The sequence below is a fragment of the Nymphaea colorata genome, chromosome 9 (genome assembly GCF_008831285.2).
Source record: "Nymphaea colorata isolate Beijing-Zhang1983 chromosome 9, ASM883128v2, whole genome shotgun sequence".
NCBI classification, from domain to species: Eukaryota; Viridiplantae; Streptophyta; class Magnoliopsida; order Nymphaeales; family Nymphaeaceae; genus Nymphaea; species Nymphaea colorata.
Window position 1 is genome coordinate 8,405,604 of NC_045146.1, and position 72,089 is coordinate 8,477,692.

The window sequence follows — 72,089 nt, forward strand, 5'->3', positions numbered from 1 at the left end:
CAAACTTGGAATTGGCGGAAAAGATTGGACGCCGATCGGGTTTCGCCGGGGTTAGTGCAGCGTTGAGTATTTCCGGTGGCAGAAATGGATTTCCGATCGTTGGCTAGAACTCACTCAATTCTCATCCGAATTGGTTGAAACTTGGACAAATTGCAGCTAAGATCTGGGCGATCTTAACTGAACCAACGAGAGAGTGAAAACTGCCTTGACCTTGCTCAGAATTGATCTGAACTTCCTCCCAATTTGCTGTTCTATTCCTGCTATTCTGTGTATGATATTGCGCACGATTTGGGAAAGACGAGCAGGGAACAAATCTCCTTCCTCGACAGCAACTCAAGTACGATGCTGGATTGATTGCTGCTGTCGTGGACGAGTTTTCAAGGGGATTAACCAGTCAATTTCGCTGAAATCCTATTGGCCGTCTACCAATGGAATTCGACGAGCTCTCTCGGTTTCTCACCTTGAAAATCAGTCCTCTAAGAGCTAGCGTCGATCCTCCTTTCCGGCGCTCTTTCTCTCTGTTTTTAACAAGATCAAGGGGCCTACTAGCGACGATTTCAACTAATCCTCTGCTCTGCTCAAGTAGGGAAGGAGCCGGGAGATTAACGGCACCTACCTCCTCTCTTGCAGCCGGAGTCTTGTGCTTGAGTACTAGGGACTAGAGCCACGAGTCGCTCTCCTCCAAGCCTTCCCGATTATCTTCTCCAGCCTCTAACTCCTTCCGGGGATGAAGAAGTTGCACAGTGAGAAGATGGCGATTCAGTCGGGGAATTTGTGCGTAGGAAGAAGGTGCTCCAAGAGGATTTCCGATGGCCTCAAGGAACGTCTTCAAACCTGTTTTGTTTCAACCAGAGCCACGGGTTGGAGCCTTTGGATTCCGCTCACCGGCGGTAAGACGATGAAGGGAAGAGAGAGGCAAGAGCCAATTCACACGAAAAACTCAACTTCTAATTCTTGATTGCATAATGAAAAAAGACTTACAAAAGAGTTTAAGTACTTGAAATAAAACCGGTTCTTAACATGAGAACCGAGACACTTGCTGAAATGAAACGACTCAACTATAAAGCAAAAGCATAAAAGGAGACCGAGACGAGACGTCTCGAATGTTTAGTGAGTTTGGCCTCTCCCTCACGGGTTCAGCCATATAACTTGCCTAAGTTAGGCCTTAGGCTTGCCACGCATGGACTGGGTCAGACTAGACTCAGGGTTCGAACTCGCTATAACCGGATCTAGGTCTAGTTTCCGTGCCTGTTCTGCCTTGAAGTCTTCAGCCCGCTGCCCAGCTCCGCTGATGATGCTCCGCCCACACCGCCCGCTGCATAACTTCAAGTTCTATGTTAGCCTCCCTTAGCTCATCTATGCTTTTCATCATGTTGGCCGATGGTGCTTGCTCTCTTGGCCTTGCTTGGCCGTGCTGGCCCTAGTTCTCGGCCTCCTGGTGGGAAGGTCTGCATCAGATCCTCCCTCCTTACCTCGAGCTTGCCCCCAAGCTCGTGCAGTGGGAAAGCGATTAACTATCTTCTCAAATTCTTCGCACGAAGTGCCGTTGTCTGGTCCTTCCCATTCAACCATAACTTCATGACATAGTCTACCATTCCGATGAACATGTCTATGTTTAAGAATTCGGTATGGTTTGGTTGTTGTTGGCTCGAAATTTCTTCAATCTGCCTTGCACTTCCCCAACGTGCGGTTTCAGTCGAGAAACATGAAAGACTGGATGGACTAAGGCCGTTTGGGGAGGCCCAATCTGTAAGCTGCTTTCCCAATTTTTGTAGCACTGGGAATGGCCCAAAACCTTGGTAAAAGTTTAGAGTAAGGCTGCCCTAAGAGAGACTTTTGCCTCATGGGTAATCTTTTAATCCATACAAGTCTCCTACCATAAATTCACGATCCTTCCTGCCCTTGTCATATGTCTGTTTCATTCGATTTTGGGCTTTGATGATATTCTTCTTGAGTGACGCTAGCACCTCTTCCCTTGTGCGTAGCTCACAATCAACCTTATCTTCCTTTGCGTGCCTTCTTCATATTTTGAATTGTTGGGGGAGGAATTCCATAGAGAGCTTCATACGGAGTGGTCTGAGTAGACGAGTGCCAACTCGTATTGTAGGACCATTCGGCCCATGACAGATACTTTACCCAAGAGTTGGGTCTTTCTCCTGCAAAGCAACGGAGATATGTTTCTAAAGAACGGTTGACCACTTCACTTTGCCCATCGGTCTGAGGATGGTGGGCAGTACTGAATTGGATTGTTGTCCCCATCTGCTTCATATATTCTCTCCAAAATTCACTCATGAAGATTGAATCTCTATCGCAGACTATTGTCTGAGGCATGCCATGTAGTTTCCCTACGTGATCTTGGTACTTAGTAGCCACCATCTGTCCATGATATTTCTTAGGCAAGGGAACGAAGTGGCTATACTTTGTTAACCTGTCGACCACCACGAGTATGGCTTCCTTGTTTTCTTATCGTGGAAGGGCATCTATGAAATCCATGGTGACATCGGTCCATGGCTTTTCTGGCACTGGTAAGGGATTGAGATGGCCCGGAGGCTTAATTCCCTCATACTTTTCACGTTGGCAAATTTGACACTGTTTAACATAATTCCTCACGTCTGCCTTCATTCCGGTCCACCAAAATTGAGCCTTCACTCGGTGGAGTGTTTTGACTACTCCTTCATGGCCTGCTGATGGAGTGGAATGAAAATGTTGTAGTAATTCTTGCTTTAGGGCCGATTTAGGTGGAACCACCGTGCGGTTCTTTTCATAAGTAATTTGCCCTTGATGGTATATGGGGAATGGTCCCCGGTTTTTGAGTGATGGAGGCTTTGATGAGCCTCAACCCTTCGTCCTCTAGTTGCTCATTAGCTATTTGTCCATAAATTGGTCCTTATGATTGAAAGTGTCAAGAATTGTTCACCCAACCTTGATAGTGCATTTACCGCGGTATTGTTAGCCCTTTCTTATACTCGATTTCAAAATCGTATCCGAGGAGTTTGGCCAACCACCTTTGTTGTGTTGGTGTTGAAACTCGTTGTTTGAGCATGTATTTAAGGCTGTTCTGATCTGTCTTCACGATGAATCTTCGGCCTATGAGGTAAGGCCTCCATTTCCCAACTGACAACACTATGGCAAGAAGTTCTTTCACGTATGTCGATAACGGTTTGGCCCGATTGGTGAGAGCCTTTGACATATATGCTATAGGGTGATTTTCTTGGCTGAGGACAGCTCCTATGCCAACGTCACAAGCATCTGTTTCAATAGTGAAAGGTTTGCTAAAATCAGGCAAGGTGAGAACAGGTGTTGTCATGAGTGCCGATTTCAATTTCTCAAATGCCTCTCTTGCTTTATCTGACCAAGCGAATACTCCTTTCTTAGTCATTTGGGTTAATGGGGCGGCTATGAGCCCGTAGCCTTGAATGAATCTTCTATAATAGCCGTTTAACCCAAGAAATCCACGAGGCTTTTCAAGTCTTTAGGCAAAGGCCAGTTGTTCATTGCCTCTAATTTTTCAGGGTCTGCTTTTACCCCTTCTTTGGATACTATGTGCCCAAGAATCCGATTGAGGGTTGGCCAAAGCTGCATTTTGACCTCTTAGCATAAAGACGATGTTCCCTCAAAATTTGTAAGGCCGTGGCCAAGTGGGCAGCATGTTGCTCTACTGACTGGCTATATACGAGGATGTCATCAAAGAGTACCAAGATGAAGTTTCTAAGATACCTCCTGAAAACATCATTCATGCACCTCTGGAATGTGGCGGGTGCATTGGTTAAGCCAAAAGGCATCACCAAGAACTCATAGTGTCCATCATGAGTTCTAAAAGCTGTTTTTGGAATGTCTTCATCATGCATTCTAATCTGGTGGTAGCCTGCCCGTAGGTCTATTTTGGAAAACACAGAGGCACCGGTTAACTCATCTAGAAGTTCGTCGATTACCGGTATTGGATGCCGGTCCTTCACGGTTGCCTCATTTAGTGCTCTATAGTCCATGCAGAAGTGCCATGTGTTATCTTTCTTTTTAACTAGTAAGACTGGCGAGGAGAAAGGACTGCAGTTAGGGCATATGATACCACCCTCTATCATTTCCTTAACCAATCTTTCAATTTCTGCTTTTTGGTGATGACCATAACGATAAGGCCGAACGTTGACAGGTTCAGCGCCCTATTCATGATGATTCTATGGTCATAAGCTCGACGTGGAGGAAGTCCCTTTAGTTCCTCAAAGAGATCTGAAAACTGTTCAAGCACGTGTTGAACCTCGGCTGGTATATTTTCTTCTTGCTCATCTTTGGCAGGTATGTCTGTGGCCATAGTAACAACCCAAAACGTTGGTTGTTGGGCGACTAGAGCTTTAAGTGCTGCCTTTGGTTCAACGTTGGTATTTACTGCCTTTAGGGTGACGTTTTGGTCACCTCCCTCCTTAGCAAAAGACATACTCATGTCTTTGAAATTCCAAGAGATGTCCCCTAGATTCTCTAGCCATTGTACCCCCAATACCACATCGACACCACCGATGGGGAGTACTAAAAGATCGACCGTGAATGGTACCTTTTGCATGCATAGTAGGACCCCTTTGCATTTTTGTGTGCATACGAGTTTGGACCCATCTCCTACCATGACTGAGATTGGCTGTTGTTCTTCTAGTGGGCACCCAACTGCTTGAGCTGCTTCTTCACTAACAAAATTGTGTGTAGCACCCGAGTCTAGGAGTACTACTACTTTATGCTTTCCAATCTTACCAACAACTCTCATGGCATTCGGTCTTTTTGGGTTTGTCAAGGCATGACATGTCCCTTCAATAGTCTCAGATGCACTTGTATCAGTCTTGGCCTCATTCGGACTAGGTGGATTTGTGTCTTGGCTAGACTCTTCTTCTTCTTCATCGCTTTCATCAATGACTTCAAAAACTTGAAGATTTTTGCACTTGTGAGTACGACTCCATGGTTCCTTATAATTGAAACATTGATTGTTTTTTATCATTTGTTCCCTCTCTTGCCTAGTTATGTAAGTGGTAGGCACTCAATCACGGTAGAGGGGTTTTGTTGTTCTCTTTTGTAGGGCATAAGCTTTCTTGGTGGTAGCCCTTTGTACTTGGTTGGCTCGTTGCCCTTGTAGGGTTTTTGTAAGGCATTCTTGCGCCTATTTCTCTCTTCTACTGCTCGAGCCTCTGCGAAACATTCAACCAAATCGGTGTATTTTCTTCGCTGTACGTCTATCTTGACTTCTTCTTTGAGGCCGCCAATGTAGGCACCGATTAGTGATTGGTGGTCCAATCAACCATGGAGGAAAGACTTTCAAATTTGCTTTGGTATTCTCGGACTGAGGATGTTTGTACCAAATCTTTAAGTTCTATGTCAAAATCCGTGTAGGCTGATTCACCAAATCGTGTTTGCAAACCCTCACTGAAATTTTCCCAAGTGATGTTGGGCTGATGGCGTTTGAACCAACGATACCACTTCATAGCTTCTCCATCGAAGTTGAGGATAGCTGTTGTAACCCATTCATTCTCCGGGACGCTATGGCAATCAAAACACTCTTCAACATTGAAGAGCCAATCTTTGGCATCAATCCCTGTAAAACGTGGGAAGTCAATCTTAACGGTTGGGGTTCTTCTTCTTGGCTGGGTATGGTTGCGTCTGCCTCTAAAGGGTTCTCCGTCAACAAACACCATATCCTCATCTTCCTCACTTTCATCTTTGTCCTGGTTCTTACTAAAATGCTGGTTTTGGGGCGCTTGTTGCTGGCTGCTAGAGCCAAACCTAAAATGGAAATCGGGCCCTTGTTGGTGTCCCTTGCTTCCTGGGCCTTCGGGTTGCCTGGTGCCATTATGGCCGAAGTGATCAAACTGGTTAAAACTGCTGGAAAAAGGTGGGACAAATTGGTTGTTCATTGGCGCCTTGTCTTTGTCCTGATTCAGGGTGGGGCCTTGTGTGGTTCGGTCCAATTGTTCCATTCTTTTCATCAACGTGTTTTGGCCAGCAATTAAAGAAGTCATCATTTGCTTCATCTGGTCCCATTCATCAAGTTTACTAAGGGACTTCTTGTATTCGTGTAGTTCATGACGCATTTGGTTCATGCTGGACTCAAGGGAATTCACTCGGCCTTGGTGTAAGGCTTCCATATCAAGTAAGTTGGATTCGATTTGTTCTTCTCGACTGGAAGTCTCAACTTCTTGCTCGGGAGAATCATGGACAGTGGGTTTGGCCTTCTTCCCCATTGAAACTTCTGCTCTTAGTCCTGTCGCACGGCTGATCCAACAATCAATGATCTGCTGCTACCGCTAACGACTGAAGAGGAAACCTCTTGTTAGTGGGCTGGTTGCTAGAAATTCTTCAGAAAACCAGTGCTGCTTGTAAATTCAATAACTTCACTTCCAGAACTCTAAAAATCGTGAAACTTGGTTGAAAAATACTAGACACGCTAGGGAATCCAATGGCACCAAGTTCAGTTTCTAATTCCTCCCCAATCAAGTCGATCTGCCTAGAAAGTCACGCCTGGACCTCGTTTGTCAAGCTTGTCGCGCGTTCTTCAGCCGCGCAGGAAACTTCCAACGACAGGGGTCCACTCAAAAAATCATAACTTTTCAACCGTAACTCCAAACAATCTGAAATTTTAACTGGAGATACCTGAAACTTAGGCGCTTCCAACAACCCTAAACTCGACCAATTCCGACGTCGGAGGTGACAGCACCGGCCACCGGAATCCGGCGTAGTTTCTGGTCTTTCAGAAACTGTAATGTGCTTGCTGTAAATGTGTAATTTGGCTTTTCTTGTGCCAATTTAACTCCGTTTCTCACGAAACTTGGATAGAATGTCTCCGAAATATTTACAAACAGGTTGGTAGGAAGCCCGCTCACAGATCACCAAAACTTTGCCTGATATCCTTGTTCGATTGGTCTGGACTGTTTTCACTTTTCTTCAGACAGCTGCTACTCAAACGCTACCAGCTATGAAATCCGAGTGTAAACTTCCAAAACTCCACTTAAATCTGATATAATCTTGTGCCAAACTGGAAAATCCTCTGCTATACTCTGAAAACCAAACTGAAATTTACCACTGGCTGCCGCAAGTGTGCTCTGATACCAACTGGTGAGAACCTAGATCCGGCTAGCGAATTCTACGCCCGAGAATAGATCCCAAGTCCAGGATCAACTCGTGGGAGCCTAAAGTCCAAACTTAAGCAAATTATACTTACAAAACTTTTCCCGCCGGACAGCAACCCCGGCTTAATAGTACCCTGGGTATAAGATACAAGTATGTTTTCCCTCACCCAAGTCTTCAATCCTATTACAAAATTGAGAGGATTAAGGCTTGTACAAACGCGAGCGATACAGATGTAACTCTCACAACTCACTCATCATTCATTCACAAACCATTCATACAATCCCTAAGAACGGCCAAACCATGCCCTTTCCCTTTGGTGGTCTAGCTACTCGCAGCCGTGTCCTTGGCAAGGTGCCTTGGAGGGACCACCGACAGTAGCAAATGGCTAGAGCCTGGCTTAGAAAGCAAATGCACCCAATAACCCCGTTCTATAGTATGTTTCGAAGTTACCTAGCCGATGAGAGATCGGCTTAAACAGCAATAGGATCCGAGAGAAAACCAGTGGCTCAGCCACTCTCGGATATCACAGCAAGGAGGTGGAGTGGAGGCTAGACCCGCCTGGTCTAGGACGCCTGGTCTTCTAGTAAGATCTGGCCGAGAGTGATTGTGGATCTCGGCAATAGAAGTGGATGGAGTGTGGCTGCTGCAGGCCTCGGTCGGCCGAGAGAGGCAGCAAAGTGATGGAGGAGCGCCCGAATGGAGGCAGGGGCTCGGCTCACCTGGCCAAGGTCACCTTGGCGCCTAGGAAGATGTCGGGAGATGGTTGCAGCGAGGGAGGCTGCAAGATGTCTTACTTGCTGTAGTAGAGATGCTAACTTGATCACGTGCAATCCTTGGAGATGAACCTAGCTAATGGACTCCAAGGGGTGAAACCGAGCCCGGAACAAGGAGTGAGCTCGGAGTGGGATTAGGTAGGCTCAATTTGGGTTAGGTTGTATAGAGCCGGGAGATGGAGATTAATTGCTAAGGGGTTGGTTATGGCTTAGAGATAGACTAAGGGTCAGGCGTATGATGGTGGAGGGTTAATCCTAAGAGAGAGTGAAATTAAGGCAGGGTGAGATGGCTCCTCATGATGAGAGGTGGCTCTTAATGAGTCTGGTCGGTTATGAGGATGTGTTACACCAAGAGAGGAAGCCAAGGGTTATGCGATTTCCATTGGGAAGTTGTGAACGTATGGCTTGGGTAATGATGGAGTAGGGAGGTATTAAAATGGTCTAATGATGAAGGGGAGAGGTGGCAGCTAGGAGTTAATCTCTTGAGCTCATGGGTTGGCTTTAGGGACGGTTACAAGAAGAAAGGGAGGCCAACGGGTAGAGGAGGTGAAGGATGCGAGTGAAGGGGGTGAACCGTTGTGGCTGGAGTGTAATGATGAGGAGGACACTTGGCGAGGGATGAAATTAACTTACCTTTATGCGTGGCCAAGTGTGGAGCTCTTTAAAATGAGAAGCGTTATATAACGCTTGAACTAATGAAGGGAAGCCGAAGGGAAAGAAGAGGAGTGAGCGCCCACGGGTTTGGACTCTTTAACGCTATTCCCTTGAGTTTACCAACCTGCCCTTTTCAAATAGCCAGTAATCAATTAGTCAATTAATGACCATGGGCAAACTTGGAATTGGTGGAAAAGATTGGACGCCGATCGGGTTTCGCCGGGGTTAGTGCAGCGTTGAGTATTTCCGGTGGCAGAAATGGATTTCCGATCGTTGGCTAGAACTCACTCAATTCTCATCCGAATTGGTTGAAACTTGGACAAATTGCAGCTAAGATCTGGGCGATCTTAACTGAACCAACGAGAGAGTGAAAACTGCCTTGACCTTGCTCAGAATTGATCTGAACTTCCTCCCAATTTGCTGTTCTATTCCTGCTATTCTGTGTATGATATTGCGCACGATTTGGGAAAGACGAGCAGGGAACAAATCTCCTTCCTCGACAGCAACTCAAGTACGATGCTGGATTGATTGCTGCTGTTGTGGACGAGTTTTCAAGGGGATTAACCAGTCAATTTTGCTGAAATCCTATTGGCCGTCTACCAATGGAATTCTGACGAGCTCTCTCGGATTCTCACCTTGAAAATCAGTCCTCTAAGAGCTAGCGTCGATCCTCCTTTCCGGCGCTCTTTCTCTCTGTTTTTAACAGAGACCAAGGGGCCTACTAGGGACGATTGCAACTAATCCTCTGCTCTGCTCAAGTAGGGAAGGAGCCGGGAGATTAACGGCACCTACCTCCTCTCTTGCAGCCGGAGTCTTGTGCTTGAGTACTAGGCGACTAGAGCCACGAGTCGCTCTGCTCCAAGCCTTCCCGATTATCTTCTCCAGCCTCTAACTCCTTCCGGGGATGAAGAAGTTGCACAGTGAGAAGATGGCGATTCAGTCGGGGAATTTGTGCGTAGGAAGAAGGTGCTCCAAGAGGATTTTCGATGGCCTCAAGGAACGTCTTCAAACCTGTTTTGCTTCAACCAGAGCCACGGGTTGGAGCCTTTGGATTCCGATCACCGGCGGTAAGACGATGAAGGGAAGAGAGAGGCAAGAGCCAATTCACACGAAAAACTCAACTTCTAATTCTTGATTGCATAATGAAAAAAGACTTACAAAAGAGTTTTACTTGAAATAAAACCGGTTCTTAACATGAGAACCGAGACACTTGCTGAAATGAAACGACTCAACTATAAAGCAAAAGCATAAAAGGAGACCGAGACGAGACGTCTCAAATGTTTAGTGAGTTTGGCCTCTCCCTCACGGGTTCAGCCATATAACTTGCCTAAGTTAGGCCTTAGGCTTGCCACGCATGGACTGGGTCAGGACTAGACTCAGGGTTCGAACTCGCTATAACCGGATCTAGGTCTAGTTCCCGTGCCTGTTCTGCCTTGAAGTCTTCAGCCCGCTGCCCGCGCTCCGCTGATGATGCTCTGCCCACACCGCCCGCTGCATCACTTCAAGTTCTATGTTAGCCTCCCTTAGCTCATCTATGCTTTTCATCATGTTGGCCGATGGTGCTTGACTCTCTTGGCCTTGCTTGGCCGTGCTGGCCCTAGTTCTCAGCCTCCTGGTGGGAAGGTCTGCATCAGTCCCTCCCCAAGTGCGCGTGGCCCCTTTTTAGTCTTGGCATTAATCCCTTGCCTATTTTTTCTCCTTCAATCTCGATCTCCTTCCCCTTTTAACGAGCCAGCTTACCACGTTAATTGAGATGAGATGCCCCACATGATCTGTGGCAGCACCTCTCACTCTACGTTAGTCACTTTCCTTCTTTGGCGTGGGCTAGATTTCCCAATTCCTCCATGCAGCTGCTTCACTTTCCTTCTCCTCCTTACGATTTAATCTCTTTCCAAATATCTTGCTAGGTAGGATTTCTCCCCTAATGGCAACTTTCCTTCACGTTTTATTCAGCTGCCAAGGTAGGATTTAATCTCTTTGCTTGCTGACTATAGATATCTGCTCCCATTTGCTTTGTGGAATGTAGGATCACCGGCTTCCAGAAGAATCTATACATGATCTTGGTCGTGACCTTGTCTACGCACTGCAGTAATGTCCATTCACTCTGAAATTTCTTGGATTAGGTACATGTTTAATTAATGGATTTCTTTTCAGGTTCTTGCACTAAGAAGGTATAATTTATTGTGACCTAAAACCATCAAATATCCTACTGGATGAGAATGGGCGTGTCAAGGTTATCCATATTTTGTTAAGTTCACAATTTACCTTGCCTTCATCTTAGTTATTATTCATCAAAGTTGGTGTTTAATGTGACCGTGAATTCCTCCTCAGACTTGAGTAGTATTCAACAGATGGGCTGTTTACAATTGTGCGACTTTGTACTGGCAAGAAGACTTAGTGATATATCAAAATGTTCTCTTTCACAAGTTAGTATCCTAACTGTCTCCTTTCACATTATCTTCCATTCACCATAATGAGATTGTTTTGTTCCCAATGCTAGTTAATTTGAAAACCTTTGACAGTATTTCCACTTATGCTTCTGTCAGTTGCCCCAAGCAAAGTGTGGTACTCCTTGTTATATGGCACCTGAATTGTTTCAGGAAGGTGGAGTCCATTCTTATGCTTCAGATCTTTGGGCGCTTGGTTGTGTTTTGTATGAATGCTACCCTGGAAGACCTCCCTTTGTGGCATATGAATTTACTGCATTGGTTGAATCTATTCTCTCAGACCCAGTGCCAACATTGCCTGATAATCCATCTAAACCTTTTTGCAATTTATGAACCATCTCCTGGTAAAGGATCCAGCTGAACGTATTCAGTGGTCTGAACTATGTGGACGCCATGGCTTTTCGAGAACAAAGCTCAGACCTTTGTCTCTTCCTCCTCAGCCTGCTTTCAACACTATGGTTGACCAATCTAGGCAATCCTGTCTATCTGAAAGGAATGTTGATTAACCACCTTTTCAGAAGGCATCTCAATATCATGGACCAAAGCATCGTGATGGAGCTATTAGACATGATGGAAACTCAGTATCTGCTACAAAGACATTTGAAGTTTCACCTAAATATCCACCGAACTCCAAAAAAGTTGAAGACAAAAGGCTCCAGCAGAGTTGGTGAGAAGTGCAGAGATGCCTCAACTACAGCGAAGGGAACTAATATTCTCAAGCTTTCAAGGATTGCAAAGAAAAATTTACAGAGAGAAAATGATAATGAAAACTATAGACGCCCTTTGCCTAAGGCCTCTGAATGTGATAATGATGTGAAAATAGAAAACAATGATATGGAGCTTGATTTTGGTGAGCACAACGATGAGGATGCACATGATGATTCTAATGAAAGTGAGATATATGTAGTTAATTCTCCTCTTCCTAATGCTCCAATGCCTTTGCCGCCTCGAGGTAATGAAAAAGATGATGAACTAAGTAAAACTCCTAACAAGACAGGCTTTCCACCCGATAATGGTGAAAACCACAAAGAGGAGTCATGCCCATTGCCTGCTGAAGTTGCTACCACTACACCAGCCATAGGTCAGAAGAGAGCTACTCGAAATGTTGTGGAGATGCATAAAATGGAAGAAAGAGCCACTGAAGGTTCAGATTCATCGAGATCAATTAATAATCTCTCCCAAGTGCTGTGGCATCCTTCTGACCTTTCTGTCAGGCCAATAATGCCTAGCAAGAAAACTGAAAAGGCTCAAGAAGCAATGCCTCCCTCCCCTTCCTTTCATTGTTATGCCTATGATTGAACTTTTGAAATTATCTCCAGGGAAGTTGGATGAACCTCTGTCTCGCATTGCAACCTATTTAACTGGAAGTGCTTCTCATGCAGAAAAACAGAACACAATTATCTTGAAATTTTGAGTGCACATCCAGATGCTGCTAACATCTTAGCAAATAGCTCAATAATGCTAATGCTTATAAAGATGCTAAGGTTTTCAAAAGCTTATGATCTTCGTGTTCATTTACTTTCATTGCTCGGCTTGTTGATCTGACACTTGACATCAATAGAAGTTGATTTGGCATCATCTGAAAGCATTAGAGCACTGGCAGATAGTCTTGGAGATAAACAGGACAAGGTGAGAAGATATGCCATGGCTGCTCTAGGTGAACTGGTGTTCTATATTGCTACAGAAAATGAAAATTGTTCAAGGGATTGTGCTGGTCTTGCTTCTCCAACAAAGGATGGTTGATCTACGCCTAGTTGGCAGGTTATATAGCTGAACTATTACCTTTAATTGACATTTTCTTTCCTTCTGTATTTTATGCATATGCTTTTCATGGTTTCAGGTCTATGACTATTTATTCACTTTTTGTTTGTCACTCTTTTTTCCATTCCTTATACAGGTATCTGGTCTAGTTTTTGCACTAATTTCCTCTATACTGCGAAAAGGAGAAGATGACACCACCCAGCTTTATGCTTTGAGAACAATTGAAAATGTTTGCAGTCAAGGGTCTGATTGGGCTGCCTGTTTTACTAGTCAGGAAGTGATAGCAAACCTCTGTTACATCTTTAAGGCAGTAGGAAAGTAGAAGAGTATTCGATTAACTACTGGATCTTGTCTGGTACATCTAGTTCGCTTCAGTCCTCCAAGTATTCAGTCAGTCCTAGATAAGTTATCCTTCAAGAATATTACATCTGGCCTTGCTATAGAAAATCCTCGAGAGCAGCAAATCAATATCAATCTTCTAAACATGGCGATGCTAGGAAGCCACATGTTCTCTAATATGGGTATTCACCTCATGTCTCTTTCAGAGGACAAACTTCTCGTTCCTGTCCTCATTTCACTTGTTGAGCAAGGTCGTAATGTTTTACCTAATTGTAAAACTCATACTTATCTTGGAGGATTTTTTTAGGGTAGATTTTAGGGCGATAATCTACAACACAAATCATATTTTTTAACTTAGGGGATTTCAGGGCTACCACAAGTGAAGCATGTTAATTTGTTTTTATAATCTCTCTGAGTATTAAAATTTCTAACTTGTTTATGTTTGTCAATGCAAGGTTTTCTGGCATTAGATGTTTGAAGGTAGTATTTCTTTCCTTTTGTCTCTTGTTTTATTCTTATATGTTTTTACATGTCTAGGCCCTTTATCATACTTTTGTGGTGTGTATATTTGCTTATAAAAGCTAAACTCTCCTTTTGATTGTTTTGAGATGGTAATTTCAATACACTTCTTTACTAATTTTTCAATAATGAATTGGGTCCCCATACTAATGTTATATAATTGGGGTATACTTTTGTGGTGTTCATATTTGCTTATAAAAGCTATACTCTCCTTTTAATTATTTTGAGATGGTAATTTCAATACAATTCTTTACTAATTTTTCAATAATGAATTGAGTCTTCATAATAATGTTATATAATTGGGGTATTACTTCCTTTTCTCTATACTTGTGAATTTCAGAACCTAAGGTAGTGTTTGATGGCCAGGAAATCTGGAATTGGAAATATATTTCCTGGAATAAAGGAATGAAAAAAATCTTTCTGATTCTCATTTTGATGTGTGAGTGATGACTGAGCATTATATTTCCAGAAATATATTTCTGTGTTTGATGATAAGGAAACATATTTTCAGATTTACATAATCTTTATATAGTTTCATAAACACATAGATAAATATAATAAACCATCTACCAAAGCACAACCAGCGATAAAATGAACATGAACATTACTAAGCAAGAGCTCCATTATCAAACTCAAATTTACTGACTGAGAATGCCATAATCAAGTGTCAATTTTCATGATCAAACTAATAAAATTCAAATCCCAAAAGAGCATGAAAGAAATTTTAGCTGAACCTTCCAAAGCAGCTGATACACGTCCAACTGGCTACTCTCAGCCTCACTAACAATATGGGCGGCGCCATTCAAAAAGTGGCCATCCCCAAACAAAATGTTAATTTACATATGACAGAAGCATCAACGTTACAGCACTGCCGAGGGACACCGGTGCTGGAGCAAACTGGTACTGGTATACTTGAAATGTCATAAGTTTCACCGTTAATGACAATGTCAAGGCTCTTTTTATCAAGTTTCTCATGTGGAATGCGGCCGCTCTCTTTGTTGGTGGGTAAAGACTCCTTCTTCTTCGACTGCTTTGGTTTCGAAGCTTTTGGTGCAGAGCTGTTAGATGTTTTTGTAGAATCTCGTGGCTTTCTACCTTTTCCTGGTTTAGAAGTGGTATTACCATTATTCACTTCGATGGTACTCCAAGAACACTTTGGGTTTCCTTAACCCTGTTGTATGGATTGTCATTGGGAGGTTGAGCTGTGTTGAAGGTTATTGGTATACGGGTCATGATCTGGACCCGATCCAGTATGTCCTTATTAGGGCATACTTATAGCATTGTAACCCTAATCTTTGGTGTTAATGAAATCTTAGAGAGAGAGAGTCTGGCTACTAGTGGGCACCGGATCCTCCTCATCCGTGGTTTTTTTCCCTCTAGTTGAGGGTTTTTTCCACGTTACATCGTGATCGTCGTTTTCTTTCTCTCCTTGTTCGTGTTTCTACATGGTATCAGAGCCATGAAGTTCCGGCGTTACTGGTTGGTCATTTGTCTTTTGTTCGTGTTGGAGGAGGATTCGCCTGGCACTGTTCATCGCATGCACCTGACGACTGCGCTCGACGCTTGTGCCCGACGCCTGTGCCCGAGCTTCGCCCGTCGCACCCGACGCCTCCGCCCAGCGACGACCTGCCCAGCGCCGCTCAGGTTCCGGCGTCCCTCTCTTCCGTTTTCTGTCACCCGCATCGCCCAGCGATGCCCTTTTTCTGGCGACCTAGCGCCGCCCTCTGCTTCTGCCTGGTTCTGCAACCCACCCAGCGCCGCTCTGCCTCTGCCTCCGCCTGGTTCCGGCGATCTGTCTCCACCTGGTTCTGATGACCCGCCCAGCGCCGCTCTCTTGGTTTTTCGGCGCCGCCCTCTTGCTGTCTCTACCGCCGGTGAGGTTTCAGCGTTCTCCGTTTTGTCTGTTGCCTGCTCCCTGCCTATCTACTATTTTTGTGTTGTGTTGTGCTGCTGCTTCCTGTCTCCCTTGTTGCTGAGACTTGCTCTCTATCGCTGCCCTTGCTGCTGACCGGATGTCGTCCTTTGGTATTACGCTGGTGCCTCTCGTGTTTTACCGCCTTTCGTGCCCGTTGCTAGACTGGTATGTGATTATGGCAGCTTCTTCCTCGTCAACCGTCAACACAAATCAAACTGAAATCAGGGCTTTTAGAACTGAGAATGTTCCCATGCAGGTCATCACTCTTCGCCTTACAAAGGAGAACTATTTCTCGTGGTCGCCTGCTATGACTATGGGGATTGCTGGCCGTGGTCGGACGGCCTATATCGATGGGAGGAACCCCGAACCAGCAAGAACAAGTGGTTTGTGGCATACTTGGTTTCTTGAGGATAATCAAGTGAAGACTTGGAATGTCAACTCCATCTCCACAGATATTCAGCCCCTGATCCTTCGGAAGAATACTGCTAGAGACATGTGGGTGGTCCTAGAGCAAATGTATGGGCAAAAGAAAACGGCAATTCGTACTTACCAAATAATGAAGACAATCTATGGCATTCGACAAGGGAACTCTTCTGTTGCAGAGTACTATGGGGCTTTGAAAGCCAAGTGGGAAGAGCTTGACTATCATTCTGATATTTCTTGGCATTGTCCCCAAGATCAGACACTTTATGTTGCTCAAGAATGGGAAAACAAGGTGTTCCTCTTTTTAGCAGGTTTAAATGATGAGTTTGAAGGTGTTAGAAGCCAGATTCTGAATTCAGGAGATGTGTCTAGTATTGAAGATGTGTACTCCTGTGTTGAAGCGGAAGAACAGAGAAGGCTTGTTACAAATGAGGGGAAGAGGGAACTTGTGCCCTATCATGAGAGATCCACTCTTGTGAGTCGTGGTCCTGGCGGCCCGTCTAGATCCCTTCGCAGATGCACTCATTGCAAGAAGACTGGACACACCGTGGATTATTGTTGGATCTTCATCCAGAGAAGAAGGGAAACAAAGGGAGGTCTTCTATTGGGAGGACACCTGTATCTGAGGTGCAAAAATCCAGTGGAGAAAAAGTCTCCATTTCTGCTGACCAGCTTCGTGAACTGAGGGCCTACTTGGGTCGGATCGATGTCAACCAGGCCACGACACCTGATGAGACAAAGGCTAATCAAGCTCTTGTAGTTATTGGCGATACAAGTAACTCTTCTGTGGGGGAATGGATTGTGGATAGTGGTACCACTCACCACATGACAGGTAACCCAAAATTGTTTCATGAATATAAGTTATCTTCGGGAAGGGAACGAGTTTCTCTCGCAGATGGTTCATCTACTGTTGTGGCAGGCGAAGGGACTCTGTCCTTGTTGGACAAATTTCATGTGCGGGGAGCATTACATGTTCCCCAGTTTCCCTTAAATCTCTTGTCAGTTAGTAAACTTACTAAAGAGCTGAACTGTAAACTTATTTTTTCTGCCGACCGTTGTGTTTTGGAGGACTTGGTGACAGGGAAGAGGATTCGAATTGGTTTGGCGTCTGATGGCCTATACCATCTTCCCATACATGTGACTACAGCTCTTATGACAGCGATTAGCAAGACAGAAAAACGGAGAGAAGATTGTCTTCAGTCTTTTTTGTACTGGCATGAACGTTTTGGGCATTTATCTTTTGGGATTTTGAAACAGTTGTTTCCCAATTTGTGTTCTTCTTTGAACTTGTCTTTGATTTCTTGTGATGTGTGTCAGTTTGCCAAACATGTGAGGGCTTCGTACCCTGTTTCTACTAGTTGTGTTAATAAAGCTTTTTCTTTGATTCACTCGGATGTGTGGAGGTTTTCGAGAATTCATACCCGTCAAGGTTTTCAGTATTTTATCACTTTTATTGATGATTACTCTCGGGCTACCTTTGTGTACTTGTTAAAAGATCGCAGTGAGGTTCCTCATATCATAGAGACTTTCATCCTTCTTGTGCACACTCAATATGGTGGCAATATTAAAACCTTCAGGTCCGATAATGCCCATGAGTATATGTGTCAGTCTGTTGAGGATTTTCTTCGACAAAGGGGGATTGTTCATGAGACTTCTTGTAGTTATACCCCTCCACAAAATGGAGTTGCTGAAAGAAAAAATCACCAACTTCTTAATGTCACCAGGGCCCTTCTGTTTCAGAGAAATCTTCCCAAACACTATTGGGGTGATGTTGTCCTCACTAGTGCGTATCTCATCAACCGCATGCCCAGTCGTGTTCTGAATGGTCGGACTCCCCATTCATTACTTCCTGGCAGTTGTCCACCATTTCTACTTCCTCCTCGTGTTTTTGGTTGTGTGTGTTTTATACATAATCACAGCCCCAATATTAAAAAACTTAATCCCAGGTCTATCAAAGGTGTGTTTGTTGGGTATTCCCCTACTCAAAAAGGATACAGATGTATTGACCCCCTCATTGGTAGAGTTTATGTTACGAGGGATGTTACCTTCTTGGAACATGCCTCTTACTTTGGTGAGAATACTCTTCAGGGGGAGAAGTCCGTGGTTAGGGAAGAGTATTCTCAGAGTCAGGAACTCCAATTTACAGATTTTTTGTACTACAGGAAAGCAGAACCTCTCACTGTTGTTCATGTGGCTGAGAAGGAGGAAGGGTGTGACACTGGTATTAAGAAGGAAGACAATCGTTTGTTTGGACAGGTCTACTCTAGACGAGTGCTCGGACAGAGGATGTGACTTGTGGTGCGAGATCTACTGCCAATCCCAATGCCACTCCTTCCTTGGATGAACCAAGTCCTACCTTGAAGACTCAAGATGAGGGTGAAAAGAAAAATGAATATCTTCTCATTGCCCTGAGAAAGGGTGTCAGGTCTTGTACTCAACACCCTATTGGTAATTTTGTATCTTATTCCAGACTTGGCAAGGATTACAAGTGTTTTGTTTCTTCTCTTTCCTTGGCTGTGATTCCCAGGACCGTTGCTGAAGCTCAAAGTGATTCCAAGTGGGCTGATGCTTTGGAAGAAGAAATGGAAGCCTTGAGAAGAAACATGACATGGGAAGTTGTGAAGATTCCTGAGACGGCTCACCTAGTTGGATCCAAATGGGTGTATACCATCAAGTACAAACCAGATGGAAGTGTTGAAAGATATAAAGCTCGTCTTGTGGCCAAGGGGTTTGGCCAAAAATATGGAATTGACTACTTGGAGACCTTTGCTCCTGTTGCGAAAATGAAGACAGTTAGAGTTGTTATATCCCTAGCTGTGATGAAGGAGTGGAAAATGTAACAACTATATGTTAAGAATGTCTTCCTCAATGGTGACCTCGAAGAAGAAGTCTATATGCATATGCATCCCAGATATGAAGAACCAGAGAAGTGCTGTAAGCTGAAAAAGGCCTTATATGGCCTCAAGCAGTCACCCAGAGCATGGTTCGAACGACTGAGATAGGTAATGCAACATCATGGGTACAAACAAGGGAATGGAGATCACACTCTATTTGTGAAGAAAAAAGAGGGCAGGGTCACTCTTCTACTTGTTTATGTGGATGACATGATAGTCACAGGAAATGATGAGGAGGAGATCATCAAGTTAAAAGGGTTACTAGCTACGAAATTTGATCTCAAGGATCTTGGCAAGCTGAGGTATTTCCTTGGTATTGAGATTGCTAGATCTAGTACTGGCCTTGTGCTAAACCAAAGGAAATACACATTAGACCTGTTGGAAGAGACTGGTAAATTGGGGTGTAGACCTGCTTCTATCCACTTGACACAGGACACAAGTTGAGACTTAGAGATGGACAGCTGCTCGGTGAAGAAGCCAAGGGAAGATATCAACGTCTGGTTGGAAAGTTGATCTATCTTACTCTCACGAGACCAGATATTACCTTTGTGGTGAATGTATTGAGTCAATTTATGCATGCACCTACTGATGCACATCTGAAGGCTGTGGACAGAGTTTTATGTTACTTGAAGAGAAATCCTGGCAAGGGACTCTTGTATGTGAAACAAGAGACTGTTGAGATCGAGGGGTATTCTGATGCAGACTGGGCAGGTTGTGCTGATACTAGACGGTCTACTATAGGGTACTGTGTCTACTTAGGAAGAAACCTTGTAGTATGGAGGAGTAAGAGACATGATGTATGTTCTCGGTCTAGTGCAGAGACAGAATATAGAGCCGTTGCTATGGGAGTGTCAGAGTTACTATGGTTGAAAATATTGTTGACTGATATTGGAATAGAGATTGAAGGACCTATGAAGATGTACTGTGACAACAAATCTGCTATCAACTTAGCCAACAACCCTGTTCTACATGACAGAACAAAGCATGTTGAAATTGATTGTCACTTCATCCGTGAAAGGATTGATGCTAAAGAGTTGATCTTACCTTACATGAAGTCTGAAGACCAAACCGCTGATGTTCTGACGAAAGCTCTATCTTCAACTTCATTTTAGAGAAATGTATCCAAGTTGGGCATGTTTGATATGTATGCCCAACTTGAGGGAGAGTGTTGAAGGTTATTGGTATACGGGTCCAGATCTGGACCCGATCCAGTATGTCCTTATTAGGGCATACTTATAGCATTGTAACCCTAATCTTTGGTGTTAATGAAATCTTAGAGAGAGAGAGTCTGGCTGCTAGTGGGCACCGGCTCCTCCTCATCCGTGGTTTTTTTCCCTCTAGTTGAGGGTTTTTTCCATGTTACATCGTGATCGTCGTTTTCTTTCTCTCCTTGTTCGTGTTTCTACAAGCTGGATGCATATTGGAGGGCATGACAGGCCAGCGGTGTCCTGGGAATCCCATAGAGGATGCAGTCGCTTGAGCTTCAGCATACGAAGGTTTCTATCTGCAAAAGCCCCATTTAGCATGATTGTAGTTGTGCGCTCCGCAACTGTTACCGAACTGTCTAGGACAGTAGCACCGGCCAATGATTTTAACATTGGATTTCCATTCACCGGTTGCCCAGGGAACCCCCAGTGTCTGAGATGATGATCCATTCGACTCCGTTCATCCATGTAGAAGAAACACAACAAGACTGAAGTTCAAACTCAGGTCTATCAATTTATCTTCTGATTCACACTGCAAAGGGATTCAAGAGTTAAGTCATTTAAGATGCTTGCACTGCTCTACTATAAGTATTGACTGTGGCAAAGACTGAATTTGACAACCAACAAGCAATGGACTCCCTTCACATGCACTGAACAGTCCTCCAAGTATTAAACCATAACAAACAGACACACAGGTCACGCAGGCAGACTTTCCCAGAAGGTTGACTAAACTAGAATACTGATCGGATAAGAGAACTGCACATCTAACAACATCGCCCAATAAATCACAGACCCTAACTGAGGAAACCATAGTCATGACAAACATCACAAGATCAAAGCAAGCTTTGAAGAGAAATAATTACATCAACCATCTCAGTGAAATTAATGAGTCCACAATGTTCAGAAATAAAGAGACAAAAGGACACTTTTTGAAAGAGAGAAGATTCACTGGTTTCTGCTGCAAAGAAGGAAAAACACCATCAAAAGGAAATGTCAGCCATCACCAAGAAACCCAAATAACACAAGTGGCGACAATATGGGCAACAGAACCAACGCAAGCCCCCAATTTAGAAGACACCCAAGTTTAAACATACAAGTTTTTTCCCAAAAATCTAAGATGCCTAGTGGACGGTGGAAACAACCCAGATCATAGACACACTTGGAGTTGCAGAAGCAGGAAAAAATCTCAGAAGAGGGTCACCGGTAATCCACACAAAAAAACACACCAAACAACAGAGGGAAACAACGATTTGGTTCAAGCATATAAAATTTATGGGTTTACATTTGCATATTGGGCATGCACCAAATAATCAGATTTATGTACAAGAAATAAATAAAAAGGCAACCTTGAGCGAGAGAGAGACAGAGAGACAAAGAAAGACTTACATTTGGGACACGGATATTGAGTGGTTATCTTGGATCGAAGAGAGAGAGAGAGAGAGAGAGAGTTGCAGGGGAGAGAGAGAGAAGGGGGAAGAGAGTGTTCTCCTTATGAAAAGAACGGCAGGGCCAGCAAAGACAAGCAAAGATCGAGAAAATGAGGGAGAGTAACAATGTCAAAACCCTCACCTCATTAAGGAGCTTCACGAGGGAATCCTTCGAGTGGGGAAGGTTCGCAGCAGCAGGAAGAAGGCTGCGGCTTCACGACGCGTGAGGACGAAGAGGCTGCGTTGCGTGAGGACGAAGAGGGCTGCGGCTGTGAGAGGCGAGTGAGGGAAGAGGCAGCGATATGCGACCGTGCCCTAACGGTCTGAAAAAAAAACTCTCGAAACATATTTCCATCCCTCCGGGTGGAAATATGTTTCTGGAAACATTATTTCGGAATCGACCTCAACGGTCGAAAATATAATTCCGCATTTGATACGTTGGATTTTTTTTTAAAATTTGAATAATTATTCCATTGCTACAGTAAAATTCCTGGCCATCAAACACTACCTAATGGATCTGGTAATTTGAGGAATAAGTTTTCTTCTATATCTTTATTATAAAAACATCATGCTAAGGAACTATAATAAAAGAAATCTTGTAAAAATGGTTTTATATATGGCAATTCTTTAATTTGGAGTTGTTCTAATTTTCTAATAGAGTCTTCCTGTTGTTTATCAAATCCTATATTTGGTTGATATCTCAATAGGAGTACCTGTATTTTATTTGTAAAGTTATAAATATTCTTTCCAAATAAGAGTTCCTTTTGTAGGTCTTGGGGATGTTCTCTTTTGTATGCTTCTTAGGAGGCTCTAGTAGTTTCTCTTAAGAATTTTTCTGCCCAAGAAATTTGGATACCAATGGGATGTAAATTTGGATACCAATGAGATGTATCCAATTCTAAAATTTGGAAGAAACTGTGCAAAACTGCAGGGAATAGGCTCCCTTACCCTATTTGTTAATTTTAAATAGTGCTTTGTTATTTGCTCAACTTTAGGTGACCTCTTTGTATATACTTTTTAAAGCCAAGTTATCTTTAATTGATTTCTTTTTAACAGTGGAGAAGAAACATTTGAAAAGTGAGCCTAGTTGCAGTAGTGGTTCCGAAATTTTAGGGTTCTGAAATTTTAGGGCGTGTTTGGATGATACCCATATCTAATCTAGTTTTCCAAATCATAGTTTTATGAAAACCAAGTTTAATGAGTTTCAAACACCTTGTTCTTGTGTTTGGATGACACATCCAAAACCTTATTTTTAAATAACCTAATGGAGGCCAGATTCTTTGCTTCTATTTACAAAACCAAGTTTTGTTAAAACTGGGTTTTCTTCGAATTCGGCTTTGATAACACCTAAACACTTTGAAAGCCCGATTTTGAATTGTCATCTAAACACCCATAGATGAATGCATGTTGTCTAGTAACTGAGGCCTTCAATTATCGCATGGGAAAGGCCATAACAAACAACTGCTTTAAAACAATGAGTGTTCTTGAAATAACATAATCCCATCATGGTGATTGATTAGTTGTAGAGATGTAGAAGTATTTCAAGTTAGTGAAATACTGAACTCATAACAAAAATAAATTAATTTTCTCGACGCAGAAAGTTTGACAAAACCACAACTTTTCTCTAAATGCTGAGAAGCTACTTATGCTAACAAAATTATATATTTGCATATAATGGATTGTTTATATATATATATAAACAGTGATCTGGTTCCATTAGTGAGATTTTACTTCCATCGTACCAAAAAGAAAATCCACCTTATATACAATGCATTTAAACACCCCCTAGTTTATATGTGGTGTAGGTTCCTATTGGAACTCCAAATCCAAAACGCAAACTGATTTTCTTTGTTCATTTACAATTGATTGCATGGAAAAGCTAGTTTGGGTTTCACAAATTGAGTTTCTTTGACCAAAATAAAACAGTACACCATGGTATGAAACGTATACACATGTGCATCATAACATTTAAAAACAATTTCATTTGCACAAATTTTGCAAGAACAATTATTTATGGTTTACGTTCTTGATAGGATATAAGCCATTCCTTTCATTTATTTATTTATATATATATATATATATACTTATCTCATTTTTTGAGTTGAAAGTTATTTTGGAATCTGAATGATTTTATGCTACACTTTTCAACATCTATGCCACTACCCATATGAATTAGATTGAAGAGGCATCAATAACGCACCACTCAACTCGATGCAAAGCACATTTAAGCGTGAGAACATATTTTTTTTTTCAAAATTTTCTTCTTTGTCATTGTTTTACAGCTTTATATATTTATCTTTTTCTCCATAATTTTTTTTTTGGTTTATTTAGCTTGTAGTCACGATGTCGCATTTGAGATTATGTTGAAAAGGTGGGTCCGGAAATGAAAAAATTTTGTTAACTGAACGTCACCGACTTAAGTGGAAACCAAGATTGGAGGTATCGGAGGGAAGTGGAAGTTCGTTAACATCCCCCCCCCCCTCTCTCTCTCTCGATGATCGAAGGTTCCGAATCAGAAAGAGATCGACGGAGCACCAGATCTTTTCTTTCTCAGCATCATCATTGGTGAGCATCCTCTCTCTGACTCTCTATTATCTTTTTTCATCTCATAATCGCTAAAATTTGGCGTTCTTGTTTGTACTTTTCATCCACTCGGCCTCGGAAGTTCTGCATCAGGTTTGCTGATATCGGAGAAGAACGAAGGAACAAAAAGAAAGAGATCGACAGAGTTCACCAGACCTTTCCGTTCTCAGCGTCGCCATTGGTGAGTGTCCTCTCTCTGGCTCTCTGATATCTTTTTTCATCTCATAATTGCTAAAATTGGCGTTCTTGTTTCTGCTTTTCCTCCACTCGTGGTGGAAGTTCTGCGTCAGGTCTTGTTGATATCGAAGAAGAACGAAAGAACAAAATGCGACGAGATCGGAAAGGTCTGGTGAAAGAGCTGCTTGGCTCTCCAGTGCCTATAATTCTAGTCGTTGGATATCCTAATAGCTCATTAATGATGTCTATGTAAGGGTCTCTTTGGCCCTTGTCATTCTATGCTTCTTTTGAAGCTTTTCTAGGCATTTTTATATATTTTTTTGCCTTAGTATACTTTGTTTCATTGAAAGTTTCTTCTTATGACTGTTTGTTTAACTGAAAGTTTTCCTTGTGACTTGATATTTCTTATTTCTATATCATAGTTATTCACAAAATGTTTAGTTTGGGCTTAGTTGAATTTTCTGCATACAGCTATTTCAAGTTTTAAAGTTCAATGGAGAACTGAGATTGAAAAATGGCAATGGAGATGTGGTCTGCTGTCCAAGAATATCTACACGTCTGTCTTCCAAGTGTATTTGTTTGAAGATTGTAATTTATGAAGGGCAGAGTTTTTGGTTTATACTGAAAAAATTTGTGAATCTCTTAATTTTCTTCTAGTTGTGGTCCTTTTTTTCTATAATTTTATCAGTTATTTATGCTAAATTTGTAATTTTATCTTGGTGCGAGGCTGTGTGAATTCTTCAAAGTGGTGATTCAGAGGATTTACCTGAAATAGTGGAGGGGCAAACAAGTTCCTATGATAATATTACAGAAATAGAAGGAACACAAGATGGTTATGATGATAACAAAATTGCAGATGTATACTTGGAAAGGGCATTATCTGTTCTTCTTGATGTTACTTTGTTGGAAGGTAGAAGCAATATCTTATTACTTGTTTCCTAGCTTTCTTATCCTTGTGCTCCTATAATATCCAATCGTATTCTTTGTATTCTTAGAAAATCTTATTCTTGTAAGGTGCATTGTTAATAACTGCAAGTTGAAAATAAGATGTTTATATTTAGAACATCCGGAAAGGAAGACACAATCCAATGGCTTACTGGGGTTTAACTAAATTGTATCCGGAAATGGATTTTTTTCCCTACTGAATCTGATATTTGGTTGAATCTGTACACTCAACTATAGCTGAATCTGCCTACTTGTAGGCATTTCTTGTCGTAATATCATTAACTTATTTTTGCTTGCTTTCAACAATTTTTTTCCTTTGCAAAATTGGTCATTACATGTCATTATGATTTTTAAAAGATTTTATATATATATATATATATATATATATATATATATATATATATATATATATATATATATATATATATATATATATCTGCCAGACCCTTATAATCCACACTAGATGAGAATCGTATGGGCTGTCTATTTTAAGGAGATCGGATGGTGTAGATTAAGCTGAAATAATTAGAAACCAAGTTTTACTTTCAAGAGAGGGAAATACCCCTCACAAGAAGGCAAGAGATCTTGATTAAAATACTTGTTGTTTTTTATTTATTTATTTATTTTTCAATTTAATCTCTTCCAGGCAATTTCCTTAAAATCGATGGCCCAAGCGATCCAGAATGGCATACAAGGGTCTGGTAGCTACTCGTTTTCCTATATAGATATATATATATATGTGTATATATATATATGTGTGTGTGTGTGTGTATATATATATATATATATATATATATATATATATATATATATATATATATATATATATATATATATATATATATATATATATATATATATATATATATATATATATGTTTGTTCATGTGTAACATGCACATCTGTAGCTAATTAAATGAATAAATAGGCCTAGTTATATATATATATATATATATATATACAATCATCTATTTATTTATGGCACTTCTAGCATTATTTTATAGAAATAAGAATGTGATCTGCATGATGAATTTTGTACGAGTTAATTGTGAAATGGTTGATATCATCTTTATTGTCCTCATCCTCCACTTCCTAGGGGTCACACTCTAGCCCAACTTTTTTGCTTTGAGACCATTAATCATGTCCATACATTGTCTTCGGGCAAATGCTTGGGGTCCTTTACTAGTGGACAGAGCCACATTCTCATGCATCCTAGCTACATGGTGTTTTAGCAGAGATATTCTTGCTGATAAGTCTTGTTTACAATACTTATAAAAATGATTTTCAATTTTCATTTCCCTCACCAATGTGGACCATTGCCGTGTGGGTCACTTGAAATCATGTCTTGAGAAAAACAATATGAATGTATGGTAAAAGCATGAGGTTTTATGCCTTCCATGGTAGAAATGGGAAACCCGTCTTTCTTCAACCGTAGTTCGCTACTTCACTTGTACATCTAGTTTAAAATTGAAGTTTTCTTCCTTAACATAGCGAGATCTCCCTCACAGCTCACAGAAAAATTGAGGGGGAGCTTTTAAAGTTTAAACAAAAACTGGGGGTCAGACCCCCCACTTTTCATGCCTTTCTCATGTCATGGAATGTGAGACGTATTACACTGTATTGTCATGCCTTGTATCATACTATACAGTAAGATATGGTGCATTACACTCTTCTAAGGTGCAAAATGTGTCCAAGTAAAAAGTTAAGATATGTATCGTACAATTTGCATGATATTGGACAAAACCAAATGAAAGGAGGAATCCCCCTTTTCTCAATAGGAATATGAAAGAGTAAAAGGGTTTAGATGCAAGAAGAAGAATGAGATAAGAAGATCCCTGATTTTGAAATATAACAGTCTTTTGATGCAGCGCTGCAGCAGTCTTGTATGAGTGATTGAGCCTTTCTTTTTCTTTATGTTCTTCTTTTCTTAATGAGAGGACAGTACTTAAGAATTTCTCTGCTGACACCCTAAGGCAACATGAGGGCTGATGACATCCCTTAAGGTTATCTCAGGGCAATCTCAAGGCTGCATCTTCATAACCTAAAACAATCACAAGCAACACATTGAAAAAGAAGACACAAAGGATCCATAGAATCATGAAAAATAAAACTCTAGATCTGATGTTAGATGGAGGAATAATTTCAGATCTGTAGACAGACTTACATTTGCAGATATACAGGAATATTAAATCTGGCATCTGGCTTAATATTTCCATGCCTGACACTGGAAATAAAATATGTAAAATTGAAATGAAGGCAAAAAACCTGTAGATCCAATGACAGCTGCGGGTCAGAAATAGATTTCAGAGGGAAACAGTGGAAAAGGGTAATATCATGACGTTCATGAAAAGGAAAAATAAAAAAATCAGGCACGTTAGGGTTGAGGACCAACAATATTCCTACTGCGGATTTTCTGAAGAATGGAAACAGAGAAGGAAACATGTTTGAAAGGAGAAAAGAACCTTTGAGTAAGGAAGAAGATTAAAGAAGGAACCCTTGACTGCATTTTTGGTTGCAGATATCCTTGGACATACCTTTACAAAAATCTACAGCTTGTTAACCTGCCTCTGATACCATGAAAGATTTTGTTATTGCTGTAGTTTCACAATACAGAGGAGAAGAAAAGAAGAGAGAACACAAGAGGGATGCTGCAAGGTCACTTCTGTCAGAAATAAGTCGTGCCATAATTCTCATTCAAATATGTTCAGCTAACAGAAAATATGTTGAAATGCAGTACATAAGGATGTGTGGATCTGGATGGCATGTGGCTTTGAATTTAGACTGGATCCAGTTAGATCAAAGTCAATGGCATCTGCTTAACACTGGCACTTCTGATTGACATTAAAGAACTGTATAAAAGAAATAATGCTGATGGGGTCTACTTTTTATCTCTAAAATCTAAATGCTGCTTTCTATTTTGCATCTCATGTTTGATACAACAAAAAGGATCCATCATTTTTTTTTTTCTTCCTGAGAACAGTAAGAAAGCTGACCTTTCTCAACTCTGGTTTCTTCCTGTATGAAGTTAAAAAATCAAGAACATTTCTGACAAAGGAATAAACAGTATGATACCTATAGCCTGCTTATTTTGAGATATCTGAGTCACTAAAGTCAATTCCAGTAACAAAGAATGCTTACACTGAACTTGGGATCTCACTTTTGGTTTCCTAGTCTCGATAAATTTTCACTCGCAGGTATACATATGTATACCTGTGCAGCATCTTCTTTTTCATAATTATCTTCATTCTTTAGCCTTCATTTTCAATTTTTCGAGCTATGGTATGCAGATCATCACTTTTTTCTTTTTTCAGTTTTCCAGGGCTTCATTAGTAACCTGCTTTATGGCTATTTGTGTTAAAAATATGTGCACAGCATCAATTAGTTTTTTTAGTTCTCCAAGGGGCTTTGTTAGTAACCTCGTTCATGGCTGTAACAAATATGCGCTTACACACACACACACACACATGCTAAGTGTCACGTGTTTCTTGGTTCATGTATAATTGTGTGTGTGCATCATATATGTGTGTGTGTGTGTGTAAGTGTATTCTGTATGTAGTTTTGTTCAGTGTATCTTCATGTTTTATAATTTGTTATTATTTGTTTCTGTACTTCCATTGGTTTTGTCAAAATTGGATTTTCACCAGAGCTTTGACCAGCTCTGACGGCTCCGTTTAGAGTTTAGAGACATTGAAAGTAGTTCAACAGCTAGTTCAGGGCTGCTTTGTTGTATGTTTTGAGCGATGAATTCCTCATATGTTTCATGTTTTTTGTAAGCATACTTGGGGAACATCATCAATTTATATGTTTTGAGTGGGTGCTTGTTTAGCTTGCCTTGATTCTTTGTTTTAGAATCCTTCATTTTGGGCTGTTTTGGGCCTCTACATTGCAAGCATTTTATCAAGTTGGTCCTTGGAAATTCTGATTTCAAGGTCGTATGACAGATCGCTAGATGAATTTATAATGTCTTCCATGGAATATAAACATGAAAGGTAAATGTTTGTACAGTGCACAGCTTGCTTGTTTTGTTCTCGTGTTCATTAAATTGCTGGATTTGTTGATTTATTTAGAGGTTCCACTTGTGAGAATACTATCCTGTTACTTCTTTATTGTGCTTGTTAGACAAAATGCTGTTTTTATGGATATTTCAATGAAATTTCTCACAAGCAACTCATAAATAATAAATTTCTTGGTGTTCCACAGCGTTTTAAGTGTCTTAACATTCTTCTAGCCTTGGTTCATGTACAAACTGAGATGCGTGATTAACTGCATACACCAAGGTTATCAAGATTCATTAAATTGAATTGAAACCAGAATTGATTGACTAAAAAAATGTACTTTATTTGAAAAATTTTAACATTCAGGATAAAATGAAATACAATGTAAAAGCTTACACTTTAGAAAAATAAAAAAATGATAAAGAAAGTAAAACACAATAAAAATGATCATTGAGGTATGGTCAATCCTTTAGTGATCAGATGGGATAAGCTACTCAATAAGCAAGTTTATGTTCAATTGGTGAAGCGATCATGTGAAGTACTTTGGTGTTCTCAAACTAGAAAGTGAACGAAGATCATAAACTTTCTTCTGTGTGCATGCTGTATGTGGATGTGATCAGAATGTGGTCTTAGTTCTCTTTTCTTCCTTCATGCAAGATCTTTAGTATGTGGATGAAGGGAAGACGGATCTTGTTTTGTGCTGTTGTTGGTGGAGACTAAGGCCTGCACAGATGGTGTAGGCATACGTGAGAAAGCTAATAGGAAGACTGCTACCATCCAGATCTAATAGTATGGTTCCTTTTGATAAATTTGCTGATGTTGTGTTTCTGTTGGACCTGATCCTGCTTATTTCTTGCACTTTCTATTACAAACTACTTAGTCATGCATAAGCTCAAATGGTAGTAGAACTTATGTCAGTTAGACAGCTTCTGTTAATAAATGGGAGGACAAAAGATGAAGTTGCAAGGAGCTTGGAAAGAGTGTTGCTTACAATGCGAATAAGCACCTCAGAGCCTAAGGTGCAAACTTTGTCACACAACTTTTTTTTTAACTTTAGTTGAGCTGCATGTAGGCCATATCAGCCAATTGTGCCTCATAAAATAAGCTATCGGTTTTATGTGTGCATTTCTTTTGCTGCAGGTTTTGAGGAGTGCCTTCAAAAAGATGCACATGTATGTGCACCAGAAGTACGGTTATTCGTATGAATGGAATGAGTAGTATATACCATGTTGCATGGATACTTATGTTACATTGGTATGGATACGAGTGCCCGGTGTGGGTGTGATTGTCAGTGTTTATTTCTGTTTTTTGACGTGCTAATATCATTTGTTTTTACTGGAGAATGTTGAACTTTTATTTGTAGGATCGTTTTTGAAGTAGACTAGGAATTGTAGCTGTTGTCTTGTGTTTTTGATAGAATTTTTACCAAATTAAAAATCGTTTTTAAATATAAAAACAACCTTCAAAATTTTTTGTTTTTTGTATCTAAAACTTTTTTGGCATATGTAAAATGGCCACCAGTTTTCAGTTGGACCAATTAGGTTGGATTTGCAACATTATTTAGTAGTCTTCATTTTTTTGAGAATTTTGGATCTTTAGTCATTAAACTCACACGACATTGGTGGAAAGGTTTGCTTTGTTGTTGTTTTTTTTTTTTTTTGAGTGAAATTTTATATCTTATAGTTGGTAAGGGTTCAACTTAGTAAATATAGGTTCACTTCTTCGTTTTTAGGACGTGTTTATGTTCTTATAATCTGTTTTATTTTTTTTGCTTGAATTTTTGATTTATTTAGCATAAGGTGCAAGGAGGGAGTGATTAGATAGGTGGGAATAGAGTAGAATAGATGATTTGTATTTGATTTTTGAATTCGATAGTTTGATTTTTGAATTGGATAGTTTGATCTTCTCTACTTCTATAGGAGAGCATATGGAGTTCTTCTTCTACCCAACAAATCAGTCCGGTTTCATAAAAACTCCTCTTTTGGTAGAAGAGAGTTAGATGATATGCCATTTGATGTCAAGTACTTTTTGAAAGAGAAAATTTTTTATTGTGCCTAAAAACATTTTAAAAGCGTCTTTCATGCAATGATATGCCTTCGTTTTGTTCTTACTACCTGCCCAAGCAAAAGGAAACTTTCAAATTTTTTTTGTTGTCAATCATTAAAAGATGAAATCTAGAAAAATCCTATGAAGCTGAGAAAGTCAAGACTAGGAGATGTTATTGACTCTAGTGATAGCAGGAAAATATCCTAAGAGAGAAGCCATAATGCCTTATAAAATATTGTCAGGTAGCAAAATAAGAGTTGAGGGATGGACTCGGGGCTTGTGTAGTTGTTCCTATTGGTTAATAATCAAGAATACCGGGTAGGCATATAGGTGATTTATGTCTATGCCGCGAAGATAATGACTTATGAACTTTTGGCACGTTGAAAACCCGCAAGGTGGAACGGGTTGATATGTGACAATACTACACCTGACCACCAAAGCGGTGGAGCTTGGTTGTAGCCTTTGGGGTGGTGAGGTATTCCATCAATGGTGAAGGTCGGCCCGAAAAAGAAAATCAAAAGCATGAAAAAATGAAAAAGCATAAAACCAAATGCGGAAAAAAAAAGGAAGAAAAAGAAGCAAAACCAAGAAAAACAAAAAATGTGCCTGTCAAGAGATAAATGGCATGAAGGCTGAACTCGAAGGAATTGAAATGCAACAATCTTTCATGGATGTGCGATCCTTGGGTCAATATCTACTCTTCTTTTTTATTTTTTAAGACGTTGAGGATGATTACTTTATGTTCATTTTTTTTTAAATTGAAAGGCTTCCCTTCTAGAGGTTCAACAACATTGATGCGAAATGAATCCCGATGCTTGTACAGTATTGAGGGTAAATGAAAGGCATATCATTTGCACAACACGAGCACTTTCTGCTTATGATTTAAATCAAGGATTTATAAACTATTTAAAAGTAAACACTTGACATCTCTTGTGAAGTTTCCTGACTTCATGGGCATATGAGGAACTTCCAGCCCCTCTCTGTTTTTGAAAAATGTTGTCCTTTTTATTACCAAGTCGCTAGTCCATTCATAGAATAGATGAAACCCCTCAAACATATTCCACTCATGCTGAGTGTAATGAATTTTCCATCTTCCCCTTTCCATGTTCCCATCACAATTTGTTTTCTTGTGAAGGCTAGGCTGTATTTTTTGTTGATTTCTCTTTTAAGGTTTGCTTAGGAAAGGGTTTGAAAGAGTCGTTAGCTTTTAACTTTTTCATCATTAGTTTTTTTTTTTTACATTGTCAGTGTCTTCTAATTCATGCAGCTGATGTCGAAGTTTAAAGCCCAACTCATCAGTGTTCTTGTGGATGTACGTGGTTTTGGAAAAGCCGATTCATGTTGCACAAGAGTTTGATCTTGTACTTCAAAATCAAGTTTTTATTGTAGGTTATGATTGTCAAATGTCTTGTTTTACCTAATCATAAATCATTGGCATTTTGGATGTACGTGAAGTTCGTCCAACTCTTTGTAGGCACTGGGGGCCAAATTAGAGAACTATAGATGAGGTTGTTGTCAAGCTTGAATGTTCCAATGAATGGACCAACATGTCGCTCCTTAGCAATGGCTTGTCTATAGGCCATGCTTTTGGTCTCCCTAGAGTATTATGCATGCATTCTTTCTAGTTGGCATGTGCTGTTGCATTTAAGTTCCAGTTGTGTTGCATTATTTATTAACTATATATATTCTTGATAGGTTTCGAACACTCTTGGATTTGCTGCAATAGAAGACTGTCTGCAGGTGATTCTCTTTTTCCTTCTCTGGGGGGTATTGTTTTGTGCGCGAGCTTTCCTTCTGGTTTGACTTAAGTAGATTGTGTTTGTTTTCTTTTGGATGCCATTGCAAGAAGGTGTTCCTGAAACAATCGATCTGCTTCAGGAAGCTGGAATCAACTTTTGGATGCTTACTGGTGATAAACAATATACAGCCATTCAGATAGCGCTCTCTTGCAACCTAATTTCTCTTGGTTAGTCATGCTTCATTCTTCTTTTCTCACGAGCCCAGGTCACTTTGTCTCATGAAGGTAGATTGTCACAAAGAGCTGGAATGTTTTCTCTTTTTGGCATTTGATAACTTTCGTAAACAAAATTAATAATCTTTTACAATATAAGATCATAAACTTTCTTCTGTGTGCAATCTGTATGTGGATGTGATCAGAATGTGGTCTTAGTTTTCTTTTCTTCCTTCATGCAAGATCTTTAGTATGTGGATGAAGGGAAGACGCCCTTGATCTTGTTTTGTGCTGCTGTTGGTGGAGACTCAGGCATAGGAAGACTGCTACCATCCAGATCTAATAGTATGGTTCCTTTTGATAAATTTGCTGATGTTGTGTTTCTGTTGGACCTGATCCTGCTTATTTCTTGCACTTTCTATTACAAACTACTTAGTCATGCATAAGCTCAAATGGTAGTAGAACTTATGTCAGTTAGATAATGCAGAGCCAAAAGGACAGCTTCTGTTAATGAATGGGAGGACAAAAGATGAAGTTGCAATGAGCTTGGAAAGGGTGTTGCCTACAATGCGAATAAACACTTCATAGCCTAAGGTGCAGACTTTGTCACGCAACTTTTTTTTTAACTTTAGTTGAGCTGCATGTAGGCCATATCAGCCAATTGTGCCTCATAAAATTAGCTATCGGTTCTATTTCTGCATTTCTTTTGCTGCAGGTTTTGAGGAGTGCATTGAAAAAGATGCACATCTATTTGCATCAGAAGTACGGTTATTCGTATGAATGGAATGAGTAGTATGTACCATGTTGCATGGATACTTATGTTACATTGGTATGGATACGAGTGCCCAGTCTGGGTGTGATTGTCAGTGTTTATTTCTGTTTTTTGACGTGCTAATATCCTTTGGTTTTACTAGAGAACGTTGAAGTTTTACTTGTAGGATTGTTTTTGAAGTAGACTAGGAATTGTGGCTGTTGTCCTGTGTTTTTGATAGAATTTTCACCAAATTAACAATCGTTTTTAAATATAAAAACGACCTTCAAATTTTTTTTGTTTTTTATAACTAAAACTTCTTTGGCATATGTAAAATTGCCACCATTCAGTTGGACCAATTAGGTTGGATTTGCAACATTATTTAGTAGTCTTCATTTTTTTTAGAAATTTTGGATCTTTAGTCATTAAACTCACACGACATTGGTGGAAAGGTTTGCTTTGTTGTTTTTTTTTTTAGTGAAATTTTATATCTTATAGTTGGTAAGGATTCAACCTAGTAAATATAGGTTCACTTCTTCGTTTTTAGGACATGTGTATGTTCTTATAAACTGTTTTATTTTTTTTGCTTGAATTCTCGATTTATTTAGCATAAGGTGCAAGAAAGGAGTGATTAGATAGGTGGGGATAGAGTAAAATAGATGATTTGTATTTGATTTTTGAATTCGATAGTTCGATTTTTGAATTGGATAGTTTGATCTTCCCTACTTCTATAAGAGAGCATATGGAGTTCTTCTTCTACCAAACAAATCAGTCTGGTTGCATAAAAACTCCTATTTTGGTAGAAGAGAGTTAGGTGATATGCCATTTGATGTCAAGTACTTTTTTAAAAGAGAAAATTTTTTATTGTGCCTAAAAACATTTTAAAATTGTCTTATCATGCAATGATATGTCTTCGTTTTGTTCTTACTACCTGCCCAAGCAAAAGGAAACTTTCAAGTTTTTTTTGTTGTCAATCATTAAAAGAGGAAATCTGGAAAAATCCTATGAAGCTGAGAAAGTCAAGACTAGAAGATGCTATTGACTCTAGTGATCAAGTGTTTGTAAGGGTTTAACAGGAAAATATCCTAAGAGAGAAGCCATAATGTCTTATAAAATATTGTCAGGTAGCAAAATAAGAGTCGAGGGATGGGCTCGGGGCTTGTGTAGTTCTTCCTCTAGGTTAATAATTAAGAGTACCGGGTAGGCATATAGGTGATTTATGTCTATGCCGCGAAGATAATGACTTATGAACTTTTGGCACGTCGAAAACCCGCAAGGTGAAACGGGTTGATATGTGACAATACTACACATGACCACCAAAGCGGTGGAGCTTCGTAGTAGCCTTTGGGGTGGTGAGGTATTCCATCAATGGTGAAGGTCGGCCTGAAAAAGAAAATCAAAAGCATGAAAAAATGAAAAAGCATAAAACCAAATGCGGAAAAAAAAAGAAAGAAAAAGAAGCAAAACCAAGAAAAACAAAAAATGTGCCTGTCAAGAGATAAATGGCATGAAGGCTGAACTCGAAGGAATTGAAATGCAACAATCTTTCATGGATGTGCGATCCTTGGGTCAATATCTACTCTTCTTTTTGATTTTCTAAGACGTTGAGGATGATTACTTTATGTTCATTTTTTTTGAAATTAAAAGGCTTCCCTTCTAGAGATTCAACAACATTGATGTGAAATGAATCCCGATTCATGTACGGTATTGAGGGTAAATGAAAGGCATATCATTTGCACAACACGAGCACTTTCTGCTTATGATTTAAATCGAAGATTTATAAACTATTTAAAAGTAAACACTTGATTAGATTATATGGCCTTATATGGCCCAACCGGCCATAGGCCGCGCTAATGAGATGATAAAATGGGTACAAAATTCTACTCTACAAAAGCATACAATACATCAATCAAATAATATATTATATAGGTATAGGGCTATACGGACTCAGTCTATTAGTGAACCATCTCCCCAGGGATTGTGAAAGATGTTCCACTCAAAATATTCTTGTTATTGCTTCGACTCATATTCCCCAAAAAGTGGATCCCGCTCTAATAGCTCCGAATAAATCAAATACATGCACTAAGATACGAAGGCTTGACTTCATAGAAGCCGATATATGAAGAACTAAGTATAGCCCATATACTATATTCTATGGAAAAAAGCCCAACTCATCAGTGTTCTTGTGGATGTACGGTGGTTTTGGAAAAGCCGATTCATGTTGCACGAGAGTTTGATCTTGTACTTCAAAATCAAGTTTTTATTGTAGGTTATGATTGTCAAATGTCTTGTTTTACCTAATCATAAATCATTGCCATTTTGGATGTACGTGAAGTTCATCCAACTCTTTGTTGGCACTGGGGGCCAAATTAGAGCTCTATAGATGAGGTTGTTGTCAAGCTTGAATGTTCCAATGAATGGACCAACATGTCGCTACTTAGCAATGTCTTGTCTATCGGCCATGCTTTTGGTCTCCCTAGAGTATTATGCATGCATTCTTTCTAGTTGGCATGTGTTGTTGCATTTAAGTTCCAGTTGTGTTGTATTATTTATTAACTATATATATTCTTGATAGGTGATCAATCTTGCAAATGCTCCATCAATTGTTGGCAAGCATTTAGACGATGAGTGTCCTGAAGATTTCATCAAAGTCCTTATTCTCTTTGTTTCTTCTTTTTTCATGTTGAGAAGAGGTAATTCTTCTTTCTTTCTCTCTCTCTCTCTCTCTCTCTAAATATTTCAATGTCTGCTTTTGCAAGATCCCATATATTCTTGACCTTAAAGTATAAGACTAACTTCTGATGAAAAAAATTGAGAAACTGTGGAAAATCATAAACATAATGGCAAAAATAAGAATGAAGAAGTCAATAAAAATGAGAAATAGGGCCAACGATAGTGGTCCTACTTGAGTCTAGCAGCAATCTGCTGCTACATGGTTGAGTTACGTGCACATGGATCGTGTTACTTAGCCAATTCCTTTGGCTTACATTTTTCTGAAAAATTATGGCATTACAAATTATCTTCTGTTCGAATGTGCTACCACATTGATATTGTATTAGCTAATGATTGGACACTTTGGCCCACTTAGTTACTTTCCATGGGATGGGCCATGGCCAAAAATCTTATTTGTTGTAGTGATCAATCATTTTCCTACTTGTAGATTTGCAGAGCTGCTGGATGCAAGCCCATCCTTGCCGTATCTGATCTTCTGGAATCCAGCCAAATTCTTGCCTCTTTTTGATGAAGCCGCGACATGGCCCAGGTAACAGGTCATTATATTGGGTGATATTTGAGGGAGGGAAATTCTTTCATGTTTTTGATGGACGTCTGGAAAATGAAATCATGCAGGAACTGGTGTTTGAAGCATGCAAAAGTTGCAAGGAGATGGTGTTGAAGGAGTCCTTGCATATGCACATGGTTATGTGGGCGGTTCTCCATTGGAGTGTTCCAGTATATTTATTTTCTCAATAAGCTTTCTTTTTTATTCTGTTTTGTTATGGATATATGTTGATACATCAATTTAGTTGATTCTTGGTTTTGCTGTTCAATTTGATAGAAGTTTTTCCAAGGATTGGTTGTTTGAGACAAACACAGAGGGATTAGTCTCACTCTGAACGGACCATGATCAGAAAATGCAAGCACATGTACGTCTTATTTCTTTCCTGCTTCTCTCACATTTTACTCTTGAAATATGAGTGTTGTTCTCAGTTGCTTACCTTTTGTAGTTTCCAATGATGATGAAATTAGCACAATTGGTATAGGCTTTTAAATGGAAGTAAACATCAAATGACATAGAAGTGATCACTTTTGGATGATTTTGGTTCTTCTCCATTTATAATTTTATGGCTATTTCAGAATATTCGCGTGTGCATAATTAATCCATAGGGAATGTTAGTGGAAGGTAGAAATGTACTTGGAACTCTCTCTCTCTCTCCCCCCCCCCCCTCTTTTATGTACATATCTATGTACGTATCTATGTACATGTACGATGGTTATTCTAGGTAGATATTTAATTTTTACTAAGCAAAAACTTCTTTGAAGAAAAGGAGAATCACAAACGAGTAACGTGCAAATATCTCTGTATCTTACTGTACCATAAAAATGTTCAAGTGGATGAAGAGTTTGCCTTTTTATATATAAAGTTATTTGTCAGTTGACAAAAATTGTGAAGTGGTCTTTTATCTGTTGTTTCTGCCATTACATCTAATCGTTGGAGTTAAATTTTGTTGTTCAATTAATCTCCTTTTCCCACATGGATTTCAATTTTCCTAAGGGGCCTGGCCTGGAAATATCCTGTAGCAGAGGAGATAAAATTTGAACTTTAAAATTTTTCTCATTCGATCAAACATGGAATTATATTTTTGACCGTTAAACACGTTTCCGAAAATATTTTTCTAGAAATTTGTTTCCACCGTGAGGGGTGGAAACATATTTCCAGGTTTTTTTTTCCTGCCCGTTAGGGTACCCACACATTGCCTCCCTCTCCCTCCTGCCGCAGGCCCACAGCTGCCTCCCTTGGTCGCCTCCTCCTGCCTGCTGCTCGTCGTCTTTCTCGCCCTCAAAGTCTCCTTCTCCCCTCGTCGTCTCTCTTGCCCTCTGAGTCTCCTTCTCCCCTCGTCATCTCTCTCGCCCTCTGAGTCTCCTTCTCCCCTCCTCGTCTCTCTTGCCCTCTCACTCTCCTGCTCCCCTCCTCGTCTCTCTCGCCCTTGCTGAAGAGCTTCCTTGCTGAAGAAGAAGCTCTTCGTCTCTTCCTCTCTCGATTGTTCCTCTGTCGAAAGGTTAGTGTTTGAACATGAATGGTGAAGATTTAGGGTTTTGTTGTTTTTCTGGATTCGGTGGTCAGCTTTTGGTGTTGGGAACCCTTTGCTTAGCATGGCGAGAATTATCAGAATATGAATATAGAGAATGGTCTGTGTTGTTTAAAGAGGCTAATGCTTCTCTAGTTGACAGGGAGGTGAGCTGTTTAGTTTTGAGATCTTGATTTTTCTCTACTTTCTGGTTTCTGTTCAAGTGATTCTTTCTGACTGAACTCTGGCTTTGGTGAAATGTTTGAGTCGTATAATGAAGATGTAAAGTTTGTCAATGCATGCAAATCATTCCCTTTAGTGGAGAAGTGCTGAAGTTTGCCAATGTTTGGAACACAGTCTTGAGGTTCTTGGAGTTGCTGCAATAGAAGACCATCTGCAGGTGATTCTCTTTTTCCTGGGGAGTATTGTTTCGTGCGAGAGCTTTCCTTCTGGTTTGACTTGAGTAGATTGCATTCGTTTTCTTTTGGATGCCATTGCAGGAAGGTGTTCCTGAAACAATCGATCTGCTTCGGGAGGCCAGAATCAACTTTTGGATGCTTACTGATGATAAACAAGATACAGCCAGTCAGATAGCGCTCTCTTGCAATCTAATTTCTCCTGGTTAGTCGTGCTTCATTCTTCTTTTCTCACGAGCCCAGGTCACTTTGTCTCATGAAGGTAGATTGTCACAAAGAGCTGAAATGTTTTCTCTTTTTGGCATTTGATAACATTCGTAAAGAAAATAATATTTTACTATATAAGATCATAAACTTTCTTCTGCATGCAATCTGTATGTGGATGTGATCAGAATGTGGTTTTAGTTCTCTTTTCTTCCTTCATGCTAGATCTTCAGTATGTAGATGAAGGGAAGACGCCCTTGATCTTGTTTTGTGCTGCTGTTGGTGGAGACTCAGGCCTGCACAAATGATGTAGGCATTCGTGAGAAAGCTAATAAGAAGACTGTATTCTTGGTAAATCCAGAAAATTTGGTTCAGATATATAAAAATTATAGATAAATGAGTCCGTTAGACTCAAACTGTTGCTACAGGAGTCAAACTTTTGGGTTTGAAAGTCAATTAGATTATCCAAAAAACTATATATATATATATATATATATATATATATATATATATATATATATATATATCTGTGTGTGTGTGCGTATGTGTTTATGCAGAAAAAGGGCATTATGGAAACCAAAACACACACACACACACAAAGCAATCAACCTTTCGCTATTAACAACCAACTGGATCTGATATTGTGCTTTCCCCTACCATTAAAAACAAACAAAACGCAAAATATATTTGAATATTCGAAGAAAGTGAAATACCACTAAAGACTATTTTTTGTAAAGAGATTATAACAAAGTGTGCCAAATAAGTACATGAGACTAACATTAATCCACAAAATATATAATATTAATAAATATAAAAGATAGCGAATGTAAAACCTTATCTCTAAGCATGCTGCAACAAGGTATCCTTCCGTGTTCAACAGTGAAATTTCATGTGTACCTGTAAACAAAATATATAAGATTACAAATACAAAAGAAAGGCTGATATATCAAAAAGTTGCAGATCATAACAAATGGAAAAAAAAAACACATAACCATGTACATAGTTATATAATATGGTAATACTGGGCCAATAGGGTAATGGGATAGGGTTATTGGTAACATACTATACTGTATGGTATATGATGTTATAGATATCGTATATGAACAAACATGTTATATAATCATCTACTAAATAGGATACATTTACTTATACTGCGCACCATATTATATATGGTCATAACCCCTATACAGTTATGACCAAATAACATGGCTTATCATCCTATTTGTTATATATATTATGATCCTTATGACCATTATATGTATACATCTCTTTATAGTAATATGAATAGTAACTCATACATTATACTATACTTCACCAAGGGCAAACATAAACAGTAATAACATGGTTATAGGGCTATGAACCTATTCTCATCATAATAGTATATTCCAGTATGACATAACACCAGTTGCCTTATAGTAAATGGGATACTACTCAAAACCAATGTTGTAAGAAGCGTACAAAATAAACCGACTCAAGGCATTTTAAAACAAAAATGCCTTGAGGCCTGTGGAAGTCTGGAGCCATCGCTCAACGTCAGAAATCCTTTGCAACTGTAAGTTTCTTTGAATCTCTTTTGGATGATATGTTCCTCTTTGTCTCTTTCTCTCGTCGCCACTTTTCTCTCTCTGTCTCAATCTCTGTCCATGGGCCATGGCCACCCCCTCGCTCTCTCAACTCTCTGGTGGCCAGAGTTGCTGTCGGCGTATATTGCGTGCAATTTGCAAGTAAAAGTGTATGTATATACACTAAGTATACTTAAAATAAGTAGGCCTTAGTGTAGATATCTTCTTTTACTTTTTGTACATATATTCCTTTCATTTTCTGGCTTTGAACAAAGTCAACTAGGTTATCCACCAGCTAGTGCTAAAGGTCTCTTTTATACAGAGATTGATCCCCTACTGAAAACTATCTTCTTTGTACTTTCAAGTATTCTTACAATAAACTTGTGAGCATTTACCAAGTCTTGTGTTGTGACTTGGAGTAAATTTTTCTTTACTTGAAGAGAAATTTACAGAAAACATGCTCTAGAAGTAGTACTGGCGAAGAATCTTGTGGAAGTAGACAACTGACCTAAATCTTATAGGACCTTTCCTACCAGAGCCAAGATGTGTGCATACACAAGTTTATATGGTTGGAACGGTTGCAAGTCAAACTGAGAATTGCCCAGAACCTTGGCATAATTTATACAACTCTGTCCACTGTTATATGAGTTGCTCAAGCTATTGGTCATTGAACTTTCATGCACTGAACATAATAAGGCAAGAAACAACCTAATAGCATTGATGTAGAATATAGACTCCTTGCAAACGTTGGAGGCCATGTTCTAGATGCATGAATACCTTCCTAATGCAGATATGAGACGTATCAACTCAACCCCATTGTATAAGCATTAAGCATTGAGAAGAAAGAAAAAAAAAAAGTGTCCACGAAGCATGTATCGTTGCATTTGAAGAGTATAATTGCCTTGAACATGACACATTTTGTATACACGAAAATTGTCAAAAAATATACCACTTGGTGGCTCTCAACATGAAAAAAGGCATGCACGCATGGAGGTTAAGACACATACATCAAACATTCTCCAAGAATAATCGTTCAGGAAAAAAATTAAGAACATCCTTGGTACAACATTTCTGCCAACAAGGGGGCCAAGGAAAGATTGCTAACATAAAGTATGGAAATAATCGCATGCGCTGCTTTTATAGCTTCCATCACCAAATTTATCTTTCACAATCTCCATCATGTTATGAACTAAAGTCATGCTTCCTACTGGATCCTTCACATGAAACGACAGTTAAACATAAGAAGTCAAGCAAACTTATGAATCAACTTAGAAAAAGGACAACTGAAATATGTAACATAAGATTCTCAAGTGCTGAATTCCTGCCGAAAGGATCATTTACTTTCAGGACCACAATTCTCCCACCAAATCCAGCACTTAACCATCTATCCGGTGCCATTCCTCTGTATTGTGATCATACCTCCATCCAGCAGGCTTTCCCAATACTCAGGACTATATTGAAGCTGCTGGTATGATGTAGCACCCTCTGTGCTGTGAGCATGAGCTTCTGATTCGCAGTTTGCAGCACAACCATTTGGGTCCTTCTCAACGACCTTTTTATTGGGTTTTTTTTTTATAGAAGAACTACCAAAGACAGAAGATGAAGATGACCGCAAACCACCACTGATCGCATCAGTTTGTTGTGTTCTTCCTTGAACAAAACCAGCTTGATTTTGCAATTGAAATTGCAAAGACGTTGATGAGAATGTGGTGTCATGCTCCTCTCCAGTCTGTCTAGATTTATTTTCATCCAATTCAGCAAAGAAATCTGAATGAGAACTAAAACCACCACAATCAATTTTCACCTATACCTGTATGAAAGCTACTCCACTGCACCTCCTTCACGCTCCGATCATATCAACATTTTTTTTTTTTTTGCACTGCATCGATTTTACATCTCACTCTTCATGACACACACCCCTAAACACTAATGACACACTTGCAGCGGTGACATAGCAGCACATAGAGGCAGAGGATTAATATTGAAAGCACCAGAAAAGTAGTGACAGCAGACCGAGCAACCTCACTAGGAAAGCGGATAGTAAAAGAAATGCTGCCATCATTGCCGCCTTTTTTTTGTCTTTATACAGTATTCCATGGAATGCAGCAAAATGGTCCACTAAATCATTCATTGAGATAGAAGTGTAGAGAAAAATATGAGGGGGAAAAAAGTAACACTTACCTCGGCCCTCACGAAAAACTTGAGAGAAGCAAACATCTCCAGCACAGCGCATATGATCCTAATGCCAAGAATTTAAGCCAAAGGTCCAACCGTAGATCATCATGTATCCCAATGGTGTCCAAAAAATAATTAGCATGCCAGATGTTTAAAGCTGTAAGAATGTCAAAGGTAATAGGACTGCCAAGGGTTCAACTGCAGGAGAAATTGTGAGAGCTCTGAGACCAGAAGAAAAATGCAGCATGTCCAACTCCCCAAGAATATGGTGGCACAGATCACTCACCATTCGAACTTTCAGATCATCTAATGAACTGCAAAACACAAAAATAGGACTGAAGAATATTTACAAAAACAAAAAAGTCCAAATTCCAACTTGAACAAAGTATATAGCTACTCTCACTTTTCGACATCGAAAGACATGCTTAATGAACTTTCCAACATAGGCACAGAATAACAACCACAATTACCTCCATTGTTCAAACCAACCAGCAGTTCAGTTTCTTCTCCTGCTGTAACAACTGCATTCTGAGAAAACAAAACTTTTCTAGCACTCTAGAGACAAAGCTTGGCATGGAGGATTCCATGTTAGCAACACATGATTCTATCATAACTGAGTTGGATGTGAACAAAATAGCTTGGCATATTATTAAAATGTGGGCTCCCATGTTAGCAAACACATGATTGTATCATAGCCAAGTTGGATGTGAGATGCAAAGTGGTTCTCATAGATATTCCGTCAAGCAACCTACAAACCTAAGCAACGTATGATATGTAATTCAAAGACTATATAAGAATGTGACACAATCAACACACCCATGAACTTGATCAGATTATACTTATCAAAAGAATCAAGTTGTCACGGGCTGACTTTTTCAAGCCTATTTGGGTGCTGAGGGATGGTTGGTCCACAACACAAGTGAAGGCAATGAAATGAAAACTAAGACAATTAAGATGGAATGATGGTTCTGGTTTAATCTTCTATCCTGAAAGGCATGTCTCTCTTAAGATAGAGGAGATGATGGGGCATGACACTCAACTTGGGTATATGAAAGGTTTTGTGTGTTCAATCAATGTACTAGTAGCTTGGTAATGAAAGGGGCAATATATTACAAGACCAAAGAGGGATTGGGTTAGTTTCCCCTATACTCAGAAAACCAAGAAATATAACAAGAGATGTCAAGCTTTTAGTTTGAAATAGTTCATAAATCATCCATCAACTCATAAGCTTGAGTGCTCGTGTTGTGCAAATAATATGCCTTTCATTTACTCGCAGTACTGTACAAGCATCAAGATCCATTTCACATAATTGTTGTTGAATCTCTAGAAGGGATCTCTCTCAATTTCCAAAATATGAACATAAAGGAATGGTCCTCAACATCTTAGGAAATAAAAAAGAGGAGTAGAATTGACTCCAAAATTACACATCTGCAAAAGACTGTCGCATTCAATTTCTGCAAGTTCAGCCATCATGCCTTTCATTCCTTGACAGATACCTTTTGTTTTTTTTTTCTTTTGTTTTTTTTTTTTTGCTTTTTTTTTCTTTTTTCGTTCCTTCTTTTGCATTTGGCTTTTTGCCTTTTGATTTCATTTTTCAGGCCAACCTTCACCTTTGAGGGAATACCTCACCACCCCAAAGGCTACTACGAAGCTCCACCACTTTGGTGGTTATATGTAGTTTTGTCATGTATCCAACCCGCTTCACCTTACAGGCTTTCAACGATCCAAAAGTTCATAAGTCGTAATCTTCGCGGCATAGACATAAATCACCTATATGCCTACCCGGTACTCTCGACCTAGAGGAACAACTACACAAGCCTCGAGCCCATCTCTCAACTCTCATTTTGCTACATGTTAAGATTTTACAGAGCATTGTGGCTTTTCTCTTAGAGTATTTTCTTGCTAAATCCTTGCAGGTGCTTAATTAGAAGAGTCAATAGCATCTTCTATTCTTCACTTTCTCAGCTTCATTGGATTTTTCCTCATTGTTCATACTCAAGATTTTTCGAGTTTTCCTCTTCCATTGATAAATTTGAAATTTTTTCCTAGTACTCGAGGAGGTACTAAAAATAAAATGAAGGCATATCATTGTGTGAAAAAACGCTTCTAAAATGTTTTTAAGCAAGATGGAAAAGTTCTTTTTTTAGAAATGATCTTGACATCAAATGAAATATCTCAGCTCTTCTCTCTCTAAAGAGAAGGGTGCTTGCAAAACCAAATGGGTTGACTAGGTAAAAAAATGAATTTCATCAATTCTCTTACGGGCAGTGACAAAAGGTGACAAGTAACATGCTGGATCAGATAAGGAGTGATAAATAAAAAACATACACTTTTCAGATCCAAACGCACAGTGATTTAAATGGAGATGCCTGAACCTAAACAAAATCTGATAACCAATCTATCAAATTAAATCTGATACCAAGTACATTTGATACTCTAACCAAGGCTTTCCATTGAACAAAAACGTGCTCCCATAAATGATATCTAATTTTGACAAAGAATTCCGTTGATCAAATATTAATGAGAACAAATGAAAAACAGACAACGGTATCAAGCAACGAGAACAGAATTAGATGCCAAACATGCTTTGACAATTACATGTTTGGCTCTTTCGAGAGACCTTTTGTGATACCTTGAGAGGCAACCATTGGAATATTGGGAAATGGCTTCTCAAGAGTTGATATGTATTGCTGGCCTCCTAGTAATGAAACTCGATAAACCTGCACAAGCCACAAATGTCAAAAGATTAATGTGACACAAAGGAAGCATGACAATGACAATGAGACTACTATTGTCAATGGAGCTACATCACAAAATCTAAGTAAACCAATCACAAATAGCAGTAACAAATATAAAGCACGTATACATGGGTATTTGATTTGGATTTTAGAACTATGGTTGGATCAGAGGTCTAATCTGATCAGCTTAAGGTGTTGAGTTTGGGTTTTGGATATAGGGTCAAGATCAGAGGACTAATTTGATCCAGTTTAGATGTTGACCTTATGTTTCTTCAGACCTAAAATAGGATGTTGAACCAAAAAATATCAAATTTGGATCAAAGGACTAATTTGTTCCGATATAGGTCTCGAGCATTTACCTCTTGCAACCATTTACCAAGTTTTATGTTGTGACTTGGAGTATATTTCTCTCCTTCAATAGAAATATACATAAAAATTTAACTTATTTCTCTATAGAATTTATACCTAAAGTTTCGCTTGTGTCAATAGTTTGAAACAAGAAAACAAAAAGTAAATTAACTAAACATTACACATACACGTCAAATACACATGATTAAACAAATACTTTCAATAACAAGGAAAACAGCTGTACCATGGAGAATCAAATATATATATATATATATATATATATATATATATATATAAAATCTAAGATTATCACTGCATGAAACAAATCTTTATGCAGACAATACATCTCTAACTCTTATATGTTGATGGAGCTTCAAGTCTCAGAATAACTAAAGCAAAGGCTTCAAAATGGGTAAAATTTTTTAATCATGAGAAGCTTTTATGTGAAATAACAAATTTTATAATTAAACATTTGTGTCGTGCCAGCAAATACAACTAGCTCTTGAAATAAGCATGAAAAAGCTAGGCAGCATAAATTCCACTCTAAAGTCAATGTTGACATCCTTATATTAATTTTTGGGGACAAAATAAGAAGAAAAGATACCTGTTAAAGGATGTCATGTCGATATTATGTTTAAATTTCAGAGGCATAAGAAGTATAAAGTAGTCTGCCATTTCACAGTCGGATGGTCCACGTGCAGCATCTATGTCAATCTCAACAAGGTCCTTGAGGCTTGAACTGTCAATTTGAATAAAATCCTGGTAAGAAGATACATCTCAAACAGAACGAGCCATTATCTTGTAAGTGTGTGTATCTTACAACTAAGGAAGCAGCAATCTCTTTAGAAATGAACCAAGTGACATATAGCAGTAAACTTAAAACAAGCAGGCATTCACATGCCATCACAATCATGCTACAAATCTAGAGAACATAATTCCAATCTGAATTTCAGAAACTTCTGATATGGTGTCTATAACTGCTGCAATAATGGTTGTATGAAATCACTTGGGTTGGGCAGGTTGCATGTGTAGTGCTCAAATACATAAGGAAGAAAGGAAAGAAAATGACATCATATAGGATGGAGGTAAAAATTTAGCAGTTAACAACAACAAAAAAGGTGTATCACTAGACTAGCACCAGCTGTGTAAAGTACATGAAGATATATGCAATATGCACCATTATGTGTTTCTGTGCGTATATGTACCATAAAATCAATATGGCATTCTGAAACACCCCATCCATGTTCTGCATATCACAGTGATATGATATTTTGAAAAATATTGTGATGATATTTCAAATTTTCGGCTTCCTAAAAAATCACAAAAAAACTCTTGCCAGATTAAAATTATCATGAAAGATATTATATGTTGTGAATTATAATACAAACATGATATATATGTGAATTTATTTTTACAATAGCATTTTACAAGTTAAAACATAAATTATCCTTTTGCGGTTTTGGCAGCAAAAGCCCCAACAGACGTATTATCCCATATTTTTCAAACAGTTCCATCTTGTTATTTTTAATACTTTCCAATATCTTTTACATGATTCTCCCAAAAAAAAGATATTTCTGGAAAATGAATTCCAATAATAACTTCTCCAAGGATGTGTTGATGACGACATTGGTGATAATGGCATGCCTGCATATCTGAAAGCTTGTGTGAATGCACAAACTTCTTAACTTAACAAGAACTTGAAAACGATAAGTAGGAAAAGAAAGAGTGAAGCTGAAATTGGAACGTGAATAACTATGCTGACCCTTGAAACAAAATAAAGCAAACGAACTTGAAATAAACAATCAAACCACCAAAAATAGATAAAGATAATTACACAACATCGACCAAATTCTACGTCATATGAATAAGTGTGGGCGTGGAAGTGTGTGCCATGCAACATTACACGAATCTGTGAATGTGCTCCTAGAACTAAGGTATACGGATAAGAAGCTTCAATCTTAAAAGTGCAGATTGCACAGCAACAGTGACGGATACACTACACCACCTCTTTGTTCTTATATGCAGGACTAGCATATTCAACTCCCTGAGAACAAGATGGACAAGAAACTGAAATAATAATTAACGCAGTGTAACTTTAATATCTCACGGCCAACAAAACTATTATGTTTCTAAGGCACCAAGAAAACAGTCTTAGATTACAAATACTATATTCAAGATAATTGAAATCAGCAAGAAAGCGGAAGAATATACAACGGTAAAGCAGCATGACTTGGGCCATGATCTATAACATAATAAGACAAGGGCGTGTCATCGACGTCTCAGCAATTCACAGCAATATGAAACATCAAAATATGGAACCCGCCACTTTAGAGTCAAATGTGTGACTAATGGTTTTGATGACCCAAAAAGAAAAAAAAGGAGCAAGGAATGGAAACCTAATTCTGGAAAAAAAAAATGAACCAACAGAAGGAAAGAAAGCGACCAACCTATAGAGAGGCCGACGTCCGTATCCGCGACCTGATTCTTCCTCAGCTTACCCTCCTAATGAGCAGCAATCCAGATCGTCCTCAGAGGACCCTTCTTCGCCAAGATGAACGGGTGTAAAACATTTTTCGACAACCCTGGAAACTTACTCCAGCATAATCACGGCGTCAATTTTCGGACGAGCTCGCCAGGAAAACACAAACCTATCTCCACCGATCCAGCGACATGACCCGATCTCCTACCCTCCAAGGAAAATCCCTGGAGAACTTAGCTTCATTTCTAAGGCACACACGCAGTAAACCCTCGCTCCTTCTCCCTCTCGACCACTTTCCCTTTCATTCCAAGAAAACCCTCGCTCCTTCTCCATCTCGCCCACTTTCCGTTTCATTCCAAGAAAACCCTCGCTCCTTCTCCTTCTCGCCCACTTTCCATTTCATGCCAAGAAAACCCTCGCTCCCACTCCCTCTCCCTCTCCCTTCTGCCACTTTCCTTTTCACTCCACACGCGGAAAGAGCAGGAACTTGTTGATTTATTCGCGTAAGGACGGATGAACGTGTAAAACTGCGGAAGGCGTTGGACTGACTACAGTTTAAATATTACGTTGATTTTTTCTAAACTTACGACAGTGCCAGTTATTTAACCAAACCCCTTTTCATCTAGGATTATCCTTCCCGATTACACACTTCAAGAGCTAATAATTAAACAACCGCTAAATGATTAATAATTAAAAAATGCACAGCTAAGTTTTTCATATTGTCAAAAAAATATACACTTAAGTTTTTTATTATATATTAACGAAAAAGCCATAGCATTACTTTTTTCAATTTAAACAACATCATATTTCGTCTAATGGATACAAGTTCAATAAATTCAATAACTTTTCTGATTTTATCCATCCAACCTTTTCTAAATTCCATGTTTTCATCCAATTCTGCCACCCAATTTGAGGGAGGTTGATAGACGATGCAATGAAAAGCGCTGAAAATCAGCATATGATTACAAGACATTTTTTTTCTGCCCATACTTGGGAAAATTTGTATTGGGATCTGACGCAAAATCAGCAGTGGCACTTGAAGGGTGTAAACACTCGCAACATTGGCAAAAGAAGATATTATAAGGATTGGTTTTAAGATTTATTTCAACTTAATTGACCATTGCTATCCAGCCTCGATTAGCTGATATTTGAAGGAGTAGAATAAAACAATCCATGAAACAGAAAAATTGCCATCTCAGGACTGCCTGCTCTAGAATGTTGGTAGGACAATAGAGCCTTATAAAGAAGCTTCCATGATGTATAACAAGAAGCTGCAGCATTCGCTTACCGGCAGCCTCGATGGGTCGTTTCTCTTGTAACTGGATATCTACAACCCTTTGATTGAACTGATTCATAAGCACAAAAAATATGGTATATTTTTTTATTGAACTGATTCAGTGCCACAAAAAAATTTGGCATATCGGTTCTTTGAAAGTCAAAAAAATTTTCATGCTCGCAAGTTGATTATTCTGTTTCATCGCCCACCTACAGACAAAAGACTAAAGGGAAGCCACGCAACCAAAACTCATAATGGTTGTTTCATTTCCACGCTTTTTTTTATGTCTTTCTGTAGAATTCAAGAATAATGCATCCAAGATTATGTTGGCAACCAGGTAGGAGACTAATAATCCAAGTAGGTGGGCGAAGTTAGTTGCCAGCCCAAACAAGCATCATCCCATTCCTTTCTGCAAGCTACATGATTCGTTGAAAATCCTAAGTATCTCAATCTAGGTCGGAATCAACTAAACTTATCATCAACAGGCTTTCAGATCTTTTTAATTAAGCTTAAACAGAGACCCTAGACCTGAACCCCTGTGGGAGCTGCTGTAGCCCTCCCTGCTCATATCCCCTGGACCCCCAGGTTGTAACACCCTGGCCTTCCATTATTCCTGCTATGTTATTGAAGGCTGATGGACTTAATGAATTTGTCAGAACCACACAATGCATGAGAAAAACTAAAGTGGCGTCTTTCCTTGGACCACATAGATATCAGCTTAGTAAGCACGGAAACACTAAAGCCAACAAACATACAGAAGTAGGCCCCCTTAGCTCTGCCCCTGCCATGCTATCGTAACTTTTATCGAAATCAAGCAGCAAAGTTAACAGAAATGATAGACTCTATTAATTTGCATTTTCAGTGCAAATAACTAACAAGTATAGCAAATCTGTATCCAACATTCAACTGAGATTTCATAAAGATATGACTCAGCGTTACATGTAAAAATCCGATCATAAGTTGGACATTTTTTATAATATCCAACTAGTTCTAATCTGCACCAAATTTTGAAACCTGTATATGGAACATGTTACCGTTCCATTAGCCAAATCAGCCCAATAGAGACAACCATATAGGACATACCTACACTACGATGGCGCCTCTTAATTTATTCGGCATTACACATCAAGCATGCATATTCATCCATGTCTTATTGTGACGTTATAGGTTCATTTATTATACTCAAACAACACAATGCATTCCAGGAACGCATCATAGATTTTTCGGTTTGATAGAACCACATAATTCGTGAACCTTAAACTTTAATGGACCTTTATTTGGCAGTTGTTAACAAAAGCCTGACCTCTTAAATGCAAAACCGAAAAATTTTGGAGCTTGTTTTCCAATTAAGGCAAATAATTGTCCCTAAAATGAATTATCTCCTATTAAAAAAAAAGAAGTTAGTTTGCAACATCACCACACAAAGTAAGGATGGCCAATTGCACTTCTATTCCCAAGGAGGCAATAAGCCATCATCATTATCATCTTCCTCTTCTGCCTTCTTCAATGCACTTTAGAAGGCATCAACCTCCACTACTTGCACTTTCATCAGGGTGACTTTCTTAATGTAAAACATCCACTACATTACCTTTACCCTTTAACTTTTTCTTAATAAAAGTCTCAACTTTAAGCATTGGCATCAGGCCCGCCTAACACCTGAAACTCCGGCCTAGACCCATCCCAACCATTAAAACCCGAACTCGAGCTTGCCCTTGGCTCGGCCCAATTAAATTAAAAAATATTTTTTTAATAAAGTAATATGTAAATATAATTAATCATAATAAAATATTATGTATATAAATTAATAAAATAATGTTAAAATTTTATCGAGCCCATCCGGGCTGGCCCCGTGCCTCTTTTTCGAGTCTGAACTGGAGTCGAGCCAGGTACCGAGTACTCGCCGGCGGCTCGGCCTAGTGCCTTAGCCATCTTCAAAACTTGCCAATTTTTTAAGCTCATTCTGGTGTTCTTGAACTTGGTGCATATCATCCCATATATTTTCCCATATCTTTGATACGCATTGTTATGCGGCCCTTTGGCCGATACAAACCAAAGGATAAAGCTGATATACTATGTCACATGGGTGCAGATATGGGTATATGTGTAGTCATTGGTACAAGAAATTTTCAGAAAAACTTAGATGCACAGAAACAACATACGCATATGTATATATTTGTATGTATACATGAAAGAAGGAAATGGTGTTTGTGTGCAAGGTAAGGATTGTATGAGGGTATGGCCATGCTACTAGGTTTAGAGTTATTTATATTAAATCCACCAATTAAAATCGAATCTATAATGAATTTTTTGGACCATTTAAAGCAACTCCACGCTCACACCTGTATTGATAGGTACACACCCCCCATGTTCATGAAGAATCACGGCTCATTCTTCACCGCGCAAAAAAATGGAAACTACTTCAATTGATTCAACATTTCGAGTTAGTTTGCTACCAAAGTATGCCAACAAAACTAGGATATTGAGCTTTTGACCTCAAATCCAACTCCTTAGCCAAGCAGGTGGTGGTCAACACAATATAATAAACACATCCACATGCTCAGAAGCGCTCCATACTTTAAACTGAGCAGCCTGCCTTAAAAGAATTCCAAGTAAAAATTGGTCCCCCGTTTAACAACAAATGTTCCTATACTGTAGCAACAACAGGATAATTGAATGATTAAGGCATTTGAGAAAAAACCAGAATATGCATCGTCAACATGTTTAGGATAATAAAATTCAACAAGCTCACATGAGTAAAGAAATCGATAGTTTATGTCACATACTTATGGAAAACCAGAAGATGCACGGTATAACGTCCATCCTAAGGCTACCAAAATCCAACAAAACCATATGAATAAAGAAATTAATAGTTTATGCCACCATCCCCAAGTGCAACAGTTGGGGCATGCAGTCAACCCTTTATGCCGCAAACAGAGTGTCATCGATATGCAAGTTCAAAGAAGTTCAAAGTTACCGATATACAAGTTCAACCCAATAATTTATGTCACCGATTATAAAGCCAGAGTAATTAAATCACTATCTGATGCTTAACCATGACATATCGTAATTCAAAGTCACCACATTTTTCCATGAGTCTGCTTCTTCCCACATGGAATACCAACAATATCCATGCAATTGTTTCAGCGAGATGATACTTTCTCATCTAATGTTCTAGAGCCAAAAGTACCTGTTTACCAACTCTATTGAGTCTGGAACAAACAAAAAATTACTCCATGAACAATCACAAATATCAAACCACCAAGTAATCTGTAATCGCTGGTTATATGCAGTTTAACTTCTAGTATTTGAGCATAACAATCCCAATCCTTAGGCACAAGCCTCTTTACAATGAAATATGTCTCAAAATTCTCATATGTGCTCCCGCAACTTTGACATGAAACACTAAAATTTTGAGTTAAATGAAGAAAAGAGATCTCAACAATTACACTTGTAACTGGCATCTTTACAAGGAATAGAAACAAATCTCAAGAGGCCACGACATGCTCGGCCTGAACAGCAAAAGTCTTCCACCTTCCCTGCTCAAAAGCCCAACATGAATACACCAAAACTTCATTGGCTACTAAAAGCCAAATTTTCTTACGATTCACAACAAAATACTATCTAGAACTTGTAGCTATACCGTACATACTTATTGATCGCAAATTCTTTTTGTGCCCCAGTGGAAAATGAAGCAGCTTCAATCAATATTATTTACTATTGTAGAAACACACACCAAGATGGAGAGAAAGAGAAGGAACACACAATATACGTGGAAAACCTCAAAGAGAGGTGAAAAACCACGGAGAAGCTCTAACCTAGGTGCACAACCGCAACCCTAGGAGAGAGAAAATGTTATTCCACTTAATTCAACACTTACACATAAGTGACAATATATAGAGGGAGAGAGGAGAAGCCGCCTAGGGTACCGAGCCCGCCTCGGTACCCGCGCCCCATAGAACCGGGTCCAGATATGGACCCGGTTCCCACAACAACATATTCTAACACTCCCCCTCAAGCTTGGCATACATGTCAAACATGCCAAGCTTGCTAACATTCTTTTCGAATGAAGAAGTACAAAGCCCTTTAGTTAGGACGTCTGCAACTTGATCTTCAGACTTCATATATGGCAGAATCAGCTCCTTTGAGTCAATGCGTTCCCGGATAAAGTGACGGTCAATCTCCACATGTTTGGTCCTGTCATGTAGAACTGCATTATTGGCAAGATTAATCGCAGACTTGTTGTCACAGTACATCTTCATTTTATCTTCCAGTTTCACACCAATATCAGTCAAAAGGATCTTCAGCCACAGCATCTCTGTAACTCCCATTGCAACAGCCCTGTACTCAGCCTCAGCACTAGACCTCGAACACACTTCTGGCCTCTTGCTTCTCCAAACAACTAGGTTACCTCCAAGAAAGATACAATACCCTGTAGTGGACCTCCTTGTGTCAGTGCAACCTGCCCAATCTGCATCTGAGTAGCCCTCAATAGTAAGTTTGTCTTGTCGAGTATACAGCAGTCCTTTTCCTGGGACATTCTTTAGATATCCCAATACTCTTTCTGCACTCTTCCAGTGACAATCCGTGGGAGCATGCATAAATTGACTTAGCACATTTACCGCATACGTGATATCAGGGCGAGTTAGAGTAAGATAGATAAGCTTACCTACTAGCCTCTGATATCGCCCTTTTCCTTCCTCATCCAGAATAGTGTCTGTCTTGATACTTATCTTAGTCCCTGATTCCATAGGAGTAAGATAGGGCCTACAACCAAGTTTACCTGTCTCCTTTAGTAAGTCAAGAGTGTACTTCCTTTGATTCATAACCAGCCCTGTCTCTGATCGAGCAATCTCTATCCCCAGAAAGTATCTCAGTTTACCCAGATCCTTGAGGTCGAATTCTTTAGCTAATCTCTCCTTCATCTTCCTGTTTTCTTCCTCATCACTGCCAGTGACAATCATATCATCAACGTAGACAAGGAGAAGACTCACCAGACCATCTCTCTGCTTTATGAATAGGGTATGATTTCCATTTCCTTGCTTGTACCCAGTAGACTTTATAACAATCCTTAGTCTCTCAAACCAAGCTCTCGGCGACTGCTTCAAGCCATACAAAGCTTTCTTGAGGTGACAACATTTTCCCTCTTGAACATACTCGGGAGGCATGCTCATATAGACTTCTTCCTCTAGATGGCCGTTCAAGAATGCATTTTTAACATCAAGCTGGTCCATGCGCCACTTCCTGTGCACAGCAAGAGCAAGAATAACCCTCACGGTCTTCAACTTTGCAACAGGGGCAAAGGTCTCAAGATAATCAATCCCATACTTCTGGCTGAACCCCTTTGCAACCAGACGAGCTTTATATCGATCTACAGTGCCATCAGGTTTATACTTCACGTTGTACACCCACTTAGAGCCAACTAAGTGTGTCCCTTTAGGGATATCAACCACTTCCCATGTTTTGTTCTTAGCTAACGCACCCATCTCCTCCGTCATAGCATGTAACCACTTGGGATCATCCTTAGCATCATCCACCGACCTGGGAATAACAACTTTGGATAAGGTTGTGATAAAACATTTGTAATTTGTACTGAGCTTAGCATAAGAAACAAATCTCTGAATAGGGTGAGAAGTACATGACCTGGTGCCTTTGCGCAAAGCAATGGGGAGCTCTCCATTCGATGGACTTGGGTCATCCAGGGAGATCACGGGATTGGGATTGGTTCTATCCTCATCACCAACATCTTCCACTGTAGCTTTCTCCTTTCTGACATAAACCTGGCCAAACAAGTGATCCCTGGCAACAGTGGGCTGAGCATCCACCGTGACCCCTTCCATATAACTGCCCTTCTCATTACTGACCGTGACCGTGTCAATCACACTGGGACTAACCTTGTAGTCCAAAAACTCCATAAACTGAATCAGCTGATTAGAGGAATACTCTTCCCCTTTGTGCCCAATACACTCCCCCTGAAGAGGATTCACCGAAAAATACGACTCATGTTCATGAAATGTGACATCCTTCGAAACATACACTTTGGAAGTAGTGGGATCCACACATTTGTACCCCTTCTGAGTGGAAGAGTACCCCAAGAAAACTCCTTTAATAGACCGGGGATCAAGCTTTTTGAGAGTAGGGCTATGATTATGCACAAAACAACTGCACCCAAAGACACGAGGAGTAAGAGGCCACGGATTCTGAGTGGGCCACAGGATAGAATAAGGAGACTGACCATCCAACACCCTAGTAGGCATACGGTTAATGAGGTGTGCACTAGTGAGAAGTGCATCACCCCAGTACCGCTTCGGGACATGGCGTTGGAACATAATGGCCCGGGTAACATTCAAAAGGTGACGATTTTTACGTTCAGCTATACCATTTTGAGGAGGGGTATAACTACAAGAGGTTTCATGAACAATACCCTTGCCTTTCAAGAAATCATCAAGGGATTGAGAGACATATTCCCTAGCATTGTCCGTACGGAAAGCTTGAACAGTTGTATGGAATTGAGTCTCAACAAAGGCAACAAAGTTTTTCACAACTGCTGGAACCTGACTACGGTCTCGCAATAAGTACACGAACGTACATCTAGAGTAATCATCAATAAGCGTCAAAAAATAATGACAACCACCACACGTGGGTACTCCAGAAGGACCCCAAACATCGGAATGAACTAAGGCAAACGGATGAGTGGTTTTATTCAATGAGATAGGGTACGAAGCCCTGACATGTTTAGCCAATTGACACACTTCACAAGCGAAGGAGTCAATGGAAACAGAAGCAAACAAATGAGGAAACAACTTCTTTATTAACTGAAATGGGAGATGTCCAAGACGCTCGTGCCATCGCAGAACAGTAGATCTATCATTCACACCAGACAAGTGACCACTCGTGGCAGAAATCAATGCTGAAGCAACTTGTACCGGCAATCTGTAGAGCCCATCAGTAACCGAACCAATCTCAATCTTCTTCCCCGTCACCAAGTCCTGCAGGGAACAGTGATCAGCAGAGAAAATCAGATTACAGTTTAATTCTTTAGTAATACTGCTGACAGAGAGTAGGTTCACAGGAATATTTGGAACATGCAAGGCATTGTGGAGACGATATTTGTTCAACAGGGACAAGCTCCCTTTCCCAGCCACAGAGATAGAAGACCCATCTGCCATAGACACGCGTTGCTTGCCAGAGGAAAGTTGATATTCTTGAAAGAGTTTAGAGTCCCCTGTCATGTGATGAGTGGCTCCACTATCAACAATCCAATCACCAAGAGAAGGGTTACCTTGATCAGTCGAGGCAACGAGGGCTTGGGCTAGCTGAGCCCCTTCAGACGTGGAGGACTCCTCAGGGGTAGTAGATAGGCGGCTGATGTACGCCTGTAGCTCCTTGAGTTGAGCAGGGGACAGCTTGGACTTTGCACCACTAGAAGAATTGCTCTGACTGGAATCAGACACAGAAGGGCTACGCTTGCCAGAGGGAGGACGACCTCTGACCAGTCTCTTCTCGGGATGAAGATCCCAACAGAAATCCACTGAATGCCCCAACTTGTTGCAATGAGTGCAATGCCGGGCAGGACGCTGCCCAGTCCCAGAGGCACGGCTGACAAAGGCAGAAGGGCCATGACCGGTGTCAAGATGCATCACCTGGCGACGTTGTTCTTCAGACTCAACTCGGGCATATACTTCCTCTATCCCCGGAATTTCATCACCATTAAGAATCTGGCTACGAATAGACTCAAATTCATCCCGCAGGCCTCCCAGAAACAAAAACGTACGGTCCATCCATTCCTTTTCCCAGTAGAGGGAATGATCTGAACCGCACTTCCACTCATCAGTCACATGATAATCTAGCTCCTCCCATTTGGTCTTCAGGGCAGCATAGAAGGCAGCAACAGACAAATCACCCTGTGTCAGGGAGTAAATACTGCATTTAATCTGATAGGTACGCAGATGTCTCTTCTTGCGACCATACATCTTCGCAAGCACAGTCCACATATCAAAAGAGGTCGGCTTCCGCAGAATGAGGGGCTGGATATCGGAGGACACGGAGCTGATAATCCATACCTTCACTTGGCTGTCCTCCAACGCCCACGTTGCCCAATGAGGATCAGATTTGATGGGCGCAGGTTTGTCGCCAGTGATGTAAGAGAGACGCCCACGGCTAGTAATCCCAATCTCGAGAGCGGCAGACCAAGATAGGTAATTGTCCTTGGTCAGACGGATGGAGGTGACCTGGATCGGCACGTTCTCAGTCTTGGAAGCGCTGCCCGCGTCAAGAACAACATCTTTTTGAGTCCCCATCGCGTCTGCCATCACAAACACGCACACAACAATAAGAGGCACAGCGGCGAGAACTAGGCAGAGGCGACGGGAATGAGGCAGCGGCTACGGAAGGCAGGCGGCGACGTTCCTGGGCGGCGCTGGGAACGATGGACGGCGACGGCGATGGGCAGCGGTGGCACGGGACGACGGCGGCGCTGAAGTGGGCAGCGGCAGTGATGGACAACGGCAACGCAGCAGAGAACAACCGCGCCGGACGATGGCGGCGCCGCTGGCAGTGCTGGACGGTGGCGGCGCAGCTGGCAGCGCTGGACGGCGGCGGCGCAGCAGAGAGCGACGGCGCAGCAGCGGCAGAGAAAAAAAACGGAGGAAACAGCAGCGGCAAAAAAAACGGCGGAAACACGACGATCACACCAACGATCTCTCACGCGTTGGCTCTGATACCATGTAGAAACACACACCAAGATGGAGAGAAAGAGAAGGAACACACAATATACGTGGAAAACCTCAAAGAGAGGTGAAAAACCACGGAGAAGCTCTAACCTAGGTGCACAACCGCAACCCTAGGAGAGAGAAAATGTTATTCCACTTAATTCAACACTTGCACATAAGTGACAATATATAGAGGGAGAGAGGAGAAGCCGCCTAGGGTACCGAGCCCGCCTCGGTACCCGCACCCCATAGAACCGGGTCCAGATATGGACCCGGTTCCCACAACAACATATTCTAACAACTATCATAATATTTCCTGTATGAGATGATGTGGGGCACATCGGAATCTTCATTTCATTCACATGTGAACATGTTATCCAACAAAAAAAAAGTGGATCTTCAATCATGGAATGCAATGAGATATCCATCAATAAATATCGTTAAGGAAAACTCCACCCCCTTCCACCTGTAGGTAGTGCAGGTCTCCAGTTTCCAAGTGAATGACAATGGAACAAATGCTAATATGAGAATTGCTATGCATTTGGTTGCTGCATCAGCAACTTGGAGCAGATTGGCAGCAAATAGAAGTTGAATGGGACCTCTCCCTTTAGTTTACAACTTCATAAAATAGAACCTGTGGTTGCAGATGACCTTTTCGACACATAGCAAGAACATCATCCCAGCCGCCAATTACCTGCATGGTGAATCATTTTCATCAAAGAATCAGGACTAGAACACATTTACAGGAATGTGGAGCAGGAGATATCTATTTTACCTTCACGGTGGTACGTCATACATAATCTATCTATTGTGCTCATGACTATATGCAAAACAGTGATAATGTTGTCCATAATAGCATACCTGTAAATGAAACCCAAGATCAATAATGCTGGTGAAAAGAAAAAAAAATCAATGAGCATTGCATATCCATGTGTAATCAAAACATCGCTATCTCAACCTGTTTGCATGTGTGTGCAGAAGAGAAGATAAAGAGAGAGAGAGAGAGAGAGAGAGATGCACGTATATTTGATTGCATATCAATTTTTCTACTCTTCTAACTGAGAGAATGAATTTCCATGAACAAAGGGCAAGAAAGATCATTATTCCAGGGGAAGATTGGAAGGAATAAAAAGCTCTACATTGGCCCCCAAGATCCCAAAGTATAACTAGAAATAGACTGACCTAGTAAGTCTCACCAAGATAATTACATACTGATATATGCATAGAATCATAAAAATTACCACTGGTTATCATCAGCAAAAGGAATGCATAAAATTAAAATTTGTCAACGGTTCATGCTTTCATTATTCGTCCAAAAGTTACACATTGTTGCCAAGGTAACATTATATATATCAATAATTAAAAGGAGAAAAGTTAAACTAAATTATGCGACAGAAATAATTGCCGAGTCGCTGACTGTGGATGTAAAGCATATTAGCTCAATAATATGTGGCATGTTCTTAGCACATACAACAGTAACTTTTCCATTCCCAATGACTACAGGAGGAGAAGGCATAAATCGCCAAACAACACATTTCTGATAAATAGCTCCATAGGCCTATGTTCATAGCGTGAGCACACCAACATCAGTGGCATATACGGGGGAATTGGTCAACCTGAGACGGACATATGGGAGATCAAGATAGAGACATCCAGGACATTCACGTCTACATGCTGGATAGAGGTTGTGGGAATGATATCAGGTTATGAAGCACACAGACAAGAATTTCACCTCAATATATATACATATATATATATATATATATATATATATGTGACAAGGGTACGCAGAATTGCCCCACGTACCCGCTCCGGTATGCGGGTATGGCCGAGCTTTGGATATGGCTCGAATCGGGTCTGTGTCAGGCCATATCCAAACCATAAAATTTGTTCGTTTTTATTCACGAACAAAAGTCGAGCCCTACAACAGTGCTCGACTCACCTGCATTTTTTGCAGCAAAGCTCTACGGAAACGATGACTGGCGGGGACGAGGACGTCTGGTGACCCAAAGCAACGTCCAATGGTGTCCAGTGGCAGCCGGTGGCTACAACTTAGGATTTCATTTTCATGATTTTGGGTTTTTTTTTATTTGGAGATGTTTTTGTTTGAAGATTGAATAGTAAAACTGTTGTTCTTTCATTTTTTTCATATTTTGTTTGATTTTATGTGCTTAGTGTTTATCTGTTGCTGGCTATTTTGGCTTTCTATCTATCGCTTCGCCTACCAATTATTTGTTGTTGTACTTGTCGAGTGCTGAAAATTATCTTCAATCTTCATCAACCAAACTGTTGCTGCCGAGTGCTGATCAGCCAAGCTTAGGCGCAAGCCTAAATGTCAACAACTTATTGACATATTGTTATTATTGTGTATTGTTTTATTCCTTCAATTTTCTGGTCATTATATGTTTTTTGTTTCGCATTTTTTTATTTATTTTTAATGTAGACTTGAAGTTGTTAATTCAAGATTCAAAGAACCTTCTTCCATCAACATCTTATAATGTCGAAGAAGAGGAGGACGAGTTGGGCATCAACTAGAATGATGATAATAATAATGTTCTTATGATAAACCATGTTTTGTTTGATACTTTTTTATGAGATTATAAGTGTGAAATGGTTTTTTTTCCAATTTTGTCATTTTTGAGAATATAAAATTTGTTGTACCTGCGTACCCACAATTTTCAAACTTTTCGTGTTCGAACCCATACTGCCGTACCCGAACCCACACCCATGTGACATAGTGTGTGCGCATATATATATATATGTGTGTGTGTGTGCGTGCGTGCGTGTGTGTGTGTGTATAGTATATATACTTTTGTGTGCACCTTTACACGTATGTACAAGGTATATACACATTTCCACAGTATAATTATTTACATAATGTGTATATGTCTAGCAAACTTCTATTTATTTTTTGGTGAGTTTTTCTTTTTTATTTCTTTATTTTTATGTATTTAGTTTAGTTTTTTCCTTTTCTTTGTCCTGCAGATGTTCTAACAATTAGATGATCTATTTCGTTGTTTATTTATTTATTCTAGACAACTGACTAGACGCAACTTGTCCTTTTAAGGCCTTGAACGATCTGTGTCCAACTTTCAGTGTATACATGTACAACAAACCTTCATTTAGCTTGTTATAATTTTTCTATTTTATTTCTTTATTTTTTTTATGTACTTCCTTTTATGTATTTTTTCTTTTCTTGCTACAGTTGTTCTAGACACTAGAAGCTCCTAGCAGCTACAATTCTACATTTTGGAAGCTCATTGGATGCCAGAACAGCCTCTCCTTGTAACCTATATGGAATTGTTTCACCCCCTCTAATAATATTGTCTTTTCAAAGCATTATTTCAAATCTAGTTCTCATACTTGTTTATTTCCTTTCTGTACTTTTGTGCACATTAAGAACATTGGAGCCTTTTCAGGGTTACCTACGTGCTGCTCTGATGTAGTTATTCATCCTAATTTACAACTAGAATTTACAAAATCACAACCATTTATAACCATTATAACCTGCACATCCTCGACAAAGGTATAGGTAACAGAAGTTAGGCATACTTAGCAGTCGGCATAACGGATGGCCCCCATAAGATTAGAACAGGAAGATGGCCACGGTTATGCATATCATATATGAGAAACAGTCTGAACTTAGAGCCCAATCCGTGCATTTCAAGCACAAATATCATCTACCATCTCAGAAATGAAGTAAAAAAAACAATACTCCAACAATCAGCACAGTAATGAACTCAAACATTAACAGAGTAAAGAAAAGAAAGTTCCATAATAAGGAATAAAGATCATGATGAAACATAATAATCACGAATACAACATTGAATATTTAAAATAGATACATAACTCCATAGAAGGCTATGCTGCACAAATAGCATGCTATGTTAACATTGAGATATCCAGTCCCAAAACATGCATAACTTTTGAAACTCATAACAATGCTCTGTTTGGAATTTGGAGTAGTCACATATGCCTGCAATATCCCAAAATTGTTGCCATTTTGAGTCAGCCAATAAGGCAGCAAAATATCCCACTGCTTTAACATAACACCAAAAAAATGAAAATGATGCAATACCACTGCAAAACATATCCAAAGATATTCTCAATATTTTCCTTTTAAACAAAGTTCCTTCTCATAAATTTTTGATTTTTTTTGTCCTCTTGTGTTTCAAGAAAGCACCTTTACGTGCTTATAAGTGTGAAATATTAATGGTTTTTTTTTTCAATTTTGTCATTTTTGAGAATATAAAATTTGTCGTACCCGTGTACCCACAATTTTCAAACTTTTTGTGTTTGAACCCATACCGCCGTACCCGAACCCACACCCATGTGACATTGTGTGTGTGTGTGTGTGTGTATACTTTTGTGTGCACCTTTATATGTATGTACAAGGTATATACACATTTCCACAGTATATTTATTTACATAATGTGTATATGTCTAGCAAACTTTTATTTTTTTTAATGAGTTTTCTTTTTTATTTCTTTATTTTTATGTATTTAGTTTTTTCCTTTGCTTTGTCCTGCGGATGTTCTAACAATTAGATGCTCTATTTCGTTGTTTATTTATTGATTTTAGACAACTGACTAGACGCAACTTGTCCTTTTAAGGCCTTGAACGATCTGTGCCCAACTTTCAATTTTGACAACTTAAGAGTGTAAATGCATATACGCGTGTATACGTGTACAGCAAACCTTCATTTAGCTTGTTATAATTTTTCTATTTTATTTCTTTATTTTTTTATGTACTTCCTTTTATGTATTTTTTCTTTTCTTGCTACAGTTCTAGACATTAGAAGCTCCTAGCAGCTACAATTCTAGATTTTGGAAGCTCTTTGGATGCCATAACAGCCTCTCCTTGTAACCTATATGGAATTTTTTCACCCCCTCTTTGATAATATTGTCTTTTCAAAGCATTATTTCAAATTTAGTTCTCATACTTTGTTTATTTCCTTTCTGTACTTTTGTGCACATTAAGAACATTGGAGCCTTTTCAGGGTTACCTATGTGCTGCTCTGATGTAGTTATTCATCCTAATTTACAACTAGAATTTACAAAATCACAACCATTTATAACCGTTATAACCTGCACATCCTCAACAAAGGTATAGGTAACAGAAGTTAGGCATACTTAGCAGTCGGCATAACAGATGGCTCCCATAAGACTAGAACAGGAATATGGCCGTGGTTATGCATATCATATATGAGAAACAGTATGAACTTAGAGCCCAATCCGTGCATTTCAAGCACAAATATCATCTACCATCTCAGAAATGAAGTAAAAAAACAATACTCCAACAATCAGCGCAGTAATGATGCAACTCAAACACTGACAGAGTAAAGAAAAGAAAGTTCCATAATAAGGAATAAAGATCATGATGAGACATAATAATCACAAATACAACATTGAATATTTAAAATAGAGACATAACTCCATAGAAGGCTATCCTGCACAAATAGCATGCTATGTTAACATTGAGACATCCAGTCCCAAAACATGCATAACTTTTGAAACTCATAACAGTGCTTTGTGTTTGGAATTTGGAGTAGTCACATATGCCTGCAATATCCCAAAATTGTTGCCATTTTGAGTCAGCCAATAAGGCAGGAAAATATCCCACTACTTTAACATAACACCAAAAAAATGACAATGGTGCAATACCACTGCAAAAAATATCCTAAGACATTCTCAATATTTTCTTTTTAAACAAAGTCCCTTCTCATAAATTTTTGAATTTTTTTGTCCTCTTGTGTTTCAGGAAAGCACCTTTACTTGCTTATATTTTTGCGGAAAAACACTAGAAAATCCATTATTTCATAGCTCCTTTTGTGTTTATCATATTTTTCTAGCATTAAAGCTTCCAAAACTTCTCCAACAATAAAAAAGAAATCTTGAAAAAGAAACCTTCCGTCAAAAACTCTTTAGAGAAGACATTTGGTTTCTACTCTTTGAAGATAACAACGTACATATTTTACACATTTCATTCAATAATAACACTTAGATATAACAAAAAATAACTGATAGTTACAGCAACTGCAACACTCAAGTAGTAAAATATCCACATCATTTGTTAAATATCTAATCAATAAAGCAACAGGTTTTTGCTAAGTGTGGTGATAAACTTTGCAGCTGTCCGTTAAGACATATGAGTTTGTTGAGCTCCATCTTCACTGATGCATTTTAGTAACACCACCTGAACTCTTACCTCCATGATAGATATTGATCAATTTTTTACAGATTTAATACTTTTACAGAGATGATTGAACAAGAAGCATTCATAGTTGACAATACAAGGTGAAAATGCAGCTGCAAGAAGGACATGGGACCAACTAATGGCCCTTGATTCTCATATGGACTTACCACTGAAACCAAACAGTGTCTGCTTCGATTGTCCAAATCTTGGTATATGACACCAATGTCCAACTCGGTAGTGATTGCAGCCAACGTGGCTGATATATCATCAACGTTTTCAGAAGTAGTCTGCCAACCAAGAACTGCAAACATTCCAAGCCTTTATTATACATTAGTAGGCTAAGAAAAACAAAAAATGATCTTGATCTGATAAACTTCTCAACTGAGGAATTACGAACTGTAAATATATGTGGAGGTGTTGAAAGAATATGATGAATGTAGTTCAGCTTCCCACAACCACCTGCCTCAGGGTCACACGCTAACTGATGATTCATGTCCACAAGCTTCAAAAGTTCATCAAAAGAACCATCTGTACAAGTTATCTGGAAAACAGATAGTCAGCCCAAGCCATCGTTATTAGAATCAGCCTGAATTGGCTGATTCAAATAAAATTGGAGGCAAACTTATGGGCCAAGAAGTGCCACATCTGTTTCTAAATGTTGTTAAAAAATTATCAGAATTTTCTTATTTTTATTTAATTTTTATGCTTTGATCCTTATCTACAAATAATAATTTCTTTACTATTTTCTGCCTATTCACGACTGGTTAAGCTGACTTGGTGAATCAGCCGATCTGCAAAATTGGCACCCGCAGCGTCAGCAATTTAATTTGTAAAATATATATATATATATATATATATATATTATTTATGGCACTGGTCTAAGCATCTCACTAACCTGCGTCATGTCTCTTACCAATAATTACCTATGACATGACCACAAAAATGTGATTATGCAGTTATGACTTTCATGCAACCTAAACATACAACGTTTGAAGATATGGGGCATGCCTTCATTGTTCGCAGTGCATTGGCATTGATATTGTGAAAGAATGAAGTGTACTTTAAGTGACGTGACTCCAGTCCACAACTGCAGCAGTGCATTTGTTCATAGACATCCATGCCAAAAAGCGAATGTGCAATACAAGAATTGTTTGTACAATCCCAGGAGCCCACACTGCTGCTTTCTTCTGATTCTACATGATTTGTGCAGGCAATCAAAGATTACTCCCAGTACTTCAAAAGCATCATTCATTTGTACCTGGCAATTAACAAAAAGAGAAGCTTATGCTTCAACTAGAAATTAACCGTATGATAAAATGCAAGCAAAGAACAAAGTGCACAAATAACTAACTGTTATCGAGCACGAATTGCAAAGTGTGTGCAAACACCTTGATAAGCACAATACATGAAAAATTACCTCCTGAAAAAAGTTGCTCTCCGGATACAAATTGCTTAAAGCAATTCTCAAGCAGGCTGGACAAATAGTCTCTCTTTGCATGTCAGTTGCTGCCGTGCTCATGGCATTGAAGATATCATACAAGGCACAGATGACACAAGGCTCTCCAACATGCATATGAACCGACTTTGAAATCATAAAGAACTCATCCCGGAACCGCCTCATGTGCCATAAGGACTAAATATAAAAGGCAAAAAGGTAAACCGACTCAAGACTTGAACTGAAAATAGGAATAAGCAATAGCCACAAGAAAATAACACACTCAAGCATCAGCTGCATCAGCTAACTAAATGCACATGGCACAGAGAGAATTTATTTGCAGATGGGCGAGGCCATAAACACTAAAACAGATAGAAGTAGAATTTGTGTTTACCTGTATAATGACATTCAGACAGCAGTTGTATTCGCCAACTTCATTTTGCAAACTAGCACCCAATGTGTCTACTTGTGCAAGACATTGTCCATAATTCACTCATGATTAACCTTGTTATTAATTGTTTCTGTTGAAGCTCCTTTAGGTAACCTCCTACTTAGTTGCAGCCCATGTTTGGCTTGATAGGTCTCTAACAAGAATATAAGAAGCACAGAAGGCAAGCATAAGTACCTACCTGTTTACACAAAGACAACAGTTATGCAAGATAATATCTGCAGCAAATCTAACATCAAATAAAAACTAGCCAAGGCTCTCTTGTACAGCTTTTCGAAGGTCAGCTTGAAACTGTTCTTCATCGTCCTCCTCGGCATGAAGCTGCCTTAACGTTTTTGTGACAGCCTCTTTTGAACACGAATCGGCTAATTTAGAACCAAAGAAAAGAAATCTGATTCAAAACAAATTATAAACGCAAAAGAGACATAAACTAACTAAAATACAAGCAAAATCAACAACGGGCATAGACAAGAAAAGTTGTTAAAGAAAGAGAACATTTTTTTGGAAAGTAATGCAACTGGAAAGTATGAATAAGAGGCCAAAGCTATGTCAGATGGGTGTAGGGTGCACATGCAGGTTAAAAGAACTTGAGAAAAGATGCAACAAGGAATATATTGTTAAGAGATATTTGTTTTATTTTTTTGGATCTGATTATGAATTTCCAATTGATATATTGCATGTGCAGACACTATGTAGATACCCATTAAGCCATTTTCCTTTTTTATAGGTGATGAAACAAACCACCACCCCTCTCACTGAGGATGTATTATATTCCTGGCCCTTTCTTTCTCCCTTATTCTTTTCTTTGCAGGGAACATATTTTTGAGATCTCTTACATGGTATCGAAGCCAATCTGATCATAGGACCAGTTGCTTTTCCAAAAGCTGTCCCAAGAGATCTACTTTCTGTTTCTGATTTTTTTTTCTGATCTCTTCGTCTTCAATTCTTATTTCCTTTCAGCATGATCTGTTATTTCTATGCTCCTTCTGTTCTGCGCTAATTTCTGTGTCAGATCAAATCCCTCTATTTTCATTTGGGCCATCTTCACTTCTTCAGCCTCATACAATTTTTTTCAATTTACATTTTTCTCTTTTCACTTATTTCTTTCTGTTCTGTGCTCCACATTGTCTCAAAAATTACTGGCTGATTTCTTATCAGACTTTGATCAGAAATTGCCACTTTCCTTCAGGATCTGATTCAAGATCTTTGTGTCCTTTCGTTTTAAAAAAGTATTGAAACCCATATGCATGATCGTTTCATTCTCTGGTGTCAATAAAACCACAATATCTTTTAAAGATCAGTTTTCTGTTTAAATCATTGTCACAAATATCGTTCTCAGGAAATATCGGCGAAGTTTTTCTCAGGTATCTTTTGGTGAAATTTTTCTCGGGAAAAATCTCGACAAATTGAAAATAAAAAAATCCTAAAAATAGAGAAAAGTAATGAAAATGAAGCTAACAATCGCCAATGAAGTGACCAAATCAGCAAAAAATCACAAAAAAGATTGCAAATTTTCATTTTTGAAAGATTTTCTCGTTTTTTAATTTTAATTGTTTTTTCTTGTAAATATCGTCAGTTTTCAAAAATCTCACAAAATCTGTGATATCGTTTAAATAAGTCTATACTGGATGACTTCCTGGATGCATCGATATATACTTCAGGTGTTGCCTGTCTCCTGAAACAGTAAATAAAGCACATAAGTTCCTAAAAGTAACTCCCATACATGCGGTAAAAAAAAGTGCATTTATAACATTGACTGCCTAATGTCATGAAAACATAGCTAAGGGAACATTATGATACAAGCCATAGAAGGCCTGCTAATATGATGATCAATAATAACAGGCAAAAGCTAAACCTGCTTTTCTCCACCCTCAAGCAATAACTGAGTAGACCTTGAGATGAGACTGGAAGAACCAGCATCTAGGAGTCACCACATTCTCATATAAAACCATCTTGTATGTTAAATATGATTCGATTACTTACTATAATATCCAAATCAGAAAATATCCACCTCGAAGATGCAATATGGCCAATTAGATTTGTGCATCATTAATTTCCTCTGTCACTACAGGAAACATGTGTAACATTCATACTGTGAGAGAGAAAACCTGTATAACCATATTTTCTTGATGAATTTTCAGTGAGAAAAGTACATCACAAAGACTTCGTCAACAAGTAACAAGATTCTCTTTCAGCAATAAAATAAAGAGGAAACAAAACCTGGGCTATCTTCAAGGTTTGAAATCACAGAATCCACTTGCTTCGCAACACTGGTATTTAACAGTTCAGTTGTCATTGCAGGCAATACTAATCATAAGTAAAACAGTAATAAATCAAAAAACCAAATTTGCTGATGGGATTGGACTGTGCGGTTCTCAAATTGTTAATGACTGCTGAATCAAAAGAGTTCTTACCATTTCCATCATGAGGAGCATCCTGCATCCTATTTTGAGTCTGGTCTTTGAGAATAAGTTTGGGTGTCATACCTCCATGATTTTCTTTATCAACTGAAGGGATCTTATTAGTTCTTTCGCCCGCTATATTCCTTGGCTTATGAGTTTGTCTTCGTGTCTTTTGAACAGAAGAAGAAACCCCTGAATCCCCTTCATCAGGCAAGCCTGCAAGATACAAATCAAACTCACACTCAGCTATCAAGAAGAACTGATCAATGTACAGGCATCAGGAGACTAACCAGGCTTGCGCCTGGCACTGGAAAAGCCTTGAGCTTTAGCAACTTTTGTCATCCCAGTACTGCCAGATGAATGGTTTGAAAAAGAACTATTTAATGCACGATTAGCAGGAACTTCATCTAAATCTTCTGGCACCTTCACATTATCCTCCATATGTTGGTTCCTATTCCCACTAAGCAACTCCGCTTTTCATGGCTACGTGATAGGTCATGTTTAGCAAAGTCCACATAACTACCTGACAAGGTAGAAGACTAGAAACCCTACTTAGAACCAAAATTATTTCCCTTGCAAATGTTAGAAGATTTATCATGAATTAAGCTTCTCTTCAAGGGCTCCCTGAGATCCTCATGCAGTTCCAGGCTACCAGCTTCAACAAAATCAAAATTATCATCCAATCCACCAGGGACAACTTCTAAGCATTGATCGAAGGTTTTTTTGTTTTGATCAGCAAAGCACTTCTGCTTGGCCTCTTCTTCAATACACCGCTGAAACTCTAAAGTCACCTCAAGCTTTCTTTCCTCAGCCTCAAGCTCAATCATCCACTTATGTTCCTCCTCTCTTAGCTTTGAATCATAATCTCCAAATGCAATGGTAACACCAAACTCCTGATTATCAGCAGCTGGATCAACGATACTGCAGGGAAGACAGTTCATGCCAAGGTTCATTTGGAAGAACTGAAAGATCCATTAAGTGAATAAACAAATGGCCTAGCTTCACAACAAAAGTAGGGGAAAGGAAAAAACTTGAGCTTTCACAATACAAAGAAACAGTTTTACACGTGATAGTCAGAGCATGCAACAACTGCTTGTAGCTTAACACATTAAATATATGTGCATGCTGTAGTAACAAATATTATTAACCATCAAACCATCTTTAATGTTCGTAAGGATTTGCCCTAAGGGCTTGGTTTGTTGCTTCTTTGCGGTGCTTTTTCAGTCAAAGTGGTTTTGCTTCTTCTTTCACCAGTGCTGATGCCCGGGCTTTCCTTTCCCTTTCCACTAGCATTGAGCGGTCAGGAGTAAAGAAAGAAAGAAAACCAAATCTCCTCATGTATAAAAGGTCAGGGAACCATCTCAGGTTCACATAGAACTTTAAGTCGCCTGAAATATTCTCTAAAGCACAATAATGGCAAGAGACACAAACTTCACCCCTCAAGTATACATGAAAGGAAGTTGTTATGCACTTTTTAGGTAATCAACTTTCCAACTTCCAGTTTAGTTTTTCATACAATATTGAAGCAGGTAAACCAATAACTTAACTTTATGAGCTTGTCTAGACTCTAGATAAAGCCGCCCAATCGAGGTGAGACAGATATGGCTGATTAGGGAAGCTCGTGCTTTATCAAAAACTAGTTCAATTCAATCCATCATTCCCACCATAGGTATATAGCACCAGCCACAGCAGGATAGTCTCCCTCTTGACGCACATTAAGCCACTTCTAAAGCACAGATTTACGATCCTTTTCCAAACACATGTCCTGCAACTAGTGACTAACCCTTTTGCCTGACGCTGTAGTCTTGGAGAACATTTTTTCAACAGAACTACTGCTTCTAAAACACCAAAATATGATCCATGCCAAAATGAACCATTAGGGACAAACTCTATCAGTCTATGAAAGAAAAACATATTTCACTGCTTTGATGTCCAAACTAAAAGACATATACTCCAAATCACCTAGCCAAATCCACTGTGAAAAACAACATCAGAAGTCTACCACCTACTGATATGACGTGCCTCATCATTAGCCACAACAAGCACCACATAAAACATCTTTGAAGGAAATGCCCCATGAATGAATGAACCAAATGACCGATAAGGGGCTCACAATTATCCTTTAACAAGATCGTAATAAAGAAAGAAGTAACTACAAGTAAAAGTATACTCTAAAAATGAAACTCGCAAAAAATGCAGTAAGTAAAGATAAGAGTTCAGAACTGCAAAATAAAAATAAAGAAGAATCAAAGAATCAAGATGCATGACATACAGTGGCTCTTGGTGGTTGTGGATATACTGCTCATCGGCACCCATTACCTGAAAGAAAGAAAGACATCAAAGCACAGAGTAAGAATATCATACATTTCCTACCCAAAACAGAAAAATAATAAGCCAACGAAAGAAAATAAAACCTTCAGATCTTTAAATTTTTTGTAATCCTTGTTTTTTTTTTCCTATCCTTTGCTTTATCATGCATTTGCTTCGAAACATCACAAATTTTGTTACTGTTTTTTGGTGCATCACGTGCATGCTCAGCTAAAAAAGTTTCTTCCGCAGCATCAGATTTCTCAGTTGCATCTTTTTCCACTAAATCTTCAAGGTGGGCCTGCCATGAGTAGTTATCAGAGTAACTGAAAACATATGAAAAGAAAGTTCAATCACGAGAAAAAGAAATGTGAAACATTTTGAAGAATAAATCCAAACCCTCAAGAATGACTTTGTAAGTGGCAGAATAACTGCCCGATAATCAAGGGCACAAATTGGGCCCATCTTGATCACCAATTGCTGCATGCTATAAACATTCCGCATGATCCTAGCATCAATTTTGTTGAGCTGCAGGATTAGCAACCATACATATCAAACTCAGAAACATGACAAATTTCGGAATGTTTGATGAACTGCAAGATATAAGTAAAATGGACCTCCAAAGATATTCTGTCCCTGAATGGCTTCGTCGATGCAAGAATCCATTTGGTTCATCAAATCCTGCATCTTCCACTCACCATCTTCG

General features: G+C 39.4%; 2 long non-coding RNA genes and 1 pseudogene across 18 annotated transcripts; 2 read left to right on the top strand and 1 right to left on the bottom strand.

The window, feature by feature from the left end:
- The first annotated feature begins 8,157 nt into the window (after positions 1-8,157).
- Positions 8,158-13,379, top strand: LOC116260272 (serine/threonine-protein kinase RUNKEL-like; annotated as a pseudogene).
- Positions 13,380-23,915: 10,536 nt separating this feature from the next.
- LOC116260556 (uncharacterized) lies at positions 23,916-39,324 on the top strand. 13 transcript variants are annotated; one of them, XR_004174141.1, is made up of 15 exons: positions 23,916-24,020; positions 24,121-24,219; positions 24,318-25,125; positions 29,813-30,174; positions 30,296-30,409; positions 32,897-32,941; positions 33,051-33,167; positions 33,396-33,497; positions 33,640-33,746; positions 36,479-36,596; positions 37,064-37,165; positions 37,252-37,353; positions 37,460-37,547; positions 39,010-39,090; positions 39,191-39,324. It is a non-coding gene; the product is annotated as an uncharacterized LOC116260556 (long non-coding RNA). The 13 variants fall into 13 exon arrangements; XR_004174137.1 differs by having other exon boundaries at positions 39,048-39,090; XR_007574237.1 differs by adding an exon at positions 33,868-33,981 and having other exon boundaries at positions 39,010-39,227.
- A 57-nt stretch (positions 39,325-39,381) lies between these two features.
- Positions 39,382-49,064, bottom strand: LOC116260557 (uncharacterized). 5 transcript variants are annotated; one of them, XR_007574229.1, is made up of 7 exons: positions 48,581-49,064; positions 46,738-46,872; positions 45,680-45,767; positions 42,683-43,361; positions 41,978-42,601; positions 40,144-40,207; positions 39,382-39,606 (listed from the first exon to the last, which is right to left on the bottom strand). It is a non-coding gene; the product is annotated as an uncharacterized LOC116260557 (long non-coding RNA). The 5 variants fall into 5 exon arrangements; XR_004174148.2 differs by having other exon boundaries at positions 41,978-42,605; XR_007574228.1 differs by having other exon boundaries at positions 41,978-42,086; positions 42,292-43,361.
- Positions 49,065-72,089: the final 23,025 nt, after the last annotated feature.